General features: G+C 43.0%; 3 protein-coding genes across 6 annotated transcripts; 1 reads left to right on the top strand and 2 right to left on the bottom strand.

Moving 5' to 3' along the window:
* The first annotated feature begins 1069 nt into the window (after nt 1-1069).
* ANKRD22 (ankyrin repeat domain 22) lies at nt 1070-8651 on the top strand. Its single transcript, XM_032190710.1, has 6 exons — nt 1070-1090; nt 5006-5197; nt 6165-6272; nt 6605-6682; nt 7785-7883; nt 8574-8651. The coding sequence occupies exons 1-6, from the start codon at nt 1070-1072 to the stop codon at nt 8649-8651; spliced, it is 576 nt and encodes a 191-aa protein (XP_032046601.1).
* Nucleotides 8652-11019: 2368 nt separating this feature from the next.
* LOC116491597 (lipase member M-like) lies at nt 11020-37783 on the bottom strand. Of its 2 annotated transcripts, none has more exons than XM_032191715.1 (11): nt 26758-26802; nt 22948-23021; nt 19133-19271; nt 18495-18609; nt 17904-18102; nt 17207-17316; nt 15789-15925; nt 15052-15192; nt 13563-13634; nt 11715-11783; nt 11020-11253 (listed from the first exon to the last, which is right to left on the bottom strand). In XM_032191715.1, the coding sequence occupies exons 1-11, from the start codon at nt 26767-26769 to the stop codon at nt 11020-11022; spliced, it is 1302 nt and encodes a 433-aa protein (XP_032047606.1). In that variant the 5' UTR covers nt 26770-26802. The 2 variants fall into 2 exon arrangements, with proteins under 2 accessions (XP_032047606.1, XP_032047607.1); XM_032191716.1 differs by lacking the exons at nt 11020-11253; nt 11715-11783; nt 13563-13634; ... (4 more) ...; nt 18495-18609; nt 19133-19271 and adding exons at nt 28218-28289; nt 29777-29848; nt 30706-30852; ... (4 more) ...; nt 36257-36368; nt 37493-37783 and having other exon boundaries at nt 22954-23021; nt 26758-26947.
* Nucleotides 37784-49912: 12129 nt separating this feature from the next.
* TMEM72 (transmembrane protein 72) lies at nt 49913-60683 on the bottom strand. 3 transcript variants are annotated; one of them, XM_032191680.1, is made up of 5 exons: nt 60291-60683; nt 56924-56990; nt 56438-56509; nt 55589-55728; nt 49913-55412 (listed from the first exon to the last, which is right to left on the bottom strand). In XM_032191680.1, the coding sequence occupies exons 1-5, from the start codon at nt 60652-60654 to the stop codon at nt 54952-54954; spliced, it is 1104 nt and encodes a 367-aa protein (XP_032047571.1). In that variant the 5' UTR covers nt 60655-60683; the 3' UTR covers nt 49913-54951. The 3 variants fall into 3 exon arrangements, with proteins under 3 accessions (XP_032047571.1, XP_032047572.1, XP_032047573.1); XM_032191681.1 differs by lacking the exon at nt 56438-56509; XM_032191682.1 differs by lacking the exon at nt 60291-60683 and having other exon boundaries at nt 56438-56501; nt 56924-56948.
* Nucleotides 60684-60948: the final 265 nt, after the last annotated feature.

Below are 60948 nucleotides of genomic sequence, written 5' to 3'. Positions count from 1 at the left end.
CCAGCAAACTGCCACTAGTCAGTGGAGCTATCCAACTTTAACCAGAGAAGGATAAGTAGTTTTAATAGTCTACCCACCTCACTGGAGAATAAGTTTGAAAATTGTATGGTAATAAAAGTTCTCAAATGTAACGCAGATGGATTGGATTTAAGATGGGCAGTTGCACGCATTTGTTTTAAAACTTTGAAATAGAGGACATGTAGTGGATTCCAATTATAAAGGGAAAAGGGATTTTGGAGTGTCTTAAACACTTAAAATATACATATCCTACTCAGAAAGGCTAAGCATAATACAGAAATGTTCATCATCTTATTCTTAGAACCATGAACACTCAAGCAGAATGGAGGCATTGAGAATAAATCTCTTCCCAAGGAAGCTCTACGGCATTTAATGTGTAAAATGAGCAGCCTAAACATGAGTCATGTTCATTGTTTGGGCTGGGCTAGGAAGAAATGAGTGAGCAGATGGTGATGAAATGGGCTGGTGTGTTTAATAAGAGACTGAAGCTAATTACACCTGGAACTCTCATCAAAGGTGTGGGATCTTTCCTGGTAGACATCTGACGTGTTCTTGCAGAGAGTTTGAGTTGTATGCAAGTGGGAAGTCGACTGACTGGCAAACTAGCTACTGTTCTCAGTTACTTGTTTCCAAGTTTAGTTTTCTTACTTTTTTTTTTCTTTTTTCTTTTTTTCCCTTTCTTCACTAGTGAAATTTTCTTCTCTTTTTCTTTCCCCAACCCCCTAGTCTGTTCTGCTGCCTTCCTTTTTAGGCAACCAGAGGCTGTTATTGCAAAAATAACAAAGGAAAATGCTTCTCTCTGTTGTAACTTGTTCTGTCAGTCTCCCATAAGCTGCTGTTCTCACGTTTACCTCACTGGGTTGGGTTTCTGAAGGCAATTGTTTCATGCTACCACGCAGAAAGCACTTAAAGGAAATGTAGCTTAAGAAAGCGAGATAGTTACGTTTTAAGTTAAATATTAACCAGAATTAAACAAGCTCAAGAGCATATCAAGTGAGGTTAACTTGTTGGGCTGGTGAACAAGAAAGAACTCAAGCAGTGAAGAATAGGCATGGGAATACTCTATTCAGAGGTACGTGACCATTTTCTGCACAGTAACTGAAGCTATTGGAGCTGTGGATATACAGTAGTCCTGTAGTTGTTTTTTTTTTTTTTTTTTTTTTCCTTTCACATCCTCACATACACAGGCTTAAAACCATGGAAGTTCTTTTCCTTTGGAAATGCTGTGCTTTGGCTATTACAAATTGCAAAAGTACTGTTTGTAGGAGCAAAGAAAGTGCAATAACCAGTATAAGTGTTGTGACTTCACAAAGAAAGTATGTGTTTGTTCAACATTTTTTTGCTGTTCTGCGTTAATATCAGAGAGATTCTGAGCACTGCATAATTAAGGACTGCAAGCAGACTCCTCGGCTTCTGTTGAATACAAATAATAAAGGTAGTATCTAAGGAAACCCCCTGTCCCAGGACTGCTTTAGGAAGGTGATTTAAAAAAAAAATAATAATAAAAAATAGCTCTTTATGGGTTTATCCTCAGACTATTGTCCATTTAGCACAACTCTGGATTTCAGCATAGGTGCTACCTAGACTTACTAGTTGTTTTATAACCTTTCCATCTGTGCACTTGGAAACAAATGAAAGTTTCAGTTCTTTTTGATTGTGAATACAGTGAGTTGTACTGCTGTTTATCTTCCTGGAGATAACATCAGATAGCTGCTCCTTTAAAAGCTTACATTTTGATGCTGAAAGCCACCCTTTTATTTTTAAAAGGCTATTCAATGAAATTAAACATCTTCTCCTCTTTCAGTATTATGGAAAGCTTGAATCTGTGCATTCATATGCTGATAGGCTGAGTAGATTGAGTCTTATTCTGAAAGTATTTGTTTCCTCTTTCCAGTTCTACTACTCTGAGATAGTACCGTACAAGAAACCAGTCATCTAGCTGAATTAAAGTGGTGTTTAGAGAATGCTCAAATGCTGTCTCTATCTTCCATGCTTGTTAATTAATAATTTCATATGGTTTGTTATCCTTCCTTTAATTTTTTTTTGAGTGAGAGGTAATTTGCTTGGTAAAAGCAAATCATTTACACCTGATAAAAATCTACACAAGTGCAAATAAGAAAGTCCAAGTTTTATTTGCTGAGAAGTATGGAAGGGATAATAGTACATTCCTCAGCATCCCAAATATGATTTAGACTTTCCTGTTAAGTTCATAGCATGCCTCTGCATGAATTTTAGCACACAGGAAGACTTTGTATTGATTCAGAATATCTGGATGTTATGAAGTGACTCCATTTTTGTCTAAACAGCTGGTGTCTGATGTAACTTTGGCAATCCCTTGCAGTTCTTGAAGGAGAAGGCAATTATCACCTGAAATTATTGTTCCAGTTGCAAGACCAGCTTTACCTTTAGCTTCTTCTCTAGTGGCTGAATGCTTTGTCCTTAGTGCTTTGCCTCACACTTTTATGTCATGTTTGGTAGAATTTGCTGAATATCTGGTAGCCTACCACTACCTCAGCAAATCTAAGCAGAGGAAAATACAAGAAGCTCTGAAAACAAACCAGGAAATTCACATGTGGCAATTCATCTGAATCTGAGCAAACTACCAGGTCCTGATTTCGGACATATGACCCATAATTGAGACTATAAATAAACAATTCCATAGAGGCATTGTCCTTCTATCTGACATCTAATGTTTTTTTACTTTCACCCCTTATCTGGTGATCTTGTACTGAGTGATTTTAAACATTAAAATCCTTGTCTGTCCTATGACTACTTCTCACCTTTCCTGTAGCCTCAGATACCGAACAATGCAATCCTCTTCTAAAGGGCTCGTAAAATGTGTTTGTATAATGAGAGATTCTGATCTAGCTATAGAGCTTTTGCTTAAAAGTCCATATTCAGCTTTTCTTTGAACACCTGACTTGGGTGACCATCAGTCATTGCCATGTGTAATCCTCAACCCCAGATTTCATAATAACCATACAGGCAGGCTCTTGCACAGCATTGTGTCTGTGGCTCGTTCTTCCTGCAGAGCACTGAAAGCTCTCTGGAGATGCCAATGTCCTTGAGTGCCCCTTGGTGGCTGCTCCCAAGCTGAGTAAGCTTGCTGTCAGCCTTGTATCCACACAGCCAGGTTTTGAAGAGCTGCCAGGTCCCCCTTCTTTCACCTCCCACACAGCACGGTCCCCAGTGCCTGCCCTTTGTTCTCTTCAGTCGGGCAGAGCTGTGTGCTCTGTCCATGGAGGGTCTGAGGCAGTTCCTGGTTTGCCCCGATCCTGCAGCAGGGAAAGGGCGCCCCTGGTGAGGGTGGGATGAGTTTGGTGTTGGGATTCTGTGTTCTCTGGCCTTCTATCATATGTTTTGTGCAGCTGCTAGGTTCTGGTGTGCAGCTTGTGTCAGTGTAGGTGGTGCTGCAGGAGGGTGCGAGCAGAGGTGAGGGGATTTGCTGTGAGACTTTTCAAAGAGGTGCTCACTTCGTCTTTACCTGAGCTCAAATTGTTGGTCCTGCTCCCTGCCTTTCAGACCTGGAGCTCTTGTTTGTATCTTGTTTGTGCTTTGTGTAAAGCCTTGTCTCCTCTGCTACGGTGAAGAGCAGGACTAGGCCTCTGCTGAGCTCTCTGGGGTGCTCAGGTCACTGGGAGCTGACAAGTAATGTGGTGTAGGGGAGAGCCATGGACTACAAACCTCTCCAGAAACTGAGCTCAGTTCCCACTGATACTTTCCTCAGGTTTTTTTTTTTTTTTTTTTTTTTTTTTTTCTCTCTCTGGGAGCACTGGCCTTAGTATCTCATGTGCCTAAAGAGAGGCCATAGACTTATATCTGTCCTCCAGTTGGCAGTGCATCTATAACAAGGAAACTGTGGTGGTTCTCCTGGCTGTTATACCCTTCCGGGCAAGAGCAACAGCTATTTGAGACTTCTGCTGTCATAGTCCTGCACTTCTCCACAGCTGAGTCAGTCTCAGTCCAAGTTGTGAATCTTGGATTTTTCTGATACTGCCTTCCAGTTGCTCTGAGTATGCATCTTGTGAGTTTTTTTCCCTCTTATGCATGATGGACAGCTAACAGTAATAGAGTAACCATAACATCAGAAGCTGCTTGTTTAGCTGCGCCACTACTGAGACAGGCTTCCTACACTGTGGAAATCTGGGTGAGGGCTTCCTGACTTACAGTCTCCTTGCTTTTCTGTAGACATGAAATGTGTTTTCTAGGGCTTAACATGGAATCTACTGTCTGTACATTACATTGTCAGAACTCTGTAGTTGCCTCAGTGCTCTTTGTTTGTTTAGACTGTGATAAAGGATAAGAAATAATAAATAAATAATAAAATAATAAATAAATGTATTATTAAATATATTATTGAATCAAAATATTATTAAAATAATAAATAAATAAATAAATAATGAATTATAAATAATAAATCCATAAATAAAATGATAAAGGATAAGAAAGAAAAACTGTAGGTAATATTTAAAGAAAAGACCTGTTTGAAAATATAAATAAGGTGAATGTTTTTTAATGTGAGAAAAATTAAGCTAACAACTGGAGGGGGTGGGGAAGTGGCTCAGTGTTCAGGGCTAGGTCTTGTAGCATATTTAGACTGTGATAAAGGGAAGATGAGAAGGAAAAACTGCTGGTGATATTTAGAAATGCCCTATCCTGGAAAATGATGAAGAACCCCGGTACAGAAGAAGAAAGAAAAGAAAGAAAACTCTTCCTTTTGAATGGAGAACTTCAAATGTTACCAGTCTGCCAGACTTCCCACTGTTGGGCTGTGTTAGGATACTAGAAACTCAAAGCATTCTTGTTATTCTCAGCTTCATTTGCTGTGTGTCATCTCTTACCACCATCTTCTGGAAGTCACCTAGAATTACAACCTCTGTCAGAAATGCTTGGCAGTTTCGTAGCATGTGCAAGTAAAAGCCAGGATGGGCAGTACAAATGTCTTAGTGAATCATATTGGTTGATGAATATTATCTTCTCTTTTCAGCCCATTTGCCAAGCAGCGTATAATAATGATTTCAATGAAGTTCAGCTCCTTTTGGATAAAAACAGCAATTACGTGAATATCCAGGACAGCTTTGGTGGAGATACCCCTTTAATTTGTGCATGCAAACAGGGAAACAACAGAATAGTTAGCTATCTTCTAAAAAGAAATGCTGATGTCAACCTCAGAAACAAGGTAAGTGGCCACAGACTCGCCCTTTGCACTGACTGCTCTTTAAGACTCTTGGAGTACATGTGTGTGAACATTGCCAGTACTTCCAAACCTTACTTTTGTTTCCAGCTGAGGCATGTCTAACCCCTAAATTGTAATTCAATAAACCTTTATGTTTCTTTTTATCTCCTCACTTATTTTCCCGACTTGCCAATGCACACAGGATACAATAAACATTGCCAACCTGAAATTCTTTCTATGTTCATGATCCCAGGTTAGGTAATAGTGCATGGCATCCCCAGTATATTCTGCCTGCAGCAATTTGCATTTGTCCTACACTCCAGCTTATTTCTGTTCCTTCTGTTCCTCTGTTTTTGGTTTTTTTTTTTTTTTTTTTTTTTTATTCACCCTAGTAAAAAGGAAGTTCTGAAGGACAGCCTGTCCATTTTTCTTACAGCATGTCCATTTTGGGCCATGATGTAACACCATAACCTAGTTTGTAAGACTCCAGTTTGAGGAACTGTAGGGTGTTTAACATGAGTGTTCTTTAACACCCAAGTCAACAGCTCTGCCCTTTACTAGCTCTGGTACATGCAATACTCAAAGATTTTGAAACTCTGTTCTCACTGAGAGTCTGCTAGGGGTCTTGCTATTTCCTCTGTGTGTATCTCTACGTGACATTGAGCTCTTATAAGTCTCTGCAGCCAAGTTTGCAGACATACTTTTGGAATCCTTTGGATCCCACATCCTTCTTTCATGTGGAGTCCAGTTTTCACGGGTCTTTACAAGTTAAATGTGCTACCACTTGAAAGAAGCAAAATGCATGTGCCAGTTTCTGCTTGAAAATCAGAGAACTATTTATAGTAGATAACCTGGGGAAAAAAAAAAAAAAAAAAGATTGTGAAATATAAAAGGATTGAGTATTGTCAGTATTAAACAAATATAATCAGATCAGTGAATCTGATACTAATCAGAGTTATTTTGTATTTAGAAGGACCGCACTTGTCTGCATTATGCTGTGAGAAAACGGTTTACCTTCCTTGACTATGTGCTCATCATAATACTCATGCCAGTTTTGCTTATTGGATATCTTCTCATGGTGAGTCTGGAGGAAAGCAGAAAAGCCTCGATATCTTTACATTTCCCCTTATAACCTTTCTTATGGTGATATTTTAGGCCAGGAATGCTTACGGAATGCTCTCTTTGAAACAAGAACTAATGGAGAGCAATGGAAGAAGCAGTGTTTTTGCTACAAGTGTAACTGTTGAAGGGGCAGAATTGTATCACTGCATCAGTTTGGCATTTGTAGAAGCCAGACAATTTTATTATTGTTATTATTTTTTAAGGAAAAAGAGTATCTGCCAACATCTACTTAATCATGTATGCAGATGAACTGTCTCACTGTGTTATTCTTTTCCTTGCACCAAACAGATCTCAAAAACTAAGCAGAATGAAAACCTGATCAAGATGTTGCTTAGGGCTGGAGCTGATGTTAATGCTACAGACTTTGTAAGTGGGATTATACAAACGTAAATATGGCTCATATGCATAAAATGTTACTAAAAGCAAACTTCAGAGTCTTCTGGCTATAAAATACTGCTTCCAGAGTAGGACCAGGGACTGAACTGATTTTGATGTAAAAGGAAGATTCAGTTTTTCACATTGACACTTTGGCAGGAGTTTTGTAATGTACACAGCTAATTCTCCACTGACAGCTCAGTGCAGCTTTCTGATCAAGCTTATTATTTTCTTAGCTTTAGAGCCAGAACAACTGTTGTTACAAACACAGCATCTAAAAACCAATGTGATGTTGTTGGATGTGCACTTTTACTTTTTACTTTAGACTATTATAATTGACTATCTGCTTCTTCACTGCTGTGGTATGTACCCCTGGAGGGAATGATTTTCTGTTTTTTTTGTTTGTTTGTTTGTTTGTTTTAACTTTGTCAGTCCCTTTCTGACCAAAGTCTCTTAGAAGAGAATCCAGGCCAGCTGGGTCAAAATGCTGATGTATTAAATACCTGATCCTATAAAGATTCTAGTAATATAAGGATCTGGGTTTATCATCATTTAAGAGTTCTTGGACTGGAGTAGATACGTGGGCAAAGGTCATGTCCCAGTGCTAGACCCTGTGTCTTTTCTTGGTTTTCAGAGTGCATTGATCTACCACGTGTAATGTCTGTGTTGACTAGTCTCGTTGGGTGTGGCAAAGAGCTACTCTCCTCTAAGGTAGAAAAGGAGAAACCACAATTTCACCAGCAATCAAATTATAAAACACTTAAGCAATACTGTTTGCTCAAACTTAAGACATAGTTGTTGAGCAAAAGATTATGGAATCTTTTGAAATAAGTAAAGAACTATTGGCTTCCTGATAAAAGGTATCAGATTTGTTTTAGCAACTACATCTGAGGAGAGGAACGATTTTTTATTTTCCTGTTGCTCTCATGAGAATGTATTTTACTGTGTTGTGCATTGGGAAATGAGATACGTTTTTAATGCATTTAGTTATTAGGGGAAAAATGATAAGGCATAGAGTAAAATTGATAGAATTAACAAAGATCTAATAAAGAAGTGATAAAAATAAAATTCTTCTGCTACTGTTTCCCTTCAGTCTGGTAGCACAGCCCTTCACTATGCTTGTGAAATGAAAAACCAGACAGTCATTCCTCTGCTTCTTGAAGCTAATGCAGATGCCTCTGTAAAGAATCAGGTAAGACAGTGGAGTTAATAACTGTATTTCCTTATCAAGAGGGTGAATAATTACGTTGTAGGCCTTGGTTGGTGTACAGCAGTTAAAAAAACAAAACAAAACAAAACAAAAAAAGACAACAAAAGGTGCACAGCTTCTTGGCATCAGACTTGTTTGCTGTGGGGGTATAATACAATATTTGCCCCTTTGCCTTCATTGGCAAGACCAACTTTAAAATCCACATTCTTCACTGTCAGATTTCTTCCATTCAAAACTGCCTAGATGTTCAGTGGATTGGCAGATCTCTTAGCTGTCTTTAGAATACCTCAGCCTAACTCATAGCTGTGATACATTTGTTCCTAAGATGCAGGCTGCAGGGAAGTATTAAGAGCCCTCCTAGGTGCTTTGTTGAGCACCATTCTTCTGAAAGGAGCTAAGTCAAGCAGCTGCTGTCCTCAGAGAAGCTCAAACATTGTCCCAAGAGATATTGGGAATACCTGTACTGCTCAGCTGAGATGAGCGAACTTCTGCCTGTATAGATCTTGAAATCAGCTCTGCAGTGTCTTTGGACATTAGCCCCAGGAAACAGTGGATTGGCTATCACTACCTAAGTGGGGGCAAGGACTCTGTCCCTGACTTTAGCAAGACTAGTATTAGACCTGGTATGTTGGTATTTATCATATTACAATGTATTTCATCTGTTTCTTTCAGGATGGGGAGACTCCTTTAGATATTGCGAGAAGATTACAGTTCAGCAACATTGAAAGCATGCTAAGGAAAACTTCCTAGTGCTGGATGGGGTGCTATCAAGGACTCTTGAACATGCAGAAAATTACCCCATTTGGCAATCCACCTCTCACAACTGCAGGAGTCCTGCGGAGGACTGCGGTCTGGTACTTGATAGAGTTTTGGTCCAAATCGACCTGTTCTTTGCTGCAGACTTTGACTGTTTTTTATGTGACTTGTCAGTACCCCCAAGGCTGTGTGGGTTGAAAGGAGTTCATTTGCTTCTACTAAGCTGTGAATGACTACAATAATGGTCAAAACATTGCCCTTCGCATCTGCTCCCCCAGTTTTACTGCTTGACTTGCACAGACAAGCAAGTCAATGGTAAGACTTCTGTAAACCTAAACATTGCACATGATTGGCAGCTGATGGAGTAATAAAATATCCTTTAGTGTGTGTTACTGGTTCTTTAGGGGATATGCTTGACAACTGAACAGTATACCACAGCAGCTTATATAAGGTCTGGCACCCTTCCTCTTAGTATTTCTTTTCCATCAATGGAAATGACTTGTCAAACAGATCTCTCTGTTCTACCTCCTTCCATCTCTGCTACAAATTTCACACACCTTGTTGCTGTGAGGGAAGTTTTATCTTCTCTTTTCTCAGATAAGAAAGAGCAAGAAGAGATTAAGTTGTTGAAGTCCACAAACAAAGCCAGTTCCCAGGTTGCTTTAATGCATTAATAAATAACAATGAAAATATGTTAGTCTCAGAAGAGAAGCAAGTGTCTAGACTGACTACCTTTCCAATATAAACAGTTTACTAATAGAAAATAAATCAATAATTGAAATGCTGATGATGGGAGCCAGATGTGTCATTCCCAGGGGACTAGACAGGATAGTATGTTTTTAAAAGTGGTGCACACAGCAGAGGATGCACATACCAAAACAATAATAATAAATTCATGTTTCTTCTCTTGCATATATGAAGGCAGTAGAAAACCAGCAGTCGTAAATGATTTGTAAATGTGGCCTGGCACTTTGCGATTTAATAACGTACTAGTAAAGCGGAATCTCTCCTTTCAAACACTGCTGTATCTTGCTTCCTTGGTCTAATGGATCTTTGTTTTTATTGGCAGTTTTGACCATTTTCTGTAAGCTGTCATAAGTTTAGAAAATAAGTGCCATGATCAACGCTGCTAAGGCCTCTAGACTATATGTATGAGCAAGTTAGCATGTGTTTTCCGTGTTGCAGAAAGCCGGTGTATTTTTCAGTGTACTTGTCCTATTGGATACTGATTCCAGCTGCAGAGGGTCTTGATTGAGCAATATGGGGTCAAGGCCCCACGCAGAAACACCTGGGAAATAAACTACCCTGTCTGAGCCTATAGCTATATATAATATATATATAGTGGCTATACCATTTTGGGTATAGCCTGGGGACAGTATCTACCAGATCAACTTGTAGGTCAGTAGATATGAGGCACTTGTTTGGATAGCATGGATTTAGTATGGATTTAGCTGCTATCTCTTTGGGCTGGAAGGGAAAACTGTTGACTGTTTTCCTATACTGAAGAAATTTTGTGAATACAGAATGATCAAGACACAGTATTATGTAAAAGTCAAAGCTGAAAGCCCAGAGTGCTTTCAGCAACTCAATTGACAGTGTCAAGAATACTATATGGGGAGGAAGCTGTATTGCTTGGAGTGCAGCTTGCCTGATGCATCTGCATCTCCTCATTCCTCAGCTGCCACTTATGGTCTTTTTTTTTGGGGTGTTTAGAGTGTATGAACAAAGCCTTGGGTGATGTGTGATCATAGAAGGCAGTAGGAAACTGGGATGAGTCCAAAAAGAAAAGGCTGACACAGTTCTTCTGAGGTTGCTTTCCTTGGTATTTGGAAGTCATTGATTGTCTCCTCAGACTCTTATGAGTTAAAATAATCCTGTTGGTCATGACAATGTTGGTAAACATGAAGAGGGAAAAAAGAAAAAAAAAAAAAGCTAAGCTCTCTGGCAAGTGGATAAATTATTTAATTTAAATAAAGGTGAGTTGTTCTTTAACAGACAGATGAGCAAATCCCATTTTTGTGTCTTCATGGGATAATGGTGCTGTGGGATACATAAGATACAAAAGAAAATCAGTCTTGTACAAATAAAAGCTGTCTAAATTAAGTGATCCCTGAAGAGTAGGCCCAAATATATTTGTGTTTTCAGTTTTCATTCCCATACACATTAACCTTCTTAGGAAGATGATGGTCACAACAACATAATGTAAAACCTCAGACTTTGTGGAAAGCAAGAAACAAACAAGTACATGTGAACACCTATTGTGGTATTCATTATGCATGTCTGTGTGTTTCTCTTTTCCCCTTATCACCAAATACAATTTTTGGAAGTTTATACTAAATGAATCAACACTCTACACGTGGTTTCAAAGGTATTTTATTATTAGTTCAATGATTTTCTGATACATTCTCTCAGTCGCATCAAGACCCCAGATGAAATCAAGATGTCCCCACTCAGGAAAGTGCTTATGGTAACAGAGATTAGTAATCTGAGAAAGTAGCTTTGCAATGTCTTTTGGACCTGCAAATTTGTCTTGTCCGCCACTCCAAACAGCAATGGGTGTGCTTATCCTCTCTATGTTGTATACAGGAGGAGTAGGCTGCAAGAAAGGGAGGAGACCTTAGTGCATACTGTTATATCAGAAACTGTGTTTAGAGAAAGGATGCTGTGCAGACATCTCTCTGTTTCCCTTCTGCACTCGCTCCAGGAAAACAGCAAGGGTCAAGCTGCCCCTCAGTTATGTTTATGTCCCTAGCCCTGGTCCCCACCTACTCTGGAAGGGAACGATCCATCCTATTTCTAAACATTTCTGAAATGCAAGGCAAGAAATTGTCCTGGAGTTTGACATCTGTTCGTGCTGTTCAGAGGTGGGCATAAGGAAAGAGCAATGTTTCTGTTTATCATGGAAGGGCTGTGGAGCTTATTCGTGTGCATACTTAGCATGAGTACTTTAACTTTTGCTGGGGCAACAGTTGGTCTTAGTTGTTTTGTTTGTGACTTACTGTGACTTGTTACTTAACAATATTGCCTTACCTGCTTGTGACAACCATATTGCCTTACCTGGTTGTATTTCTTCATGTTTTCCTTTGAGCCATAGTCATAAGCCTGGAATTGGCCTGCCTCTGATATCTGTGAATATTTTAACAAAGATAAAATGAAAGTGTTAGTGATAAGAGACAGAGCAGAGTGCAGGAGGTATTTTCTTCCCTGTGATTGACCCAAGGCTCAGATGGTGGCTTGTGGCTTCCTCCTACCCCTTCCTCCAGTTTCAGGTTTCCACAGGTACTGAGGATGGGCCGTAGGATGAGAGGCTTTATTGCCTTTGCCCTTGCTAGTGTTCTCTCCTCATCCTCAACTATCACCCTTGTTATGTTTTGTTTTTAAAGTTCTGTTTGACTAAGTTAACTAAGGTGGTGTTCCCGTTTGTGATGCGGAGTTGTGCTCAGTTTTCACCTTGGTGGGAGGGCCAGGCTGTCTAGTACCTGTCAGGGCTCTTAGTGGCTATCTAGTGTAGCTTATGATTTCTCCTCCCCTCCTCCCACAACTTGTTTTGTGTGTCAGCAGTGTCTGGTCTGCTGACAGTAGTGGTCACATTTCCAGTGCCTCTGTAATTGTTAGAGAATTTGGCTATATGTAATTTGTGCTCTGACAGCAGTTTTGAGGAGGGACATTAGACATATGGCCTTTTGAGCTTCTCTTGTCTAGAAGACATGCCATATGCCCTGTAGGACTGAGGAGTGAAGAAGTGTATACATATCTGTTGTGTTTTTATTGTTCTTTTATTTTGTTTTTCCACAAACCTGACATGTAATTTCATTTTTAAGTGACTGTGTAATACATGGTGAGAGAATGCCAGTATCTCACTTGGATTTTGTGGTTTAGAAAATCTTGACTTCAAGGCTTAAGTAGTTGGGAATGTGCTAGAAATATACTTGGTATATCATTGTTTTTGCTGTTTTCTTCTATAGTATCTGTGTTTACTTTCTAGCCACTTGACTTTGTTAGAGGTTGACAAAATAGGCTGCAAAGCCACTGACTGTCAATGGTTTGGTCCTCATTTCCTGGCTCTGGGTGGATGTATCCCGAGTGACCTACTGTCAGGAATTTTTGTCAGAGGATGCACACAGATATTTTACACCATCATGTTTGTAGAAACGGGGGATCTGTCTAGAGGATATGTGCAGATGGATCCTGACTCAGTGTGTGAGTTACCTTGGAGGCATGCAGTGATGTGCTTCTGCTCTGGAGCTTTTTTGCCCTGGTCTGATTCAGAGGACAAGCAGAAAAGAGCTCAGATCTGCCCGTGTATAAGTAGAAGCCCACCTTTAAAGAATTGGAATCCAGGAGATGGACACTGGCATGAGTGGCTAAGATGGTTTTCTAAATACCTGGCTGTTGGGAACAAATTTTGCATGTCATGTACTGGAGCATTATAAAGTAGTTCCCCACTTTTCCATTGTGCCAGCAGAAGAACTTGTGTGGTTAACTGGCTTTGGGAGGTGATCCAGGCTGCAATTAACCTTCTGGGAGAAAAGCTTTAACCTGGATCACTTTGTTCTGGCTCATCCCCTGGCTGCTCAAGTTTCAGCTGTCTTCCTACTGTGCCTTCCAAGTGCCTCGACTGTGCTCCTCTGCAGCTTTCGAGGCAATTGCCTTCACAAATGGAGCTGAAGGCTGGAAGCCACTAGACCCTAACATGCAGAAAGGTCTGATATGAAAGGGACAATGTGGGTAATGGTCTGGTGAGTGATGGGAAGCAGTGCTTCCTTGGTGGCAGCTGCTTACGGCACTGTGCGAGAAGACGTGTTGGGTAATTTCCCAGAACCAGCACCTGTGGACTTCCCTATAGGCTGTCAGTTGCATAAAAAGCAGTAGTACGAGTCTGCTTATGTCAGTACACAGTTATACCTGATGCCAGTGAATGATGTTCTGTACTGATGTCCCGGCTGGAGAATGTGCTACCAAAGCATCTGTTCGACTCTGGAGAGAAAGCAGAAGTGTTATAAAGGTAGGGATTTACTGTTGTGACAGAGTAAAGCTGTGAAGTACCTGAGTAACGTACTGCTGCTGTGTTAAAGCCCAGTTTTAATAGGATACTCAAATCAATATAATAGTCATATCAATATCAAACTGAAGACTGATAGGCAGACTTAGGAATAGCTGGTTAATGGTACACATCTGCATGCAGAGCTTTCTCATGAAAGTGCATCTGTTCATGAAGATAGTGACACTGTGGAATCACGTGGTTCCTTAGTGGCAGGAAAAAACGTTCCTGTCCTTTCTAAGTAGAATCCTCACCTTACATTAACCCCTTCACAGACATAAGTCTTTGAAGATTTGCTTTTGTCTTTACTTTTCTCCTGGTGCTAAAGAAGCCAGCTTACAAAATACAGACTGCCTTTTCTTCTGCCTGCATTTTTATAGTTCTCTTGAGGAGATGTTCTAAGTCCATCCCCTCAGGTTCCTCCTCAGGCTTGTTATCTTGCCCTGAGAAGCTGGTTGGTGACTTAACACAAGTCAAGAAAGATCCTAAAAGGTTTAACTCTGTTGTTCAAAAAGGCTGTTATGCCTTTAACTGCTTTTGCATTGAACCTTTGAGTCTCATTGCTTTCCCATATGTGCTTTTATAAGTCGTCACAGATGGAGAAAAATGGGCCTCAGTCTTTCGAGAGATTTTAATAATAAGCATTGCACAGGCCAGCTTCTGCATACTTTGGCCTCTGTAGAGGGGAATTAAGACTACAGGATCCATATGTTGGCAAGTATAGGGCCAACTCTCCTGTCTGTCCTGTCGCCCTTACTAGCCCTTGTGAATCCCATTGTGCTGCACTCCTCAGGCACAGGCAGGGCATTTCTGTAGCCCTCTGTGTTATGGACTGAACTGTTGGGCTTGGTTCTGAGGACAGCAAAAATGGGATGTGCTCCTTAGGGTAGTTCTTTGGGACCATGTTCTAATGCAAGCAGTCTAAAATATGGGAAGAGAAGTGGAGCTTTTCCTGTCTTTTAATTATTCCAGGGTTCAGAAGACCGTGGTGTCTGTGTGCTGAGGAAGAACACTGAAATCTGACTCCATCATCCACTGTCTCTTTTTGAAGAGCATCTGTGTATGACCAAAATCTGGTCAGATTGGCTTTAAAAGAGGACACAGATAGAGACATATACAGTATAGCTCCAGACTGAATTCAATCCTTTCTGCCTGGTTTTTGGTCCCATCATTAGGTCTAGCCCTATTTGGTACTGTTCACACAATGTCCTGCATTCCCTCAGCCTGCTGAGAACTGTTGTGTTTTATGTACATTTACATTTGTGACAATTACTAGTTAACAATGGAGTGCAAAATGCAGTTTCCAAAATGGCTTTAGTTTTACTTTGACTAGGTGTTGTTGCACGTACTTACCGTGTTCAGATTTTGTATGTTGCCCCCAGCTATATAACAGAGTATTTGGCCACAAAACTTATCCATGTTTGTACAGAACTCCGTCACAGGTCCTTTCATAAATCCAATCTGGTGCATGGTTCCTTTCCAGCCAAGTGTTAACTGAGGAAAGGGAAAAGTGTGACACTTTTTTTTTTTTCTTCTTTTTTTTTTTTTTTTTTCTTGTTACAGGAGCATTTTATGCAGGAAACTGTTGCTAATATTCTTGCCTCTTAACACTACAGTCAGAGACTTCTGAAACAGCTTGCCCTCCCAGTACACCTTAAAACATCTTCTTCCCCGTAGTGCACCACATGTCCTTCCTGACTCATATTACTGTCTTCAGTCCTGGAGGAAACCATCCTTCCATTTCTAGTGTAGTGATCTCAGTGCTCACTCATTTCTGAAGTCTGAGATCATCATGGCTGTTATTCCAGCTCTGTTTTAGTTCCTCCTGCACAAGGCCAGCATGATGTTAGTTAACAGCAAGAGTCCTATGATGAGACAGTTTCACAAGTCTCCTGCTTCACTGGAACCCGCTGCAGCAAGCCCCATCTTCCTGTTCTCCAGTGCTCTGCCCCAGAGTTTCAGAAGAGATTTTTCAACAGCACTTTGTTCATCCCAAGCATCTCACCCCTTTGGAAGCACTTTGGCTCGGGTTGAGGAACCCTAGAAGGGTAAGATGGACATTGAGCCTCTGAGGAGGAAAAAAGACATACCCTGAGCAGTGCTGGAGGAAGATTTGCTATCTTCATCAGAGGGCTTGTAGCATGCGTGCAGGTGGTTACTGGGCCAAGAGCAAAGAACACTTTTATCCTTTCAGCCAGCTCAGGATATGTAGAAAATGCTATAAAGCCTACAAACAGAAGAGAGAGCCTGAGTTAGTGAAGACATGTTCCACAGGCAAAAACAAACGAATAAGCAGTAGGTAGCAAACAAGAAGTGAGACTAGATTTGTCATCGGTTGTCTCTTTGTCTTTGCTGTGTGTTTTAGCTAAGGCAAGTGTTGATGCTAAATCCTGAAATACATTTTATTTGGGAAGCAGAGTTCATCCTGAGGTTGACAGCATATCTGGACATTGCTTTTATTCAGTTTTTGCAGGTGACATGGCTAGGAGGTTTTTGTGATAAAATCAGATTTCCTCACAAAGCTATTATTAAAAAATGTTTGTTTGTTTGTTTGTTTGTTGTTTTTTTCATATTATAGTCTCTGAAGGACTATGTATGTTTGTGCTTCCATGGGGCAGTAGAATAACATGCTGAATACTGGGAATTTTAAACATTTTCAACTGATTGCATCAAAGGCAGCTGACGAAAGCATGAATGGAAAGTTTGTTTTGCCATCAGAGTCTTTAAATACTCTTATGAGAGGAAAAGAAAGAAAAGGCCTGGAGATTTCACAATATATGACTTTTCCACATTTTCTTCTCTTTTTCCAGGCAGTTAACACTAATGAATGGGCAGTTGATCACTTCTAGTCAATGTTCATTCACGGGTCTTGCACATAAACCATAAACATTAGGAACTTTTACCTGGTGCTGAAAGAAAATTGCATTCGAACACTACAAAGCTGGTTAAGTTATTAATACTTTTTATTTCCTAATTTTCAGTCTCCAACAATGTGTTTTTAAACAGTAACATGGACAGTTTTATATACACTCATGAACTGTGCTTTTAATTGTAGGATTGGCAATAAGTCATACAACTTAGTAATGTGGAGGTTCTTTTTACTTTTCTCTTCTTTGAAATTTTGCACTTATGTGCAGTTTTTTCTTACTAGTTTTTCCTTACACTTCACAAGGAAAACAACTGTATGCCTTAATAGAAAAGATGAACTTAATGAAAATTCTTGTTGCTGAGAATTTCAGAATAGTGCCCAGTGTCAGTACTTGGAGTACCCAGTAAGGACTGGCTTTTATGTCTCTAATTATTGGTTGAACAATGTTTAGATCTACTATTAGATTTATTTTCTTATTAATGGTAACCAAATCTGGCTTTAGAAGTGTCACATTTTGCAGCCCTCAACTCAGAAGGCACTTCTCCACAAATAAGAACAATTGCCGAGGCAATGGGGAAACTCTCCTCCTGATCAGATGGGAACACGAATGATTGTGAACCATAAATGTGCTGACCTTACCTGATGCGGTGCCTTCAGAGTGACCAACATAGTATACATCCTTCTGTTCGGTTTTATTCATGATGAAGTACAGCTCTGCTGGAATATCATATTTACCCATTTCATCAAAGCTACAGAGGGGAGAAACACAAAAAGCTGGCAGACTGTTTGGCTATGACAGTGTGTGTTACTGAAATGTCAGTCTTGTTCATTGCACTGGGCAGGACCCATTCAAACAAGACAAGAAGGGGACAGAAGGATGCAGCCGTACTGACAGGTTGCCTGATGCCTCAGGCTCTCTGCAGAGGAGGTGCAAATTTTGTCTGTCATATGTGGCCCTTGGGGAAGTGAATTTAATCAGTGCTTTCACTAGCAGGGGTTACAAAACACATTTCTCTCTTGGTTGAATTAAGCCGTGAGAGATTAGAGATTTCTAGACAGGGCTGCTAAGCCTGTTCCAGCTTGCTTTCCTTCTCACAGTGCTGTCTCCCTTTTTCTCAGCATCCCCTTTCAGTTCCCAGTGTCTGAAATCTCTTCCTCAGCCAGTACTTCCAACCACAACTACTAGTGACCATACTTCTTTGTCTTGATCTTTACTGTCCTTGGCTTGTAACAAGGACCCTGTTCTGATGATGTTTTAAGTAAAAAAACCTTTAGGCTGAAGCTATCTAGTTCCCTTGGACTTTCTGTCTTGAATAATTCCCCATCCAAAGAGTACCTGAACTGCCAGAACTCCTTCTGGCTGGTTTTAAGGGTCTTGTGTTTTGAAGACCAAGTATTCCCTCGGCTGTTTCCCAACCAGACATCGTAGCCGGCATCTGCAAGGATGAAGCCTAGGCTGTTGTTGGGCAGGTTAGAAATCCAGTGGGTGGCGTCTCCTAGAAAAGCATGCTGTAGGAAGACTGCAGGCTTTTGCCCTGGAAAAAATTAAAGTATTCTCATATTGGAGCACTAGTTAATGTCATTCTGAGATTGGAGTACAGGGTTTAGTCTGTGAGAGGCTTTAAATCTTTCCTGCTTATAGAAGCTCCCAGGAGAACTGTATAGATATTGGGCTGAGAAAACCTAAGAATTTGTCACATGCAAGCAGTTTAACCATTTAGTGACAGGAATGACAGATAAAAAATGTAATGAGGTGGCCAGTCCCCACTTACTTTTGTGCTAGACAGCCAGTGTACAGGTCCTACATTGAAACCAGCTATCTACAGCTGAAAAATGCTGAAGACAGAACAGCATGTGGAAAAGAGTATCCTGATTTGTGTAGGAGTTGGATTTCAGACCTTCCTTATGTCCTATGCCCATGTCACACCTGTATTTTGCATGTTCCTCCCACTGGGAATTCTGAAAACAGCAAGTATGTATCCATCCTCAGTGGTAACTTCATACTCCTCACAGGGGTATCCGTGATACCTGATAATTTCACTCTGTGGGAAGCCAAAGGAAAGCTCGTTAATATAAAAGCCATCCCCTTCTGGAGCATAAACAAGCTGAATGTGCAGGCAAGGCAACCAAGTGTGGAGCTCTTGTCACAAGGAACCTGATGAGACCACCTACACCTAATTTTGCCAGTTCTGTGAGCCAGAGCAAGGGGTCCTGGATTACTTTGTGTTGTGAGAATCTACTGCTCGAAGAAGGGGTTAAGCTTCTCCTGCCACCATCCTGAGCAAACAGGTTGTTACCAGAGATTGTTAAGAAAGATGACTTTATAAGAAAGTCACAGTTATAAGTATAGCCCAGCCTCGTGTTCATCATGTTCAGATAAACGATGCTGTGTGTGCTCTGGACACAGTCTAAAGCTGAGTCCTGCTTCTGGGGTAAAAATTCAGCAGCCCAGACCTCCAGGGCCCTTCAGCAGGTTCAGGGGAGTTGCTTGTTAGAGTTGGTACCATGGTGGTGGTATTGTGAGAGAAACTTTAAAAGAAAGGCGGAGAAAGTGCCACAACTTACAACATTCATAAAGTCTTCAGGGTTGCGGTGCTTCAAGTGCTGTCTTCCCTCTGAGCCAAGAGTGAAGGGTGCTGCGAACCCTGCTGAAAAGGCAGCTCCCTGGGAGCAGAGCAGCACGAGGAGGCACCACATCTCGGGGCTGTGTGAAAGAGCAGAGGCATGTGCGTTTGCTGTAGGAAGGGAGAGCTGGGGAATTCCACAGGGAGACCCAGGTGGGGAGTCTCTTGGAGGTTGCCTCGGGTGTTCCCCAAGGGGCTGACAGAAACACATACCTTTGTGAGGAGGGACTGTCTACAGACCACAGTTGCAGAATGGTAGAGGGAAACACCTGGGGACACCTTCTGAGAATATGCCTGAGCATTTTGTAGAGGACAAGTGAATTGTGGTTGGTAAGCATGGCCAGCTCCTCCATTGAGTCAAGCAGAAACTTGATATGGAAGCACAGTCACCTGGGATGACGATCACCCAGACTGGCTACCTATATGTGCCTCCACCTCTCTGCCAGCAGGAGAGTGAGAGGAGAAATCCTTTTTCTTCAGGAATGAGGTGGTGGAGGTTTGGTGAGGGCCCTCTTTCCACCTTCCCCCTCCTCCTTCAGAAGCAGTGCCATTCCTGGTGCTGGTCAGCAGTGTGCTAGGGTGAGAGATCAGCCAGGGAAGATGGTGAAGAGTTATGCAGGGGCCAGGAGTGATTCAGAGGCTCAAAGAGGATGTGTAATGGGATTAGCGGAACAAATTTGCACCAGACCAGTGCCAGCTTGTACTTTCACCATGGGTGATCTGCCCCAGACCATGTTACAGTTCTTCTGGAAATTAGTTCCTCTGAGATGATGGTGCTAAAAAGATGACTATGTGTGGCCACCAAAAAGCACCATGAGTCAGTTCCCAGCCAACCTTTCCTTTCAGGCTGACACTGGCTCATCCAGGTCTTCATTCAGCATCCTCATGAGCATCTTCATCAGCCCTTTGCTGCCCTCTTCATCCAAAAGCCTCCTCTGCTATCCCCAGATAACTGCATTTGTGCTTCCGCTACTTCTGAGCCCAAAGTATCTGTCTTGAAACTGATGCTTATCACCACTGAGAAACTGTGGAATGATTCATTTTTAGAGCAGTAAACAATGGAGACTGCCTGCATGTTGCCATGGCCCTGTATCCTTTCTCTCTTTGAGAGAGCTGTCATTACAGATCTTGTCTTGGTCACAGGGAGGTGACACCTTGCTCTTTCCTGGGCCCACTGATGATCACATGGGAACTTTTCTGAATAGGAATTAGAGAGTGCAGTCTATCTAGTGCCAGATTACACTGATACCTCCTACCACAGATAAGATTCCAGGCCTTAGTCATTTTTCCCCACAACTGAGTCAATGAGTATAGGAACACTGCAATCTGTGAGCCTCCCTGACCTTTTTGTCGTCATGCAAATTTTGTTTTTCAAGTTCCCTAGGAAAGGGAAGAGCATGTTATATGCCATAGGAAGCTACTGAGTGTGCAAGTATGAGCTAAAACTGCAAGAGAATGGCAAGAGAAGTGCTATTACGCACAGTGATCCTTACTTACAAGAGAGCTGCAAGGAGGTGGGATAGGATTTTTCTTTCTAATGCGAAGAACTGTACAAAAATGATTCATCCATGAAGCTCACAACTGGGCTTACACTTTCTGGAAATGCCCTTATACACTTAATTATTATTGTATGCTGAACCTGCCTGTGTGAAGAGAGAATGAGGGCTGGGAAGAGAAAAGTAGCAACCATTCTGCTTGTAGATAATAATCTTAAAGGTCAGGAAGGCTACCTAAAGTTCAACAACAGATTCCCTGGATGAGTAATGCAACGTAATGTTTCAGCTCGTCAGGGCTTCTTGTAGGACTGCCTCACCAGTAATGACTGGGGACATTGCTGCTTGTGTAGGCCGGGTTTCCTCAGAACAGGGCATGCTTCTGTGACTGAGGGGTGTTTATCCTAGCTCACCTTTCTGTCCATCCTGCTATTAACTTCTGATGTCAGTTTCTGTCAAGTTTAACACTGAGATACAAGCCTGCAAAGTAGTGGGGCTATCAGGGACCCTTGAGTACTGTTTGCTGGGAATGACTGTTCAGTGGGGTTCGTGCCCAGCTGGGGGAAGGCAGCTGAGGCATGTTCTGCAACCAGCTGAGCAGTCAGCATGGGTAAACTAGCCAGCTAATCAGCATTCATATGGCTCCAAAGTAGCCATGGCATGTGTGGCTGGTCAGGAGGGTTTGTGAGGGAATTTCATAGGAGACCTATATGAATTATAGGTTGCGTTAGGAAGTTAAGCAGTCTTGGGAAACAAGTCCTTCTGAAACCACACGTTGGTAGGTCCACTGAACACAGAGAATCCAATTTTTAATGGAGGACAGAGGTCCTCATGCAGTCACATTTCTGGAGTCTGCTTCTAGTGTAAGACATCTGCTATGGCAAGACGTGCCACTGTGATGTTTATTTCAACTGGGAAATGGAGCTGTCGATCAAGGTAAGATAAGAGAGTACTCCCTGGCAAGTAATGAGGAAGGTGATCAGGATCTGTGGGGGTGACAGAGAGGTACCCAAGCACTCTCTGAATATCCATATAGGAGAAGGAATTCTGACTTTTTTCTATTCTTCAATTTAACCTTCAAATTTGACTGAACAAATTGAAAGAAGCCAAACCTCCTGAGTCATCAAACAACTGGAATGAAGCAGAGTTTGGAAACACCCAAAGCTTTAAACTTCACATCAAAACAAACACCATTCAATTCCCTTTATATGTGAAATACTTCTTAATTTTTGTTGTCCAAACAGGAAGCCTCCCAGCTACACACTGAGTCAGCACAACACTCTTTTCTGGTTTTTGCCATTTTGCTCTGTTCTAATGGGAATAAAACATATCTCCCTTTCTGTGCAAGAGGGAATAAAGCATTTTGCTAATGTCTCAGCTTGCTTTCAAATCACTAGCAAGACTAGCTGAGGCAATGTAGAGGCAAAATTACTTCGTTTTTTTTAGGGCAAACTTTTCTCGATGCACTCTATTATCATGTAGCTCAGCTGGCATAACTCACAGACTTCCAGGTATTCACCTTTTAAATCAGATACAGCAGGCTAAGTAACATCAATCTTGGCAGGCCAGTGCTCCCTTAAGCTTCAGGAGCAAAGGCTTACAGTTAGGAGCTTTCAACAGCCATTTTTTATTGAGAGAAATGAAGTCATAAGGAAATATTGGACTTGGTAAACTCATAAAAAACATACATAGAAGGAAAAAAGGTCAGAGAGAGAAATGCCCTTGAAAGATCTTTAGGGACTTTTAAGATTTGCTGAAACTAAGTTATAAGACTTGAGAAATTTATCCATCTAGCTTTATGCTTTAAGCAGTATAAAACTTACTTCATATTGGCTGTAAGGCATACACACACCAACCACAGAAGCAGCTATGACTGAATGCATATGAGAGTCTGCTGGCTTACTAATAAAACATACATGTGCATGGGACTGCAAGAACAGAACATCCAATTTACACACACAGCTGCAGACCTTCATCCCCTTGCTCTCAGACTGAATAAAACAAGTAGAGAAAAATGAAATAGTTGCACTTTCTTCTTTTTCTTTTTTCTTTTTCTTTTCTTTTTTTTTTTTTTTTGCAGGTTGAACTTCTTTGTTTTCTGACTTGAGCAGACATGCACTTCTGTGCGTAGCAGTAGGCTTACAGAACAGAGAAGAAATAAGCTGTCTATTCTTACAAGCAACGACACAAAACCAAGACTGCAAAACTTTATGGAGACAGGCAGCAGAGAGAGACCATGATCATGTATGTACAAGAAACTTACCTCTGCTTTGACTTGTGTCCTCTGCTGCAGTTCCTTGTCTGTCTCCACCAGCAGACTGATTCACTGGCAGAAACCTATGCCAATAAAAGGAAGTCAAAACACAATGAGCACTTCAGGGTAGCAGCAATGAGTGTCATGAGTTGGCAGCATGTATTGAAGAGCATGTTTAAGTGCTGATTTGGCAGTACTTCAGAAGTGAGGAAATCTTTGTGATGAAAAAGATCTTCCAGTTAAATTCACAAAACCATGGAGCAGGAGAGGTTAAGAATTGCTTACATACCAGTGGTTACGATACTTAACACAGACCTGGGCGTCCCAGTTCCCTGAGGCTGTGGCAGACCTCGACCTGTACTGTTGCCTGTCTCGGTGGCTGCTCTGAATGTAATGTTTTAGGATGAAGAGGAGGAAATGTCCAGCTACCCTCGACATACTCTCTCAAGAACTCTCTTTCTGCTGCTACTTTGCATTTATCTATGTTAATTTTAAATTTAGCACTGCGCACACATTCCCAAATATATTTTTCAGTGAGCACCACTGCTCCTGATACCCATCGTACTCTAGATCAGTCTCTCAGAGTTGACATGGCTCCTGCAGGGATCCTCTGGTGCCAAAGAAGGCTTGAACAGTTCATATAACCTTTCTTACACGGAGGAAGGGGGGGAACAAATAAGGGTTCTAGTTTCTCCTAAGCCATTTCCATGAACTCTGAAAACATAGTGTCCTTAGAGACCTCTGCCTAACCGCTGAGTTAATTGCAGACAGCCCAGGGGCTCAGCGCTCACTGAAATTGGCCTGGTGGCCGTGGCCAGAAGGACACGTTCTGTGTCCCCAGGCAGCAAGGCTGCAAAGTAGATTTCTCCTACCTGAACACCAGTCCTTTCAGCTAATTAAGTCATAAATGTCTTTGGAAGAACTTGTATTTTGTCATGGACTGATGAGCATTTAGAAGAAGACCGGGTGAAAGGTATGTGTTCTCAGGAACATGTCTGCAAATAACATGCTGCCACTGGGTGGTGGAGAAAGGAGAGGAGTGATGTAAGAACAGGGTGTCAGAGTAGCCACAGTACTGTGGTTGTGCTCTACATGCAAAGCACAGAACTGTCACACTTTGGGCTGTGATAGGGTTAGTTTTTTTCATAGAGGCTTGTATGGTGCTGTGTTTTGGATTTTTAATGAAAATGGTGGTGATAGCACACCAGTGTTTTAGCTGTAGCAGAGCAGTGCTTACACAGAGTCAAGGACTTTTCAGCCTCTGGTGCTGCCCTGCCGGTGAGGAGGCTGGGGGTGCACTGTGAACTGGGAGGGGACACAGCCAGGACAGCTGGCCCAGACCACCCAGAGGGATGTCCCATGCCATAGGACACCATTATCAGCAACAAAAGCATGGATGAAGGGGGGGATGTTTGGAGCGATGGTGTTTGTCTCCCCAGTCTCACCATCAGGCCTCAGGAGCCCTGCTCTCCTGGAAGGCGCTGAACATTGGCCTGCCAGTAGGAAATAGTGAATGGATTCCCGGTTTTGCTTTGCTTGTGTGTGCAGCTTTTGCTTTACCTAGGAACTGTCCTTATCTCAACCCAGGAATTCTCTCTCACACTTTTACTTCTCTGATTCCCTCCCCCATCCCACCTGGGGTGAGCGAGCGAGCGGCTGGGTGGTGCTGAGCTGCCTGCCGGCGCTAAACCACAACAAGAGCATTCTGTAGGACGATGGAAAGGGTGATTTCTCAGTGAAAAGCACTGCAGCTCAGCAGCTTTGATCTCTCTGCATGACAAAAACTTTCAGCAGAGCATAAATTCATCACTCAGAAGGGCTCTGAGACATGATGAAACATGTCTGTCCTCATGTCCCAAGGTGGGATCAACAGTCCCCATGATGTTTTCAATGCTCCTTGTCCAGCCTGCTTTTATTGGTTTTCCACGCCAGAAAATTTAACACCCTGACTCTTATGTGGTCTCCCAAGTAGCAAAATAGGGGTAGAACTCTGATCTCTTTCCCAGGTGAATCTGAAGGATGTTCTGACTGCTTTCAAACATACTGCTATTGCACTTCCAATCCTAAGTACTAGAAACTCATAAATAGGCCTCAAGTCCTCATGCATTTCCCTCACAATCAGTAAGTTAGTTGATGGGCTTACTCTCTGGAATGCTTTGTCCCCAGGAATTTATATTGGGTGGAAGGGATGTCCCTGCCTGGAGGGAAGCTGTTTTCTTTGGGTCAAGCTTTATTTACATTTGCGGAGCCCTTGATCCCAAGGAAATGGGATGGGCTTCAGCAGTGGGCTCAGAAAGGGATAGAAGTGGCATTGGCCGTGGTTAATTTGTTTGGCTAATGAACCATTTCATAGAGTAATATTGTGTCACCTGCGAACTGTCTTAAGTGTCACAGCTGTACCTGCCCTGGTTATCATCCCAGGCTTCACCCACATTGACACTTGATTCAAGTGGAGAATGAGGGTCTCACTCTGAAAAGAGGCCCCCTAAAATGCACTGTGTTTCTTTTCGTGGTGAAGCTAATGGCATTTCCTTGTGGAGGCATGGTGAGCCATAATGCTGTAAGCTAATAGCATGGAGGCTACCCTTCAGGTGAGTGCCTCTGTGCAGTAACTATGTCACTGCAATGAGGTTTGTAGAGGCAGACTTCCCCCAGGAAATGGAATAGGATGACATTTCTTCAGCACTGTTTTAAAGCTATCCTTTCCGCTGATGGGCAAATTGTACCCATGGGTTGAAGATAGTGATTTTTTTCTAGAGATGATTGGGTGCCCTTTATTTGAATGTTTACTCCCCAGAGAGGCTTCTCAGAGCTGTGATAAAGGTTCAAGCAGCTCTACCCTGTAGTAGTTAGTAGCTTCCATGCAAATTAGCAGGAGATGTGAAGTTCCTGATGGAACTGGAGTGCTGTTGTTGCCAAGATGAAGTGAGTTCCTGCCTCCCACCCTGGAGAGTTCAGGTACACAGATACTGAAAGTGTTGTCAGCAGAGATCAAGTCTGACAAGAATTCTTTGTCTTGGGAGGTACCTTGAACACAAGTTTCCCATCTTACAGGTGCATTTTTGAACCACAAGACTGGCTTTCTTCTTTCTGACAGAAAACTGCTGTTTTCTGCTGTCTTCCCTCCTTTTGTGCCTTGTTATTCCTTTTGAAAAAAGTGTGAAGCTCTTTCAAATGAAGACAAAACAACTTTTTTTTTTTTTTTACTTTTTTTTTTTTTTTTTTTTTCAGTAGTGAGTATTTTGTGTGAACTCAATTCTTATTTTCTGGTGATCATCTTATCAAATAATAAAGCATAAATGCCATGGCTGCTAGAGTTAGTCTCAGTTTACACTAGCTTTTCAGGAACTTCCAGTCCACTAAACTGAGAAATGATATGATCAGTGGAAAACTTTGACATCATTGACCATATACAGAGAAAGTCAGTGCTTTCATTACTGTTAGGGTCTAAAGAAGACATCAGGCTGCAAGAAAACCCTGGTTCCTGTTAGCAAAGTACAATGTGTTGCAGAATCTAGGCTTTATCAACTACAAAGTGATTACTGATCTCAAGGTTGCCACAAAGTATGAAGTGCACCATCAGGATCCAAAAGGCACTGTAGTGACACGTAGTGTGGAAATAGCATCAGCCAGGAGAAACCCTCTCTATGACTCCAGCAGAAGCTGTATGATGCTATATGATTCCTTTGTACCCAGCAAAGGCTGAGGAATGAGGGAATGAGCCAGCTATGGCAGAGGGAAAGGGAATGAGCCAGGTATGGCTACTGCTTGTGAGTTAAGGATACTTCTGCATCAGATCAATAATTTCATTATACATACGCAAAGGTGCATCCAATCCCCAGATGAAATCCAGGTGTGCCCATTCCGGAATCTTCTTGTGGTAGATAAGCCTCTTAATATGAGACAGTAAAATGTCAGCATCCTTAGGATCTGCAAGCAAGTCTCGTCCCCCAGTCCATACTGCAGTTGGTACAGTCATTTCTTCTACATTGTAGAGAGGAGGAGTAGCCTGGAAAACATGAAGTAGGGCTGGAAAGAATGTCCAGTAAAGCAGAGCAAACTTTAAACATGTATCTGGTGTTTCTTGTTTTGTGTTGTTTTAGGTCACTGTTCAAAGCAGAGGTGCCTAAAACAAACTGGAGGGAAATGCCCTCACTTGCCTTTTCTGTCTATGTTCACAGGGGTGATGCAACTGATAGTACGGCCAAAGGAAAAGCACCTCCTGAACTGACAAAGAGTTACTGTTGGATCGTTGCTCTCTCAGCTAGGAATTCATAGGGCAGAAGCCAAGAACAAAGACAGAGGATGTCAGGATGCATCTGGATAATCCCCCATCTTGGTCCTCAGCTTGCGTACTTGTTTTGGAGTACCAGTCAGCTCCAGAAGACATACACGGTCTGGTTAGAAAAGAACGTGTGACGAGTATGAAAAGGAGCATGAAGTGACTTCTGTAGGAGGAGAGAGGAAGTAGCTGAGGATTCCTCAGTTTGGAAAACAGGGGACAGCACAGGGACAAGAGGCAGGCTTATACAATCATGAACAGTATGAAGAAAGAGCACAGGAAGTAATTACCCCATTATTTCTCATAACACAAAACCTAGAAGGCATCCAGTGACTTTCCAGGGGTAAGCAAATTCAAGACAAACCAAAGGAAGTTGCCTTTCATGAAAGCCATCATTAAAACAAGTAACTGCTAATGTGAGGCTGTTGTGGAGACCTAAAGAGCAGGAGGGTCAAGGATGGGATTGGAGTCTTGGGTGGAGGAGAGGATCCTCAGGGTCTGCTTAAGGACAAAGTCCTTTTGTCTCTGGCTTCCAGAATATAGGAGCAGCTATTAGACACATTAGTGCTCTCCAGTTGCACTTTTCATAGTATTGTTTCCCTGAGTATTTATATATTGGCAACTGTGTCAGTCACCCTAGTAGGCAAGATTCCTCTTTGGCCTGATCCACTAGGTATACTCTTCAAAATTAATTTTACATATTTCCTGCCCTTCTTTCCTGTTATTATTATTATTGACTGTTTCATTGACAAAGCTTGGTCTTCCTCTCTCTCTCTCTCTCTCTCTCTCTTTTTTTTTTTTTTTTTTTTAATATTATTACCACTAAAGCTTGCATTTTTTCTCTGTTAACTTCCAAACTGGAAAGTCATAATACAGATGGTGGTGGCTAATTCCATCTACATGTATTCAGAAAATGTGTCTCCTACTACATTATTGTTCTCTTCCTCTGTGCTTCTGTGTTGTTCAAGGGTGACAATGTTGTTTCACCAAAAGGTACCTGCTGGTATTTCTCGATGTTCTTCTTTGAACTGCCCCAGTCATAAGCTTGGAACTTCCCCGAATGGGCTTCCTAGTAGGATGAACCAGAGAAGGGTAATTACAAATCCATCATTCAGGAAGGTGATGGGATCTTTCCCTGCTAAGTGTCTGACTCCAATCCAAAACCTCACCTGAAGCTTTTCTCTTTTAAAAGGTTAGAAAGAGACAGTGGTAAGTTAGTTAAAAGTTTCAAGCAGTGAAAAGGAGTCAAATGCTTTTGTAAGCATCAAAAGACTCACTGCTCCTGTAGAAAGACCTAGGGTCACTTTCATGGATGATATGTTCTAGTTTGTAAGCCTGCAAGTAGCAATTGCCTCCAGCTATTTTCCCTAAATGCTGCTGCTGTGTTGCCTTCTGACAGTCATGTTGCCATCACTCAGCTCTGTTAGTGGCTCCTTCGTATGTTTTCCTTTCCTTCTCTTGTCTAAATACAGAAGTCACCATTTCTAGATCTTCCTTCCATCTCCTTGGCTTTCCCTACAGCATGTGTTGTGAGAGACCCCATCAATGGGATCTTAATACTGAGGGCAAGGTGTCTGTTAACTCCTGTAACAGTAATAACAGCAATTACAGCAAAAGCTTAGGAGCATTTCTCCTGCATGCCTGTGCCTGCCAGCCTGTGGCTAGGTGCCGAATTAAACCCGAGTAAATTTGCAGACCTCCCCCACTAAGCCTTTGTAACCCTTTTACTTTACAGTTTAGGCCGTGGTTATGAAAGCAACGTAATCAAATCTAATATCTCATGTAAATTCACAGCCAAAAGTATTGTTTGATTTTGAGTGAATGCCTGTGCAGCTGTAACTCAAACATGTCCACATGTTTGCTATGTTGAAAAGTGCACGAGCCCTCCTGCAAGCTCACGCTGCTTGCAAATGCTTCCAGCTGTGCTGCTGAGCCCACAGTGCTGCCAGGAAACCTGTCTTTCCTACAGCAGCTTGTGTGACAAGCCCAAAGAGAGACAAAGGTAGCTTCCAACAGCAGTGCTGCTGCGGAAGTCCTGTGATAGAGCACAGTGTTCTGTAAGTAAGTGTTACAGCAAGTCCACTGAATGAAGGGTTTATTATTTACAGTTCTATTGCTGCCCACAAACTGAGCACTTTGCTTTTGCAAGAGATGAAAATACAAGGGCCTTATTAGTCAAATTTTATATTCTACAAAGTGTCATACATCTTTGCTCATTTCTTGACCCTCATTGGAAAAGTAATGGTCATTTCTTTAGGCAAGTTCTACACTGGAGTTTAGACATTTATATAGGGCTCTGGATACACCATAAAAAGAACACTATATGTATCTGCATGCACAACTTCCAGCATACATATATTTACACAAATGCAGTGTCTCATTGTTGGCTTCAGATGTACCTGTATCACATAGGTCATTTCTATCTATGTAAAGCACACAGTGCTGTATTTCCAAGCAGTTAGCAATGGCTTCACAGCAACATTATCAGCTAGCCCCACTCCTTATGGTACAGCCAGAGGTGAGTACCTAGTTTGTGTTCCAGAAGCTCACTAGTACCTGGCTCCAGTGGACTATATTTTGCACAGATGTTCCAGCAGGGGTTTGTGCGATGTACACATTGATCCGGTTCTGAAAGAAAATAATCAGTGAGTGTTCTTTTCCTCCCTTTTACCCATATGTGCATCAGAAGAAGCCACAGCAGTGTCATGTATCCATAAAACTGAGAGAAATCAAAGCGGTGTGATCAGAGACTCCCCTGAGAGCTCCTCCAGGTGAATCAGGTTTGGAGCAGCAGTGAAACAACAGCCCCCACAGAGATCGTTTTCCAGGATAGGTGAGTATCTGAAAGAATCTAACAGATAGAGAGGGGAGGATGGAAAGTCAGCAGCCTAGATCGCAAACCTGTGATTTATTCAGGAGTCTGCAGCAGGTGCTATGTGAAGCAGCACCGCTGTCAGAAGAACAAAAGGAACTGCAACTGTCTGAGGAATGTGTGTGTGTTTTTGAAACAAACCCACACTTGTTCTGCAGGGGTTTCTTAACAAATCACTGTGTGGTCCTCCTTCTGAGAACACTCTGAGGCATATGTTTGAAAACAATGGAGCAAAACTTTGAAGTCCAGGTGGCCTGGCCTCCAGCTGGACATAGCATGGAGTGACAGCAAGCTGAGGATCTCTGATGAGACCAGCAGTCACAGTATGAAGAGGAGACAGAGCCCTAGGTGAGGTCTGGCAGAGGGCAGCCTTCAGGGTTGTGGTGGAGCAGCTCTGCCTTGAAGGGATGATGCCAAGAGCTCTTCTGAGGAGCAAGGCAGTGATGCCCTGACAGCAATGGGGCAACCAGCAGATATTGCTGGCTGGTACTGGGGGGGGTGTTCCCTGCAGTGTTATGTGGACTAACAGAATAGAGGATTCATACTATAGGATTGAAGGTAGCTTTAGGGAAGTTATCGAATTCTTAATAGAGATGGTAAGAGTTGTACATACCATGTCAATGTTTTTCATGTTATAGCCACCAAGACTGAAGAAGATATTTCTACAAAGCCTAGCAAAAGGACGGTGGCTGCAGACAGGAACTATCAGCCTTCTTAGACATTCAGCTTGGGGAAAGAATTCTCTTTTGCCAAGCAAACCCTGTGAAAGACAAAAGTAGCATTCATTTAAGAATGTACATTGTACAACATTACTTTTAAAATATGTTTTTGCTCTGTTCCTCTTCCCCAGCACATGCTGTTGTTCTCACTTACCTTTTCTTCATTTGTCAGATGACATTCCCACAAATGAGAAACAACCCAGGTGTTTTCTATTGCATCAGCTTGCTCAGGCATTGCCCAATTTGTGTTACATCATTTTAATGAGTGTATATGTTAAATGTTAACTCCAATTCATATTTTAGCTCTAAGCTTTCAGATATTTACATGTAAAAGTAACTTTGCATATATGATCAACCACATTGATTTAACACTCTTTTTCCTAGCACTGTGATCAAGTGAGTACATTCATTTCCGATTTCAGTGTTTGCTGGATTGGAGACCAGGAATTTTTTTTTTATTGCTGTAATTAACGGCAACTGATGGGGTGAGTAAATGTATATTTTGAGGGCAGGTACAATGTTGTTCTGGGATTCAGCTTTGTGTCCTTTCCAGAAAAAGGACAGATACTGTCTGTGCATGTTACACTCACTCTCATACCTTTAAGAAGCTAAAGTTTAGAGGAGATTCAAATCTGGCTTATGAGCCACCAAAAAAACATTTGGAAGAACTTTTGTGAGTCTCATCCAACCACCTCCTCCCAGCAGAACTAGACCAAACTGGCTGTGGCTTTGTCTAGAAGAATTTTGGAAACCTCAAAGATCTGCATCTTTGTGCCTCTCTGGGTCACCTGCCCCTGTGTTGCACTACTTCTATGGTTGTTATATGCCATATCTATTGTGTTACAGCAATAATCACCCAGATTAACAATGAATGAATTTTGATGGAACTGAGCAAAGCGCAGGGTGGTGGAACCAGAACTGGCTTCAGCATGCAACAACCCAACACCACACACCATCTCCCCTGCCCTGTAGGATAGTTACAACCAATGTAACATAGAGGCTTGTATGATGCTCTGTTTTGGATTTTTAATGAAAATAGTGGTGATAGCACACCAATGTCTTAGCTGTAGCAGAGCAGTGCTCACACGGAGCCAAGGACTTTTCAGCTTCTGGTACTGCCCTGACAGAGAGGAGGCTGGGGGTGCAACATGAGCTGGGAGGGGACAGAACCAGGACAGCTGGGCCAGACTGCCCAGAGGGATTTCCCTTATCATGTGGTGTCCTGCTGAACAAGTAAACTGGGGTGGTTGCCTGGGGGAGCTGCTGCTTGGGGTCTAGCTGGGCGTTGATCGGTGGGTGGAGAGCAATACATTGTGCATCACTTGCTTTGTATATTCCTTTATCATCATCATAATAATTATTATTTTCCCTTCCTTTTGTGTCCTATTAAATCATCGTTATCTTGACCTGTGAGTTTTACTTTTTTTTTTTTTTTTTCTCCTGATTCTTTCCCCCATCCCACTGTGTGGGGGGAGTAAGCAAAAGTCTGTTTGTTATTTAGCTGCCAGCTGCAGCTGGGATAAACCGCACCTATAGAAACGGTTTATGATTGTCCCATAGGAACTGCAGTCAGAAGTTAAACCTACCTAGCTGCAAATGAATATGCTTCATAAAGCCCCATACTTTCTGTATATATACCTTAAGAGCTGAGTGAACAATTGCATGGTTCAGCACTTGAAGACACACTAATACGTACCCTGAGCATTTTTTCAGGAAGGTAGAGGAGCTTTACTGCTGCACTTCTGGCATACTTAATAGTAGTGACAGGTGCCAATGCAAAATAAACTTTGATTTTCTGTGCCAGTTCTGGCATTGTTGAAAAAGCAATAAAAGCTGAGGAAATAAAAATAAAGTGATAAGAAAACCATTATTTGTACATTAGACTGTTTTTAGCATTTATGTAAGCTGATCTGCAATTTCATACCAACAAAGAAACATTGTTATCTGCTCAGAGACTGGTTCAGCCTAGCTTGGTGCAAAATACTTCTTCTCCTTGTGTTATCAGCTTGTAGTCTTATTTCTCACTTCAGAGATTTTAATTTCTATATTTTGCCTTCACGTTTTTTTTCTAAACCCATTTAAATGCACACTTTGATGTACATACATGCACTTCATACAATACTCTGGAGTTGCATATGTTTTCCTTCATATCAATCTTTTTTCTTTTTTTTCTGTTGTGCCACAAACTGCCCAACTTCTCTTTCTGTGCTGTCATCTTCCTATTTTGTTTATTTTTGTTAGCTGACCAGCTGCTGTTGGGCACACCCTTACATCTTGAAAAAAAAAATCTGCAGGGCCCAGAATAATTTCTGGTATAACTCTAAGTTGATGGATTTCAAGCTGCAGTGCATTTGGCCCTTCAGGTTTAATCATCTCTATAATAAATTAAGCCTGCCTACATGCTGAAAACAGCTTATCTTTTTTTTTTTTTTTAAATATATATATACCAGCAAGGAGCTGTTGGAAAGCCCTGGTACATTCAGCATCTCATTGTCTCAAATCAGGTTTTACTCCTGTGTTTTCCTGAAGCATCACTCCATTCTGTGTAACTTACCGATGGTGGTGCCTTGTGAATAGCCAATATAGTACAACTTTTCCTGGCCAGTTTTCTTCACAATAAAATTTATCACTGCTGGAAGATCAAATTTTGCCATCTCATCAAAACTACAGGTAGGAGATTAAAAGAGAGGTGTGTATAAATTAAAATACCATTTGAATTTACATTTTATTACAGACTTGTTAGCAAATGAACAGCATGAACTGTTGTGTGAATCATTCAGCTGTATTAGAATCTGTGCCTTTTGGGCACTGGGTATAGGAGACGCTATTCAAGCTTTTCTGGGCTATTTTCTCCCTTCACATCAGTAGGAGGACTCTGACTACAAGAAGCATCAGGTTGAGCTGTAAAAGTCTACACACAAGGAATAGATGTTGTTATATTATCAGAGATGTTTCCGTAGAATCACACATTTTACACAATTTGCCATTAAAGAATATTTTTAAATGTTCATTCAAATAAAAGCTTGAAAAAAAAATCTTCAATCTCAATCATTTGATCTACCTGAAAGCCCAGAACTCATCTTGATCAGTGGAGTAATTTTGATGTTCTCTGGACCAGCGATTCCCTCTGCTATTTCCCATCCAAACATCAAAGCCAGCATCAGCTAGCATGAATGCCAAGCTGTTGTTGGGCAGGTTTGAGATCCAGTTACTAGCATCTCCCAATAGCCCGTGTTGGAGAAATACAGCAGGTTTCATAACTGAAAACCAAATCAGAAACAAAACAACCTTTATAAAATTTCTTGATTTTCTGGTAGTTCAGGGACATTACAATCCCATATTCAGTACTGGGATTTGGGCCTGCACTGACTTAAAGGGAGACATCTGATCATAGGAACAAAGCATGCATTTCTGTAAAGAGAGAACTTGTAAAGTTTTGTAACGATCTGTAGGAAGATAAACCCAGTATCGGCGAACTCTGGCTTGGCAGCCTCTGGTCATTGTTTGTATAGCTCAGCCTCATCAACTTAAGATTCTCAACAGTGATATAATAAAGGAAGGTGTGGGATCCTTTCCAGTGGTTTCCTGTACCCAAAATATGAATCAGACTGAAATTAAACAGGTGTAAGCAAAAGTAAAGTCAGAGGCTAGAACTGCTCTTCCAAAACAGCATGACTGGGAGGTTGCAGCCTTTACACTACTTTAATTTCTGTTCTTTTCCTTCCTTCCTTCCTTCCTTCCTTCCTTCCTTCCTTCCTTCCTTCCTTCCTTCCTTCCTTCCTTCCTTCCTTCCTTCCTTCCTTCCTTCCTTCCTTCCTTCCTTCCCTCTTTCTTTCTTTCTTTCTTTCTTTCTTTCTTTCTTTCTTTCTTTCTTTCTTTCTTTCTTTCTTTCTTTCTTTCTTTCTTTCTTTCTTTCTTTCTTTCTTTCTTTCTTTCTACTTTTGCTCACCAACTCATATTATGAAGATATTATTATACTTAATTTATATTGTAGCAGTGTTTTATTGTAAACAAGGGTGCTTGACATAAATCCTGTTTATCTTGCAAGCTGTTCAGGGCAGCCAGAATTCATTACTTAAATTTCACTTGTGTATACAAGCTCTGGTGAACATTTTACAACTGGAAGGTACCTCTTTTCAGAACGTGCACTATCTAGGCTGTTTTTGTCTCATATGAAAGAACTGTACCTGGGTTTCTCTGATTCTGTATACCATCGGGAATTCTGTTAATGGTAATGATATAGCCATCTTCAGTCATCACTTTGTGCTCCTCACTGGGGTACCCTTTGTACGTAATGATCTCATTCTACAAGAGAAAGAATAAATGCATTTGATTGCAGAAGTCCATATCATACATTACCTTCATGAGATATTCATAAGGAAGAAATATTAGAAAGCAGCTACATCTGGGGATTTAGTCTATGTTTTTAAGCATCTGAATAAAGCAATATCAGATTGGAATATAACCTGAAACTACCACAAATTTCCTTCGTTCTTTGTCTGATCTCCAGGATCTATTAACTAACTATTCAGTTAAAATCTTTTTCTAAAAACTGTGTTACACATGCCATATGATCACAATCTCTTGCATTACAGTGATATGAGAACTAGTTTAACCTGATAGCAGGAGCTTACACTTCCCATAGCTGAGATGAGGGGCTGCCTGGGTGCATGCTCCTGATCTGCTGCAATACGAAGTGAACGCAGTTCACCTATACGACCCTCAGAGAAATCCTGTGAGCTTCACAACTGTCCTTTCATGGATGGCGTATGTGCAATGAGTACCACTGTACAAATGACTACATTACAGAAAAGACAGGGCCAGCCCCTTGCATAGTCACGCTAGATATCATTAGCACAGATGATTATCAGCTCTGAAATAATCATTTATCTACTTATTATTCTATTTATTTATTTGTTTTACAAAAAAAATAATGTTATTTTGTAATTTTATTCAGAGAATTATTCAATGTAATCTTTTCACACGGGACAGAAAAAAAAAAAAAAAAAAGAAAAAGATTTTAGCAAGTGACTAAAGATCCAAACAAGCTTGCTTCATGAGATATGTTCTTCTGAAAAGCTGGCCATTCCCAATCTAGGCTGGTAGTTCAAAGGAGGAAACATAAGTCATTGTTATTTGGAGCTGATGAAAAGGTGGCATTCCAGATACTCATTCTTCCAGATACAGGGATAGTGCCAAACTAGTAAGTGACACTAAAAAGAAAATTAACTCTGCAGATGTACTAACGAAAGGGGTTGGTCTTGATTGCTGTCAAATATAAGAACTGCTGTTACCTGTACAGACAGAAGGGAATAGAAAACAGTAGTCTGAGAATGGGTTAAATGAAGGCAGCTTATCTACCTTGTTATTTCCAATACCTAGAAATCCCTCTGCCATGAGTCATGCATTCCTTCTGTCCCCAGGTAAATCCACCAAGAAACTTACAATATTCATCAATGCTTCTGGATCCACAGCTCTCCTCATTTTTTTGAATTCTTCTGAGCAAGTAATTCCCTGAAACAAATACATCACAGCAAAACCCAGCCATATCTTCTCTCTGGATAAAACAGCATATTAATCTGTTAGGATTCATGATATGCACTTGACATCTAGACAGGCTCTGTGCTCTCTGGTTGAGAGAAGTGCTGCCTAAACCTAAATGGAGCTGGTGCTCTCTACTTGTTAATTAATCTGAACAAAACTGACTTTAAACATGTCTGAGGGAATTTGGCAGCAGTCTGGTTTCTCTGCTAAGGACTGAACTAGGACATTGCTCTCCATCAGGGTGCAAAGCATCAGTGAATCCAAGGAAAATAGCAAAGCTTTTGGAGAAATGGCACATTTCTCCAAAAAATGCCACATATTTGTTCTGTAGGTTAATTAGAAAACTTCTGTCTAACTCTGGGGAATGCTAAAGTTATCTACAACTCATAACTAAATCATTGCTAAAGGGAAGTTTTCAAAGTGGAAGAAACCAAGTTGTTGGATAGCTAACTGAAAAAGGAAACCAACAAAGACAAATGAAAGTTAAATTATATAACATTTAATTAAGGATTTAGGAGTCTGAATAAAGTACTTATTTTGGTTGCCTAGTATAATTTATACAAAACTCCTCAATGTCAAAATGTGTCCACTCTGTAGGATGAGGACGGAGAAAGGAAAAGAAAGCTTTGCTAAATGTAGTGATACATACAGACTATGTGTAATGACATCCAGTTTTGTTCAGGAAATGGCAAATAAAAAAAACCTGAGAGTAACCTAGCCTGCTTGGATGCAGCTCCACAATCTATGAATGCCTAAATGTTCTCAGTTGAAAGATGCAGGGTGTTTGAATGAGCATTCTCTGTACCATACAAACCAAGACCTAGAGCCCGCATCTAAACCTCTGTGATCCCAGTGACACATTCATGAGGTAGACTGAGTTCACCAATAAATCTACTGCATTTATTGCTCTCCCAGTCAACAAGACGGTGTGATTTTTTCCCCCATGAGTAGAAGTTTTTTATTTTTTAATTTATTTATCACAGAGCAAGCATACAATTTATATCCAAACTTCCTAGCAGTACATTCTGATATAATCTATATTTTTAAAATATTTGTCTCCTTTGTAGTAAAAATAAGAGATATTGTAAAAACGTCCTTTTACTTAGCTACTGTTAGGTAAGTTAAAGTATTACTGACCTTGTGCCAGAAAGCATGTGTTCTGCCGAGCGACTGAGATGGCAGAGGAATGGAAAATCAATTTGCAGATGATTGAAAGCAGTGCTGGGTAAAGAAGGCAGCAAAATGGTAGTCATGCAGCGTTTTTCCCACAATCATGCAGAAACTTGCCAATAAACATTGATTTCATTCCCACTCCTCATTCCTTCTGCTAGAGCTTGAGCTTTTACTTATAGCAACAGCAGAGAGGTGACTGCTTTTATTCTCAGACCTGCTTTTCATCTTCTCAGCCATAATGGCTCTAACAGTGCTCTCTTTACTATCACAGATTGCTGGATTTTTAAGGAGAATACCAACCTCTGTGGAGTGGCAGAGCAGGATCAGGAATTTTGAGAACAAATATCTGCACAGGAATCCCTTATCATACCTAATGAAATTGTCAATAAACCTGGCACAACGTCCTTGTTTACTTACAGCCTGCCAATTCCAGCTTTTCATGTTACGTAGAAAGGATGGGATAAACTCTGACTCCTTGATACTTCTGTAGATGTTATTGCACAGGTTTTTTTTTCATTCTATTAATGCTCATGTTGCTGTTCCAGAGTTTAATACTGCTGCAAGAGTGGTTTCAGAATATTTTCCTTTATTCATGATGTTTCACCACCAAAGTATCCACAAAACAAAGTGGGTATTCCCTAAGTCTATAGGTAGGGAGGTAGAATGCTTTTCCGTATCTGTATGGACATAGGAAAGGAAACATGTCTCAGTGTTTTCAAGCATACCAGGAGTTGACCAGTACTGCCCAGCCCTAGAAGTTAGGTAGGTTTGAGCAGATTATTAGGTTTTCAGGATAGGGGCCTTTTTGAGGCTCTTCTTTGTGCAGAACACAGGCAATCCAGCCAAGTGCCCTAACTGGTGTCCAAGCTACCACTGTAATGCACATGTTGCAAGAGTACAGTTGAAGCTCTCTTCTCTCTTTTTTTTTTTTTCTTGCTTTTTTCTTTTTTCTTTTGTTTCTTTTTTTCTTTTTCTTTTTTCTTTTGTTTCTTTTTCTTTTTTTCTTTCTTTCTTTTTCCCCTTTCTTTCTTTCTTTCTTTCTTTCTTTCTTAATTTCTTAATTTCTTTCTTAATTTCTTTCCTGAGAGGAACACCTCCCAAGGTTTTGCAAAGGCTTTGAGATTTCTATTTATATTATAGTTAGTCTGTATATCTTTTCCTTACATTACTGACTCTGCTTATGACCAGATTTATTTAATATAACTTCAGGAAGGATTTTGTCTAGTATTTACAGAGCAGGCAGAAATATGAAAGAGAGTCTCATGAGAAGACCTGTACATACAAGATTGACTAGAATGTCTTCAAAGAGAAATATAACAGTCCAAGTTCAGGTTCTGGCAAGGAAGAAGGAGAGGAAATTGTTTTCAGAGCTGGTTTAGCATGTGTTTCCAAACACTGTCTGCTTGTGTGTTGTTGTTTTTTTTTTTTTTGTTTTTTTTTTGAATCACTTGTTTATTTCCTTTTATACACCTTAACATCTTACATCTTCCCTCTAAGAAAACCAGGTTTTCTCCTTTTTGAAGTCCCAGTGTCTGTTGAAACTCAACATGAATTGCACGAATGAGCTATTTAAATACAGACCTGTCCTCAGTACTTCATGATTTACTAACTCATTAAGGTGTGGTGTTAACAGGCTCTGAACACAGCCAGCTTCATTCTTTAGCGTGAAACAATGTTTTGTTGACCAAACAAACAAACAACAACAAAACAACAGAAAAACAACCCAACAAACCAATATCGAGTACAAGGGAAACACATAAATGGCTAAATAACATAAATAGCAAAAGAGGGGATACAATGATCATTGCAGGGTATTGACAGCCCTTGTTTGAAACAAGTGTTTGAAGTGGGGAAAGAACATGACCAAAAATAAGTGTTCAGCTGTTTATTTTACTTTTAAACATAGACAAGCACACTCCAGTTTAAGTTGACAAAGCTTCAAGGGTAGTTACTCACAGTATAAACAGGCATAGGATACAATGGAGATGCTTTAAGGTTGAAATAGTGCTCCCAAAGGTGTGGCTGCAGCTTCCCAAATGTGGGCATGCTCAAATGGACATTCAACTAGTGAATTTAAGTGTTCTTTTATAAGTAGGTGTGTTTGTATAAATTGTTGGCTGTGTACTCCTTCCTGTACTCTCTCTGGATAAAAAGAAATCCATGGGATATAATCTCTAGCATTTTGGTGTTTTCTGCAGATGCATTGCTCTTCCCATCCTCTCTTGCTTCAGGACTAGGCCTGGCTCTGCCTGGAAGTGACTTGGAAATGGAAGATATTTACAAGCAGCTGAATATAGCAGTTCTTCGTGGATCAAATATGTCCTTTTGGCTTCTTCACCCAGCTTGTGTACGCAGTTTTCAGGAAGGAACATTTGGCTATTCTGAGTGTGCTGAGGAGGGCCTTTATAGCAATGTATGCTTCACTGAGAGACAGACTTGTTTTCATGCGAGTTGCCAGCCAGTAGTCTCCAAGGAAACAAACAGCAGCAAAAAACAGAAGGAAACTCTCTATGCACCCTTATGGCTTTAAAAATAATTCATGCCATAATGGTATGAGGAGTTGTTACTCCAGAGTGAGCAAAACATGCTGAAAACCAAGAACAAGGCCTAGTAATGCATTTTCCCTGTGCCCCTGGGGCAATGCCCGGCTTCCAGCAGGGTGGATGTAAAGCATGCCCTCAGCCACCATGCCCCTCAGCCGTTTCCTTGGCTGGAGCAATCTGGGCCAGCAATGGCCCCTGCAGTTCAGGCAGTGAAAGGGAGCACTTCATGTGGAGTCCACACACATTGTGCAAAAGCACAATGCACTGGGGACAGCTGGAGTTGGGTGGGGGATTGTTCTCAGCTCTCTGAGGCCTGCAAAAACACTCCTGGTGTGCACCATCAAGGCAAAGAGCATGGGCTTGCCTTGAGGGGTTCCAGCAACCACGTCTGAGTGTCACGGTACTCAGGAGTGATGAGTGAGGTGGCTCTGAATCAGCACTTACACAATTACAAACCTTTCGTGTAACAAAGGTGAAGTTGAAGTGTCAACGGGCAGAGCTCAGGAGGAGCAGGGAGGGCTGCACGCCTGTCTCTTCCACTCACACTGCTGACACCTTGGCTGGGAATGCCCCAGGAAATGCTGGGGGAAACTCCTGCCCAAGCCTCTTAGAGCCTCAGTCACCCAGAGAAGGCTGCAGCTTGCAGGCAAAAAGCTCAGCACTGGCCCCTCACCGTTGATTTATCCAGAGAAAACCCAGCTTCAGAAAACAGAAATAATTTCTGTAGTACCTTTTGGCCGATGCTGAAGTTTATGAAATGTATGCAAAATAGGATTTCTTCACCTCTGAGGGTGGATGGAGACGAAGTCTCTGTTGCAATTCATGAGTTTTGCATAACTGTTCAAATTGTTTTGCCCCAGAATCCACAGGTAATTCTTTTTACCCTTCTGCTTATTTTGTAGTAATATACAGTCATTTCTTCTTACCCCTACATGAATCAAATTCAATTAGAAAGAAAAGGATTTCATACATGTGCATATGTGTGCAGAAAAGTTCATTATGTATGCATTTTTCTCATACATTTGTTGCTAAATTAAAGCCTCAGGAGTGTGAACTCAAACCCTCTGGCTGAAGAACTAGAGCCAGTACTAGTGCCAAGCTGGTCTGGTGAGTGTGGTTGGGGTTGGGTTAGATAATTTCCTCAGTTCAGTTTTGTGTTGGCATCAGCAGGAGCTACCTTGCTAATTTTAAGTATCAGAGTGTCTATGGACAGTGAGTTTTTCTTTTAGAGGTGAGATTTAAAGTAAGGGGTTTACTCTGAGACAGAAAGAGGCTGCTAGGGGAGTTAGAGGTGGCATCACAAAGCCTCCATCCTCCATTCAGCCTGGCATTTTGGCACACCTGTGACTGGGCTGGACTGAGATGAGTTGGGTGCAGCCTGGTGAGGGCATCAGCATTATTTTTCTCTCATTAAATGGTGCATCATCAAAGTAATAAAAAAGAAAATAAAATTAATTACAAAATTAAGATGATTACTTTGCACGTACTGATTAGAATATTGTTCTGAACTTTTGGAGGGAAAATGTAACATGAGAGAAATGTTTTAACCTTATCTGTAGAATGCACTTTAAATAGCAAGGCTGCATACCAGATACGGGCTGTATTTTCAATACAAGCTTTCCCTTATAAAGATAAAATTTGTCTGCTGAATCCAAAGCAATACTTTTCAAAAACAAACGAAGAACCTGCACATTCTATTTTACTTACATTGGCAATATTTCATTCTCTTGCTATGTAACAAACTTCTAACATGCTAGTGCCAACAGGTAGTTTCACACTGCTGCACATAATCAGGACAAATGAAGCTTCTGGACTCAGCCACTACTTATGATGGTCTCACTGGGCATTCAAAAATTCCACAAAACAAGACGATATTCTTTCATTAACCCAAATGATACCAGACAGGGGCATAATTCTTGCCATCACACAGGAAAATAAATATCTATTTTATGGTAAGGAGAGGCACTGGTACAGAGCCTGCTGTGGTGGCACCACCAGGATGGGGTCAGCACAGGGCTGTCACCCAGTGCTGCTCACCCAAAGTGCTCTGTGCTTGTGGTATACAAGAGGAGTCTCACCCAGGTCGTCCCAATTTCCTGCAGTAACAGGTGGCCAGGTCTAGTGAGCAGGACACCAAGCTGCTTGACTCTGTTGTGCCCATTTCACTTCAACCTCCAGGGTTTTTGTTCCTTTCTCCTTGTCCAACTGGCACCTCCAACTACAAGTACTTTGTGCACAAGCTGTTCCTAGTACTTGTCTGAACAGTGTCTGAGTTGTATTTCAGTTCAAGTTGCATTCCTGTTAATCTGAATATTCCAATTGCTGATAGCTGATAACTAAATGAAAATTATGGCTAAAATCCTTGCTTTCGTGCCCTAAGGGATATCAGCTTTGATTCACATGAGCCATAAAAGCAGAAATGTCATTAATTACAAGGTGTATTGACAAAGGCTTAGTAGATTCTGGAGACAAAGAAATTCCTGATGAGTATTTGCTTTTAAAATATGGAATAATATCTGAAAAAAAAATAAAGATGTAAACACATTTTTAACAGGCGGATAGATTGGAGCTAGCAATACTGTCAAAATGTTTGTTTGATCATACCAGAACTCTTCTGTGTTTAAAATATTGTTCTTTTAGCATGAGATACAGCAAACATCAGTTCCTTACCAGTTTGTACCTTACAGCTGGTTTCATGTTCAACATTTCAACACTGTCTGAGGTTTCACTCTTGCTCTTCTGCTCCCTCCTCTCCTGATGTGTATACTCTGTGGAGTTGGATAAAGGCTTAATTATTTTGCACAGGATTATGCTGCAATCAGTGAGAACTGGCTGCAGGAACATACAGACAGACACACAGAGAGCATAATACCCTGAGCATTGTTTCCCTAGGAAGACAGCTTAGCCATCCTCCCTTAAACACTGTGTGGTTCTGTACTTTTGCTGGATTGCTACTGGCTTCATGTATTAAAAAGGGACTGCACTATTGTAAAACAAGACAATTTTTTTAGACCATTATAATTTTCAAATGATAAAGACAAGTACAAATGTTTTGCATAAGTTCCTCTGATGTTACAGACTTGCCCTTGGCCTTACAGGCAATATGCAGTGTAAAACTCATGGCTGGTACATATACTGGCTGTCTGCCTTGTTAATTTCATAAGAAAGTGTTTGTTCTCTGCAGAAGACACCACCTTAGGAAGCACCCTGAAGTTAGTGCTGTTGCCTTCTGTGCTGCTGAACATGGTTGAGATTCGAGGAGGAAAGAATTGAAACAAGACATATTCAGAGAAAACCTCGTAAGACTCCAAAAAAATGGTTATGAGATTCTGGTCTCCAGAGGTTTTGGCAGTTACACGGAAAGACACATTACCATTTTGTATTGTATGAGTTCTCACCTGACATTCATCACCTTGGAGGTTGTTATGCATTGTAGAGAAATGAGCCACATCATGTCTTGTTCACACCTGAGGTCCTAGTGAGGGACAGTGAGGATGGCCACTGGGATGATCTCCGGAAGGAGCCAGGCTTCCCTTCCCCACCACAACACTGCCTAGCCCAGGTGATCTCCCCCTTGGTGCCTTCCCCATGTGTGATGCTACCCACTGCATCATGCTTTCCCCACGGTGTCCCTTGCTGCTGGCGCCAGGGAGGGGGAGCAGGTCAGCTCTGACATGGCTTTGGTGACAACTAGTCTGTAATTTTCATTTGGGGCTGCAGAGAATTACACCATGGAGTTTATTTATTAGAAAATAAAATCAAAGCCAGACTAGATAATTGCTTATGGCAAACCTATTTCTACACAAGGTACACTAGGTGTCAAATACTATTGGGTGAAATCATAAATACATGGTGTATGTACAATACAGGGTGTGTGTGTGCAACCCTCTACTCATAATGGTTATTTTTCCCCTAAATGACAAGGCACAGAAGTGTGAATTTTAGGGAAAAAAATGCCAGGAGAATATTGCTGAATTTCATCCACTGACCTGCCTCCCACTCCTTTTTTTTCTGCCTTCCAGAATCTCTGGATTCTGCTGTTAATGGGGCATTGGACAAAGAAGGGGTGTGCAGCAAGACAAGGGACTACCTGAGGCCTCAGTACCCAGTGTGTTGATCCATCAACAGACAGTACCCAAACATGGTTTCTTGCTAGTTGAGATGTCCTCAGACATCCTACCTGCCTCTGGGATTTCTCCTTGGCTTTGTGTGCATTCATTTTGATTGAACCAGCTTTCTTCCTGGATCATATTTGGAGGTATTAAGTGTTTTATTCTTATTTGTTAAAGGTCACTTTATTCACAAAAATACTAGTAAATAATGAAGACTAGGTTTGCAGACACCCTTCTCTTGGTTTAGACAAAGCAGCAAACAGATTTGGAAATGAAGAAGAAGCTTTCTGTCTGTGATGATATGGGCACAAGTTGTGCCCATAATATTTGTGAACATTGCTGTCTGCAAATTGTTTACTCTTTGTACTGAACATTACAGAAAACATGAATGAAAAGTGAGAGGTCATTTATGAGGAGAATTCTGAACAGTTTTCCTTTTTACAGGCAATGCAGAATAGCCAGCCAGCTCCTGGCATTCAGAGCCATGAACAGGATCCACAAGAATCATCAAATCCAACTCCTGGCTCCACACAGGAACACTCAAAAATCAAACCATGTCTGAGAGCGTTGTCCAAATGCTACTTGAACCCCAGCAGGCTTGGAGCAGTGAACACTGCCCTTACAAACTACGAGTTATGAGTTATGAATTATGAGCAGATAGGGTTTCATTTGTCCTTAGACTTCCAAATACTTGATAGATAATTTTATAACCGTTTATCTAGTAATTTGATGTTGTGCAGGTTAGATTTTTTTTTTATTACTTTATTACTGATGCTTTGGAATTACCTCTAGTGGTAAGGCTACTCTATGCCCAGACATTTCTAATCATGCTATGTTTCCTTACATGGATTACCAAGCAACAGGCCATTGTGCTTGTGTACATATGTACAACCCTTACTGAGTCAGTCTGTGTGGGGAACTGAAGAGCATGTGGTGCAGAGGTTGGCATGATTCCTGAGCTAATCCCGGAGTGCTTGCTGTCTTTGAAACATCAAATGCATAATGCGTCAGCTACCCAGCAAGCACACACGCATTTTTGCCCAGGAAATCACAGTCAGAAGTCGTGTAACTGCACCTAATTGGAGACAATCATCATGATACTTCCCACCAAAGCAATGTGGATTACTGTAGTGGCACAGAATGAAATAGCAGGCTCTCACTATGCAATGCACATTTGTGTGGTCTGTTCATAATAGATAGGGGAGGCCATTTAGGATGAGCTTGTTTTTCCAAATACAATTGTAGCATGAAGGGGTGTGGTATCTCCCTTACACATGGAGGGAAGGCTGATTAGCTGCAGTTGTGCCATGAACATGCCCCATTCCCATACACACCCTGGTGTGCTTTGTCTTTGAGTCGCATCCAGTCATCTACATCTGCACTGTGAGGTGGTGCACATCGTCCTGCCGTTCCTCCCATGAAACCACACAGCTATGCTGCAAGAAGCAGAGGAGTATTGCACAATGTGTTCAAACCACCTCAGAATTAAAAAGCTGATGAAAAAGTTATGCGGGATAATTAATTAGTGTATATCCACATGTTTGCTTATGCTTGCCATTTGTTTGTTTCTTTCAGTCTGCCTTTTGGTCTTTGAAGGGGAGGGAACTACTGCTAATTTATGCAACACAATTTGGAGTTTCAGACTGAACCATATGTTGCCATACATCTGCTTGGGATAAATGAAACAAGTCGTCCTTTAACCTCTCTCTGTTTATGAGGTGAGGCCAGCTCCTAACCTAGCCAGTCTCTGTCCCTTGCTCTTCCATACTTCAGTTCTCTTTGCAGTACTGTCAATGTCCTCTGCTCTCAGTGTTTTCTTGTGTGTCCCTCAGCACCTCCTGTCCCTCATGTTTGCTTTTCACTTGAGTGTCTAGTCATGTTTTCTCACCTATCTGTCCTTTTTCAGTTCTTCAGCTGTCCATAAATCCCCTTTCTTCCTGTTTCTCAGCTTTCCTGCACACCCTTTTCTACTCTGCCTTCATGATCCTCAAACATATTTTCTTGTCTCACCACTGTTTTTCTGCTGTCCACCATAGTCCTTTATGTCCTATCAAGTGCTCACATATACCAGGGCCCCAGGTGAAATCCCAGTGCTTTTAGTTATGGAATTTCTTCAATTAAATCAAACTGCTGATCTGAAGAAGAAACATTTCAATGTCATACCATTGGTCTCTTTCACCAGACCATACACCTGTTAGGATGGACTTTTTTTACCTCATGGTGAAGACAAGTATATGTGGGGGGAAATATATGTATTTGAGAAATTATCATAGTTTTAAAACAGAAACACTAACACCTCCTTTGGACTTTGGGTAAGTTTCCTCAGGGAACAGCCATCAGCAATTCCATTTCTATAGTAGCAGAAATTTGAAGTGTTACCTACATTAGAATTAGATTTATATTAGCTGAAGTTATTCTATTCTGTTCTGTTCTGTTCTATTCTATTCTATTCTATTCTATTCTATTCTATTCTATTCTATTCTATTCTATTCTATTCTATTCTATTCTATTCTAATTATTGTCTATTACATACAGTCTGTGTACTGACCCATGTATCCTCCTGAAAGTCAACATTTTTCTTATAAAATAGATGCAACCTGTTGTGTCAGGTCTTTTGTCTGTATTTCAGGCATGTGTAGTAGAAATTATTTCTGAGGTATTGGTCATAAAATTATTTCCTGACTGCTTTTCATATATATCTATTTGCGATTGACTCATTTGAGACAGAATAAATGTATAGATATGTGAACTCAAAGCCCTGTTAAAGGTTCTCATGACTATTTTGAAAAAAGTCAGATTTTAAACATGTTTAGATAGATCAAACAGAAAATATAAAATACAGTGTATTATAACAGAAATTTTACTTGGCTTCAGTGCAGCTTTTTAACAGCTATTCTGTGTGAAGATTGAAACATAAGCATATACACACATACTCAGGTTCATAAGAAAATTTCTTAAAGATTTTAGCTTTTTTATTTTTTTTTTTCCTTAAAGGATAGAACAAAGGCAAAAAGGTATTAATAAAAATACCTTTCGTCTTAGTAAGTATGGCATTAAAACCATTGAGACTGCCAAAAGAAAGGAATGTTTTCAGAAATGTGATCTATCTTGTAATTTCTAGTTACAGTTACATGAGAGCTCTGCAAATCTTTTTTTACAAATTGTTGGTAACGATTTTCTACTTGAGACTATCTTTGACTTAATCCCATTCAACTCATAATTTTCAGTGGGCTTGACTGAGACATACCATCCTTTTAAACTAAAAGAGGGTAGATTTAGATTAGATCTAAGGAAGAATTTCTTCACTGTATGTGTGTGGTGAGGCAGTGGAACAGGTTGCCCAGAGAAGCCGTGGGTGCCCCATCCCTGGCAGTGTTCAAGGCCAGGTTGGATGGGCTTTGAACAGCCTGGTTTAGTGGGAGATGTCCCTGCTGATGGAAGGGAGGTGAAATTAGATGGGCTTTAAGGTCCCTTCCAGCACACATTATTCTATGATTTTATGATTATATCCTTTTTAGGGAGGAAAAAAAAGCCATCTGAATTGCTCATCAGAATGCCAGTAACATGGGATTTACACTCACATAAAATGTTTAAGACATTGCCTAAGCTGATTTTTCTTCCACTTTTTAGTTGCTTTATTGCCTTAGTTGCTTGTGGGGAAATATCTACAATCATTACTTTTGCTAATAAAACTACTGAGTAACAAAAATAAACTTTTCCATGGTAGCTCCACACAGTCTCAGGTGTCCGTACAAGTGTTTCATAGCTGTCAGCCACTTGGGTGTGGAAACCATGGAAAATACTAGGATGGCATATGGAGCCAAACTGCGGGTATTTCACTGGTGTCATTTACAGCTCTGAGCGAGTAATAAGAAAGGAGCTGGTCCTCTCAAGGCAGAATCAGCATAGTGGCTGCATTAGTATTTCTGTGGCAGTATACATTTTGTGGGGTACGTTTGCTTTTGCCTTGCCTGGCAGTTTGTACTGCATTATCTGTCATGGTAACTTTTCTACAAAATACATGTTCACTGTTGGTAACTCAAACATGCGCTGCTGTTTCAGGAAATAGCAATGCTGTAATTAATAGGCTTAAGGCGTTGTGGCTGCAAGACATAGAACAAAAAATATTCTGTCATTTTGTGCCAGTTTTCCCATGATTGAAAGTGCCACTTACGTGCTGTTTATATTATTAAGCAAGCTATTTATAAAGCAAAATGTAGAGTAACAGCAACATTATGAGCAATATCAGGCTAAAACAACTGAAGATAGTTGTATTTATAGCTGTCTGATAAACACGTCAGCAGAGGGACTGTGATGTGTTTTTGTTTGAAGTTTTGGTTTGGAAAGAAGCAGCTTGAATGAGAGAATGTTTGTGCCTGTGACTACTGGTTGGAAATGAAGAAATCATAAAACAAGTTAGCATGGGGATGATAAAGTAATGATATCATGAATGAGATAGTTTACTACTGGGTAAGAGCCAAGACAAGTAATGACAGCAACAGAGCCTCCTCCATTTCGAAACCCATCAGCAAGCATTTGTTTGCAGTTTCCTTCTTGTGGAACTCAGACATGAGAGATACTGACAGTAAGATTGTCATTTTTTTACACTGCCACCACATGTAGTCCTGGTGTGAAGTACATAACACTTCTTTTTCTGGAGAAGATGCTTTGACTTCCATGTATGCAGCTGCTGATTTCTTCTGAGCTTGCAGATGCTTGCATGAGAAGCAGACGATGGGAGGAAATAGCAGTTAATTAGAGGGATGAGCTGAAGCTCACTTTCATGCCCGAGCCTGGGTTTTTGAAGGAAGGGATGGCTAGAAGGTGTAATTCCCTTCCCAAACCCTTCCCCTCAAGGGCCTCCCAGCTCCAGCTCCCCTGCCATGCTGCTACAAAGTCATGAAGGCATATGCCCACGTGCCTAGGGAAGAACTCCAGGCTGCCCGGCCCTCCTGGCTTCACCCAGCATGGAGAGGGTCTGTGTGTTGTAATGCACCTGTGCCTTCCTTGGAAGCCTTGTGTTTCAGGCTTCCTGACATGTGGCATGGGAACATAGCTTTGCAGTGTGACATAAATGGGACGTGGCCCTCCCAACTGATGGGCCTCAGAGGCACCTTGCTCCCATTTTCCAGGATTGTATCTGCAATGGCCTTATAGGCACGAGCGTGAAAAAAAGAAATAAATAACACTGACAAAGCCTTCCTAGCTTGAGAAGGGGAAATCTAGTGCTACTATATCAAATTAAAAAGTAACAGCACTATGGAAAGTTCTCAGTGTTCTCCTTAAGTGTGGCTGGGAGAAAAGCCAATACAGAAAAGCTTCTTCAGCTCAGTTTTGTGCAAAAAGGCTTTTTTTTTTTTTTTTTTTTTTTTTTTTTTTGTACAAATCTGCCTGTATTTCTGTTTTCCTGTGCTGCTGAAGGAAGTAACATGGTCTAGCACAGTGCTACTGAAAAGCCAGCCTTGCTCTATAATGGTGCAGGGTTTGTAGCACATCAGCAGGAAGTAAGAGTTGGAAGGTGAGTTTTGCCTGAAAACAGCAGAAAAAATGTAAAGCAATTTAATCTCTACACAGTTCATTCCTTTATTCTTCTCACTGTTTTAAAACTGTTAAAAATTCTCTATCCCAACAATTACACTTGCTTGGAGTGTGCTTTTGGTCAATTCAGACATGCTCTTCTTCACACTGAAAAGAATTAATTTAATTAATGGTATAAGAAAAAAAATCAAAAATGATTTAAAATTATTATTTTTTAATTATAATTAAAAATGTTATTAAACATAATAGTCCAGTCAGAGACTAGCTAACTAGGTAAACTGGTAATAACTGGTAAACTGCATCATCTACTATCCTGAAATAATATTTCCAAGCACATCATTAAGAACCTATTAAAGAAGGCAAGCAAATGAATGTAAAAGATTCATAACAAGGCAAAATTATGTATGTATTCAGTATTCTCTTGCTTTCCAAAGATGTGGGGGAAGAAACAAAAATTTCTTCTAGAATTTTAAGAATTACTCTTAATTTGCATAAAATTATTTCTTCCAGGGCATAGAGGACCAAAAATATTCATTTGAGAGCATTGCAGAAGACACTGTAGACATGTGTAGGCAAAACAGCTCGTGGCTGCCAGTTACGTTATGGAGATGATGCAGACCTGGGACATGGAGGCATTGTTACTCCGGTTTTGAAACCAAGACAATGTGTCTCTGGACTTGATCTGCCAAAGGGCTTGAACACCTTCAGGTACCAAAAAAGTCACTCCCAGATGGGCCTTTCAGTGGTAGGGCTGCCATAGAGACTCCGTTCTCTCAACTCTTAGCATGTAATCTGAAGAGCTTGGTTGGGAAACCAGGTTCCTGGTGGTTTACGCAGAGCCTCAAAACAGGACCCAGTAGAGTCACATGCTGAGTGAGTAGCTGCTCAGAATTTAGTTTCCTAAAGGTATTGTAATCATTTACTAGGATATAACCTAAGTGCAGTCATCGTACCTGTGGTATGCAGACTGACATATGGCAGACAGCAGCCAGATTCCGGCTCTTACCCACCCCACACCAAGCACACAAGGGAGCAGAAAGCTCTGAGTAACCCCAGGCAGGTTTGGGACTTTGTTTCTGGTTCCTGTAAAGTTCCTGCACAGCACAAAATGCAGGAGTCCAGCCAGAACAGGACCTGCAATTCTGGCCCAGCCCATGGGAGGAACTCCTGAATAGGATGGGAGAAGGTGCAGGGCTGAATAAAGAGTGGTAGGGCTGCAGGTATGTGAGCATGCAGCATTTGTTCCCAGCTCAGGGAAGTGAATGGAGACAGGCCCTCTCCTGCATGTGGGCATGAATCAGTACTGAGTCAGGAGCCACCCATGCCACTGATGCCAAAAGTGGTGCTTGCTGCCACCAGCTTTGCTGTTCAATAGCATTGTGGGGTGTTTCCAATGCACATATACAAGCAGAGCAGAAAAATGTTAACTCATGTAGGAAAATCTTTGGAGGAAACTTTGGAAGAAATGGTTTCTGTGAGGATTACCTTTCAGAGTGTCACCTTACACATGCATTTCTTTTGGATGACTCATCTTGTTTCCTTTCAGCATATGAATCTGTAGGAGTTTACAGCCCTATACAGTCAACTCTAACTCAGGGGGTTAATTGCAGTGGATTAGCTGCATCATGAACCAACTACAATGCATGCAAAAATCATGTTCATGTGGTGCGTGGACCTACAGTTCAGGCAGCTCAAATTCAGGTATTGCTGCACTGCATGATTAATGGTGTCACGTTCTTCCCCTTTCTTTTCTTGCAATTACCCTGCCTTTATGCAAGTTTTTCATAGAGTTCTCTCCCCCACCTCCAGCTCTCTGCTCCCTCTGGTGCTTTCAGTAGCCCCTGGGGTGCCCCTCAGAGGAAGACATAGGGAGAGGGTCCAACAGAGAAGCTAACACTTTAGCAAATAATCTCGGAGCCCTCTGCAAAGTAATCCAACACCCCCTGAGGCTAGGAATTTCCTCTGCACTGGGATTTTAAGGAACGCCTGAGGCTGCATTTCTTTGAGCAGCTGAGCTGCTCTAACAGTCTGCTGCTTTTGAAAGGAGTGCTCTTATCCCCTGTCCCCTTCATTTTGTGGCTGGCCCTTCTTTCCATGGATTTATTTGGCTCATTATCCCAGAAGACAGCAACCTGCTTTCTTTTTCCTAATTATTTTTCCCCTGTGCTAATGAGGTCTGTCAGCTGATGGAGCTGGCAGATAGCACCCGGGTGGGATGGGTGGTGAGGAACAGGGCTGGGGATGCACAGACAGGGTGACCTAGGGCAGAAGCTTGGCCCACAGGGTGGGAGTGCATCCTTCTGCGCTGCTTTGGACTACAACTTGATTACCTTTGAAGGGTCATCCTTTCTGCAGTGATACTCTGGAGCTGTTGCTCCAGGGTGAGACAGGGATGGACCTTAACTAATGGGCAATTTAACACTGAAGGAACGAGCAGTTTTTCCAGCCTTCCTGTCCTAGAGCAGCTAGCTGTGTGGTGGGAGAAGAGCCGGGCCAACACAAGGGAGCAGGCAAGAAAAGCAACCAGGGTGGTGGGATAGGAAAAGAAGACCCTGCCCAGGGCTGGCCCCAGTAAGGCTGAACAACTGGCTCACTGGCAGCTCCCCCCAGCCCCACTTCCCAAAGGAAACCTACTGCTGGCTTTCAAAAGACAATCCTGAGCACCAAAGCACCTGCTTCTGCAGACACTAAGGACTACAAACTCTACATACACATTTCACAGCACAATGAAATCTGCTCCCCACATGCACTTCAGGGTGCCACAGGCACTCTCACCCCATTGCTGCTCCCCTGGCCAGCTGCCCCTGCTGCCCCACAGGTCTGAAGTGTGGGACTGGTTGGGTGAGGGCCAATGGGTGAAATTTGGCTGCAGAGAGGCTGTCCACACCCAGGCTGCCCCAGTGCTTTGCTCGGGGCTAAAGAGGCAGTGGCATGAATGTGATCTTTCTCTCATCAGCAGATTGGTTGATCTCTGAGGAGCTCTGCCTTTTTGATAACCCCTGCCTCTGCTTATATAATTAGTTATGCAATGGTCAAAGAGCAGCCTTGGATGATGCAGGAAGTGGAGCCTGCTAATGAGAATTGGTGTAGATGTGTGATCGAGTCGAAGAGTCAGCTCTGAGCACAGCCTCCTGGGGCAAAGCGGGCAAGGATTGGTGCCCTGTTAGCATGGCTGGCTTAGGACCTTTGCTGGTGCAGGTATGTTGTTTGACCACCTACTTTGGCAGAAAACATCTTGATTTTTATTTCTTCCTGTGCTGAATACACTAGCTTGAGGGTGGAGCTGTGGATAGGTCCTGGGCCTGCTGTTATCAGTGGTGTGGCATTAGGCTGTGAATTGGTGCAATTTTCTGGAGACAGCATTGCAGGTGCAGGAGGAGACTAAACCTCCGTGAAGGCGGATGTGTATGTGACTCTTCCCTAGCATGCAATTTTGGGGTGGAGGGTTAATTTGTGCAGCTGGAAGGAAGAGATCTCTAATCTGTGCATCACGTATAGAACAGATTGATAGCAGCTAGCATTTCAAATGTCAGTGATACAAGTTTTTTGTTCATGTCTGGCTGTAGGAACAACTGAGTGCATGAGACCATTCATAAGCTGCTTTTGAGGACAGAGTCTCATTATCAAACACAAGCAGTCAAACATTATGAGTCAGTATCTTCTGCCTTCTTCCCCATCTGTCTCCCAAATCAGGAGCAACTTAATCAGAATTTATTAAAATGTAGCACTGGGTTATCATTTGCCTTTTGATTGTAACTTCACATTTTCCCACTTCCCTTCAAAATACAGTGCTTTCCTAAATGGACATGGTGATTGTGACTCAGAGATCTGACCATATAAAAAGAAAAAGTAATGTATTTCCAAGAAAAACATCCAGCCCCACTGGCTTCTGCTTTACAATCAGTCTAAGCAAGTCTCAGAGATATTCCCTCCTAAACACCGCTCGCCCCAGTGCTCTGTGTCTGGGCTTGGAGCAGTCACGGTTATTTGTCCCAGCAGAGGTGACAATGTGGCCTCACATCTATGTCAGAGCAATCCCAGTTGCCTGAGCTCTTCTCCACGTGGAGCCAAAAGAGTTGCCTGACGTTGATGAGGTGGGCTTGGTGAGGGTATCTGTAGGCACTGATTAAATTGTGGGGCCCTTTCTACAGGGGGCAAGGAGCAGAGACAGGAGCCCTGGTTTGGCTGCCCCCGTGCTGCCAAGGGAGCGCCCCAGAGAGGTGACAGGTGCTGCCTGGTGGGTTGAGCAGGAGAGAAATGCATGATGATAGGTAAATGGTACTCAAAGGGCAGAAAATATGGGAGGATTAAGGCAGAGGTGAAGAGTTCAGGGAAGAGCTGGTGTAGAGGGGACCGGTGCAGCAGCATTGTCACTTTATTATTGCCTTTGCTCTCTGGGGCCCATAATTAACATGCACAGGGAATTGCACACAGTCTGCTGTGCCAACAACACAGCACTGAACCTTGTAACTTGAGCTGCTACAGCATCCCGAAGCTCTTCAAACTCACAAGTGCTGTCTGGGCAGGGGACACCAAGAAGCCCCAGGCAGGTGTCCCCAAGGCCAGAGGTGACTTCTCTGCTGGGCCCAGACTGTGTTTTGGGGGAGGACACTTAGCAGGTGCCAGTCCCAGATGTGCCTCCAAGTTTCCCTAAGCTTCTCCAAGCACAGTGAGGACAGGCAGAAGACAGCTGCCCTTCACAGAGGCTGCTCAGGGAGGATGGTGCTACCTCTTGCTGCCTTGAGACAGGCAGATGCTAGGGCTATGGTGTTAGGCAGGAGCTGCTGCTGTGCCGTGGCATGTAGTGCTGTTACACAGAGGTGAGCCGTGTATAAATCCACGGAGAAAGATTCCCTGGGTGGAGAAACCTTACTGTCCCCTGCGAGCCCATGGCCTGTCCCCTGGCATGGTGTCACAGGGGCTGGGGACCACCATGGATCCATCCCCAGATATAGGACCACTTTGCCCTTCAGCCCCTTGGAGGAGGGTTGTCACAGCCATGGCAGGGAAGGCAGAGGAGCAGGGATGACCACCCCTCCATGCTGGGGCATGGGTGCTGTACCCCCCCACCCCTCATCCTCCTCAGTGGCTGCAGGGTTGGCTCATGGTGGTGCCTGCAGTGATCTGTCTTGCAAGGCAGCGCTGCCCATGGCACAGGGTCCCTCAGTTGCCCAAGGAGGGACACCAGCACCAGAAGCGTGTCTGCCCCATCCTTGCTGCTGGTGAGCCCTCAAAACAGGCCTGTGGAGCTGAGGGGAGTGAGAACAACAGGGGCATCAGGAGGGGTGAGGATGGGTGCTGTGTCTGACGTGGTCTCCTCAGCCTCGCTCTCCATGTCATCCAGGCTCTCACTGACAGAGGGGATGATCTGCACCACCTTCTCCTGGAAGTGAACTTGCTTGCGAGGAGCTGGTGGGGCCTCTGGTTGGGTAGGGACTGCTGGTGGCAGGCTCCTGTCCTTGCTGCCTTTCAGGATGCTCTTCATGTGTCCCAGCAGCGAGCGGTGCTGCTCTCTCTGGGCTCCGTGGAACGTGTATGTCTGCTCGGTGTCACCAGCAATGGTGGAGGCTGCTGTGGTGGCTGTAGGATCCACATATTGGCCTGCCTGGGGATGTGCCTCTTTGTGCTCCGGGCTCTTGCTCCTCTTGCTCAGCAGAAAGTAGGCCAGGGCGGTGAGCACCAGCATGGAGCCTGGGGAGAAGGGCACAGCAGCTGAGGGCTGGCCCAAGGTGAAGTCCTAGCCAAGCAGTGTTTGGTCCAGCTAGCTCAGCATCCCACACATCCCCACCATCTCTGGTCCACTGCCCCCAACAGACCATGTTCCTCCTCCATCTGCACTCCTCCCCACCCCAGCACAAGCTTCTCACCGGGTATGGTGACGTGCCAGACGAGGACGGGATGAAGGAAGCATGCCACCGAGAGCAGTGTGTACCCCAGGAATTTCTGGAAGCTCCCCGGGCGCCTAGCTTGCTTCCAGCAGGCGTGTGCCAGGGAGTCGGGCTCATATCTGGGGAGAGAAACAGAAGTCCTTGTGGGATAAGGCACCGAGTGCATGACAAGATTTGGGCCTAACCATGACCCACCTAAAGGTTCAGACCCTTACTCTAGTTCACCAGGAAACCGGTGTGCAACTGGTGTGTTGGTGAGGGAGGGTAAGTAAAGTCTGAGACCTCCTTGTGGTGGGCAGAGGCCAGGGGCCTCATCTGCCAGAAGTCCGCATCTCAGGTGACCTCTCCTTGGCACGCTTGTGCCTACTATCTGGTAAGGTGTTGCTTCCTAGCTATCAGGGCTTTTGAGTTTATGCTACAAGACAGCAGAAGGGCTCAGCCTCTGAGAAGTGCATAAGTATTTTCTAGATTTTAATTTAAACTTCTGTGCTGTCCCTGGAAGGGAGCTCTGGGGATCTGTCTCTTTCTTCAACCCTGGAGCCTTGCAGGAGTTCACACTGCGTGCTAAGGAGACGCTGCAGACTAGGGTTTGTTGTGCTGACGCTCAGTGGATTATGGCACAAACTCAGGTTAAAACACAGGTTTAATTGGCTGCAGACAAGTCCCCCACTCACCTCCCCCCTGCCTGAGTGTGCTGGCCATGGCAGTAGGGGCAGGACCTTTGGTGTGGCACTTGCAGCTTGGCTAGGTCTGGTGCTGCCTGTAAAGGACGGGTTTCCTTAGAGAGGGCCCACCAAGGCTGGAGAAGACTGCCCAGAGGCTACTCACGTGAAACACATCTCCAGGAACAAACTGATAAAGAAGAAGCCTTCACAGACAGTGACTGCAACCCCTGAAAAACTGAAAGGTGGATCTGTCAGGGGGGCAGGGCTGGGCTGGATCATGCTCTGCAGATGGCAGAAGGAGCATAGGGGTCTGGGATTTACCGCCCAGTTCACAACACAGACTGTGTGCTGGGCTCTGAATGCTCTCTGCCCGGGTTTGTGGAGGAAAGACCAAGACCTTCCACCCAGGAGGGGTCAGCTTGCAGCCAGTATCACTTCTGGCCTGCTTGAGTCTGAAGTAGCACGGGGAGAGGATCACTCTCTCTAACAGGATCAGCTTACTCTTCTGAAACCTAACAAAGATCTCAATTCCCCAAAGCCTTGGATATTGCTCCCTGCTGCTGTTGTAGGCTAGTTTGACACTACATATGGTAGAGGGGTTGAGTGTGGCACCCCTACCAGATCTGTCTAGAAGGGCAAAAATACTCACAGCAGATAGAAAGCCAGGCTTTTGAACTGCCCTTGCTGCAGAGTTTCTACCCCCACGCCGATCAGCACTGGAAGAGAAGGCAGGAAAGATGCTGAGTTCAGTCCCTGACTCCGGTGTCCTGGTGGCTGCCAGCATCCATGCCCCAATTTCTTCTCTGCAGCGCTGGTGACTCATGCTGACACACGAACCCCGGGGTCAGAGCCGAACACTGGCCTCGACGTGCAGCCCAGGAACCCAACCCAGCATCACTCCTGCCAGGACAGCCTTGCGGCTGCGTGGGCTGGGGAGAGGTGCTCTGAGGATACCAGCTTCTGGCACCTACAAGAGGTGAGCAACGGTGTCCTGTGTCTCTCCCACCCCCAGCTCCAGCACAGCTACTATGGGACTTCTCTCCTACCACCCCATCCATCATCCATCCATCTCATCCCCACGTTTCTCCTACGCTGGGGAAATCTGCGCCCAGGTCCCCACCATGCCCACCAGTCCAGCACCCCACCTCTCCTGCTGCACCCCACACGTGGCTGTAGGGCAGCAGCAGGTCAGGGGAAACGTGCCAGCTGCATTCACGAAGGGCCGTAGCCATGGCATTAAAATCCTTTGCTAGGCAAACAGAAAAAGCTATAACAGGAGCAGGCAGATTAAAAATGAGGAATGAACATCCCCTCAGTGCCCCAGCCAGCACAGCACACTGGGGGGTCATTTTAAGGGGGATTAAGAGTGTTAGCAAGGCTAAAATCTTCCCTGGACTGGCCGTTAGGGGCCAATAGCTTTATGGGATGGAAGCTTTCCTTCAACATCCTTCAGGAGTATTTACAAAATGGCACAGAAATGAAGTGCCTTGTATCAGCTACAGAGAGCTGGTTCACCACTGATCCTGCTCAATGCATGTTGGCCACGTCCTCAGGAGCCAGTTCGCTTTGACTGTCTGAGCTATGCCTTCGCCCCACATGGAGCAGGGGCCATGCTCACAAGTGGGGAGGCAGGTGCCAGTGATGCTGGGTCCCTCAGCCTATGGGGTGGGTCAGTGCCGAGGGTCTGTGCCTGAGCACACAGTGCTTCTGGCCCAGCCAAGCAAAGCCCCACCAGGATGCTGTCATCATGTTGGTTCCTGTGGTGCCACCTGCAGCTGCTGGTCCCCGAAATGCCAGGGGAACACATGGAACCCACGTGCTGCCCTTCTCCCCAGAGGCTGCCTCTCCAGCCCCAAGAAGAGGCAGGGAAATCAGCCTCATCGGAGAGCTGTGAAGGGACCAAGCTGTGTAATCCTATGTGCAAAGAATTGTCCTTTGCTACCCTGTGATTGAGGAGCCTTTTTTATACTCTCCCCTACAAATGCAGAATTCATTCGTTCATTCCTTTCCTACAGACAAACACAGAATTCAACAGCTTGGCTGTTGTGCTAGAGTCCCTGCTCTGCCTGGGGAGGTTTCCTGATCTTGCACAGCTTCTGCTTTATCCTCAAAGCTCTTTGGGTGAAGTATCTGCAAAAGCAAAGGGTTGTTTCCAAGGTGCTTGTTTGGGCTCGTTGCTGCCTTGATTTGGATCTTCTCCAAACCATGTGGCTGAAGGCACATGATTGGGAATTAAATGGTTGAAAGCCTGAGAATTAAGAAATAAGTAAGAACTCTCTCCCTAGATGTAGAAATCACAAGGCCTAAAATCTCTGAATTACAGATATGCCCCAAACATGGCAGTGATTTGTGAGGCTGTTTGATTATTCCTCACTAACTAGCCATGGACAGCAGGACTGTCTGATGTCTCCCACACAACAAGCCCCATTGCACTCCAGGGTCCTGTGGGAAGAGGGGGTTACATTTTGTGGGCAACCTTCAGTGTTTGCAAGCAGCTTATGGAGTTGGCCAGGCCTTCTCAGGATCAATTAGTGAGGCTGATGCACTCTCCTCTCCCTTTATTACTTTTATTCCAGCAAAGCCTGTGGGATTCTTTTCTGTATGGTTTCCATTTCATGCATAAACCTCATGCACCTCATCAGGCACTAAACACTGCATCAAGCTGTTTTCTTCCCCCCTTGAGACAGACAGGAATAAAACACAGGCACCTCTCATTCCTTTGCTGGCCTTTTGGGAAAACCAGGTGGTACTGGGAATGCATCAGAGTGGAGATATGGAAAAGTACAGAGACCAGCTGTACTCTGTGGTGTGTGATGTCTGTGGTCTGGGAGGCTCAGCTGAGAGGGGACTGTACTGCTCATTTCAAGAACTACAGAGAGATGTAGATGATGCACAGTGAGGAAAATAGAGAAAACATATGAGAGAGATTATATTCCATTAAGACACTTCCAAATTTTAAGCTACTTTCAATTTTTGTGTTCTAGCTTTAGTTTTCTGATTGCAGCAAGCTCGTGTTTTCTCTGAGGAGCTTTAAGAGCGAATATGACCAACATGAGGCTCATGTGGGCCAGAGGGGGATGGGGACGGAGAGGTTTACATTTGCTGGTTAAAGTTGTGTCCTGGCTCCTGTCTGTTGCAGCTTCATCATGATGTGCACTTATCTGCTGGGCGTTTGTACAAACTCCAGAACTCAGACCTCAACCTCTTATCAGCCCTCCAAAGTACACTGCAGAGCACAGACTCCAGCATTACAGCTGGGCTTCAGCTGTCCTTGGAAACCTGTGCTCTCTTCAGCAGACCTTTGTGCTTTCTACTTGGCCCCTGACTTGAGCAAAGTGCAGCTGATAAAGGAAATGCCATGGTAGGAAGGCCTGCTGTGATCTACCCTGTGCTGTCTGAAATCTGAAATTCCCAGAGTCTGACACAGGTACCCCAGACACCTCTCATCAGGAACCTCTGGCTCACACCTCCAGCCTTGAGGCAAACCAAACCCTTTGATCCCTGCTTTGCTGATGGGGAAACTGAGGCAGAGAGTGCTGCCTGCCCTGCCCTGTGACAGCTAGTCAGCAGCAGAGCCAGCACACTGTGCCTGTAGCCTCTGCCCTGCCTGTTCACCACATCCAGCCGGTGGGTGAGATGGTGATGCTGGCACCGCTGCTGTGACCCCAGCTGCTTCCTGAGCCGGGCAGAGAGGGCAGAGGCTGTGCCACCGAGGCTGGGACCTCTCCATCCTGCCTGGCCCCGGGGCACAGAAGAAATCCCAGCACAAGGAGCTCCCCCTGCATTTTTGACTCCCACAGAGCAGCCTGCCTGGCTTGTGCAGCCCTGGGTATTTTGCTTTTCAGTCCCACTCACATCATGCTTGTCCCCCTGCATACAAGTATATAATTTATTTTTTACAAGCATATCATTTACAAGCATATCATTTAGTTTTCTCTCCAATTTGTGCATTAGCTTGTTCTGACACTTACTTGGTGCCTTAAAAGGCAGCAATGAAAAAGAGAGCTTGCTCCTACCTGCTGCAGTGGAGATGCCCAGCAATCGGCAGGCATATTCCAGGGCACTCCAAAACGCCTTGTGCCGCATGGTGAGGAGATGAAGGCGGTGATGCAGGCCAGACAGAAGCTCCCTCCTCAGACCTCCTGCCGTGTGCGGCGCCCAGCTGCAGGCAGAGCCTCCCGTGCACGGGGCAGGGTGACCTTTGTGAAGGACCAGCCACCTCCACGGGGCCTCCGGGGGGAGAGCAAGCTGCCACCACTGGGAACCGGTCAGCACTGCTTCCAGGGCTGCGGACACTTGGCTTTTTCCTCCTCGCTTGCCGGGGTTGCTGGCCCGGGGATGATTAATGATTGGTAAGGGGGGGTGCGGCTTTCGGAGCATTTGCACCCAGGGTGCACGCGTGGCCTTTCCTGCTTGGAGGCAGCAGCTTTGGAAGCCCAAGCTGATTACATGCATGTGAAGTCATTAGTGCTGTGCGGCTCCTGGCAGGTTAACCATTTGTGAGGATGGTGGTGTTTGCTTTTGGCAAGAGAGCAGCAGGCTCCTGGCAGATCGTGGGGCTCCCAGGGTGCCCTGGCCCCACTGTCTCCTGCTGCTGATCCCCTGCCATGGGTGCTGCTTGCCAGCCTGTGAGTGGTGCTGTGTCAGGGCAGGTGTGCAACCACAGGAACGAGG

Source organism: Aythya fuligula, chromosome 7 (assembly GCF_009819795.1).
Source record: "Aythya fuligula isolate bAytFul2 chromosome 7, bAytFul2.pri, whole genome shotgun sequence".
Taxonomy (NCBI): Eukaryota; Metazoa; Chordata; class Aves; order Anseriformes; family Anatidae; genus Aythya; species Aythya fuligula.
Note: the sequence above shows the minus strand (reverse complement) of the source record. Positions and strands in the feature narration are given on the sequence as shown.

What these genes read in the sequence shown, in the direction of transcription:
- LOC116491597 (XM_032191715.1), bottom strand. An exon ending in CTGAAGACTTTATGAATGTT is followed by an intron (nt 18,610 to 19,132) that starts GTAAGTTGTGGC and finishes GGCTTCCCACAG; the next exon opens with AGTGAAATTATCAGGTATCA. An exon ending in TTCCTCCAGCACTGCTCAGG is followed by an intron (nt 15,193 to 15,788) that starts GTATGTCTTTTT and finishes CCCTTTCCTCAG; the next exon opens with TTAACACTTGGCTGGAAAGG.
- TMEM72 (XM_032191680.1), bottom strand. Translation starts at nt 60,654, where the DNA reads ATGCTCCGAAAGCCGCACCCCCCCTTACCAATCATTAATCATCCCCGG. An exon ending in AGCCTGGCTTTCTATCTGCT is followed by an intron (nt 56,510 to 56,923) that starts GTGAGTATTTTT and finishes TCCACCTTTCAG; the next exon opens with TTTTTCAGGGGTTGCAGTCA. An exon ending in CTGGCACGTCACCATACCCG is followed by an intron (nt 55,413 to 55,588) that starts GTGAGAAGCTTG and finishes CCTTCTCCCCAG; the next exon opens with GCTCCATGCTGGTGCTCACC.
- ANKRD22 (XM_032190710.1), top strand. Translation starts at nt 1,070, where the DNA reads ATGGGAATACTCTATTCAGAG. An exon ending in ATGTCAACCTCAGAAACAAG is followed by an intron (nt 5,198 to 6,164) that starts GTAAGTGGCCAC and finishes TTTTGTATTTAG; the next exon opens with AAGGACCGCACTTGTCTGCA. An exon ending in ATGTTAATGCTACAGACTTT is followed by an intron (nt 6,683 to 7,784) that starts GTAAGTGGGATT and finishes GTTTCCCTTCAG; the next exon opens with TCTGGTAGCACAGCCCTTCA.